Raw genomic sequence first — 71,600 nt, forward strand, 5'->3', positions numbered from 1 at the left:
CTTAGGCAAATGCCAGTGTTCTTGGAGGCCTGTTCTGTCCCTGTCCCATCTCACAGGGCCATCCCTTTCCCACTCACAAACCCCCTCAAGGCCTCACCCGATTCCTAGCTGATTGTGTAAAGGAATGCTTATTCCCATGTTGATCAGTACTGACAGAGAGTCTTCCCACTCTCCTGGTCACCTTGGTACTTCACAAGGCTTCCTGGAGATCATGGCCTCATTTTCTGTATGTACCTCAGTCGGTATCTCTAATCAGATGTGTGGACCGGGGCGCCTGAGGACCCAGGAAACGGTACAGTGAATACACTTCTTCCAGATGTCCCCAAATCACTTGCAAGAGGCTCCCTCATCCAGAATGGCTCTTGTTCTTCCCTCCATTCCTCTAGGCCACTCTGCGGCATTTGGACATGTCCTGACCCCAAGGTCAGCAACTCAGTGCTTTATCCATGATTAGAACTGGGTCCCTGGTGGGGAAGGGGGGGGTCCCTGTGGCACAGCCTCTTGGGGAGCTCTGTAGCTCCCCCTGATGTCCTGAAGGCTTAGTATGGAGGTACAGGAGGAGACAGCTGTGTGCAGAGGGCCCCTGTGGCCAGGAGATGAGGGCTGAGGCTTGAACATGAGACATGTTTTGCAGATTAATCATTGGGCCTAGAGAAAGTACTGGGCTAGCTGCCAGCTCCACCTGCCTGCACACCTACTGGGTTATCCAGGGCAGGGAGGGTCCCCTAAAGTCCCCTATGAATGTTCCCTCCCCAACCTGCTCCCTTATCCCCACTGTTGACCTCCCGTGGGCTCCACTGCCCTGGCATGTGGGAGCCCAGGTTCGCCTGCTCAGAGACCTTCCCCTGCTGTTGGAACCTCTGCCCAGAAGCCCAATGTTCAGTTCGCTGATGAGGGGTCAGCCCCTTTGCTGACTCCTGATTTGAGGGATGGCCCCCACCTCTGTGAGAATATAGCAAGGGCTGTCCTCCAGTGTCCCCAGCTTTAGGTGGCCAATGTCCTGTAAAGTGGGCCCTCTTTGGGGTGTACAGCATGTACCCAGAACCCGCCTTTAACTACCCTTCCTGTGCCTTGTGGGGATGCCAGGCCTAGAACCTGATGTAGATCCACAGTATGAAATGTCTGCTCCTGAGTCCTGGTATTGGCTATCTTTTTACCTTATAAAATTGGAGTGAGAGGTCTAAAATCGTGGTTACCTTTCAAATAGACTACTTCCTCAGCACAGGATGGAAACTTTTGATTCAGACTACTGGTCCATGTTGGCCCCAGCAACTGGCTCTTCTAGTTTTAGAACATTCCCACTCCAGACACCCTGGGGTATTGCCTAACCAGCTTTCCACTGGACCACAGTTATCACCCCCACTCTGGCTGTATGTGTGTGGTTGATATTATCCAGCTGAAGACTGAATTACCTCAATCTCTTGAGTACGTGACAAGTGCTGGACATTTCACTCAAAGCTAACAGCACTATTCCTAAGTAGGTGTTCTCTCATACCATGTATGCTTGTCTACTTGGGCTTCTATATTTTTTTCATGTAATGTGTTATCCATTTAACTGATGGCCATCTTCCTCACTGAGACCAAGAGCATCACAGATACATCTGGGGAGACTGACAAAATGAACATTTATGCTTATGATTACTGTTTGGTTCCCAAGACTCATCATATGAATTTTAAAAGCCAACAAAACCCCTAAGTCCTTTAAGGATCATGCTAAAAGTCCCAGAGGAGAACAGCCATCCGGTAAACAGATAGTTGGGTTGAAACTAGAAAGGTGAATGCAGACCTGACTATCCTCTTGTTGGGCTTTAGAACTTGAAGGAGTTTAGAAAAAAAAAAAAAAGTAGTTCTTTATGGGTTACAAGCTAAAGAGGGACAGTTTGCACAGTTTGGACAAAATAGAAGTACTCTTACCAATAAATATGTCTCAAAATGACAAAGCTCTCCCCATTTGATGGCTCCAGATCCTCGCAAGAAGTGATGGGCACAGGCACTATGTACAGAGTGTAAACAGTAAGGCCCTTGGGACATAATGAGGGGCAGGGCCAGGTGGTGGGGTATGCATGGAGGAGCCTCTGTAGTGGAGAGTGGGTCCATGGGTAAATACAACAGGCTTGTGGGATGGTCATCCAATCTGCCACCAAAGCTTGTTGGTGGCTGGGCTGGTCCACTGGGTTCCTCCAGTCGGCAGTAAGGAGAGGTTGTGTCCATTGAGAAGTCCCCCTGGTCCCACTGACTTTTTCCCTAGGGGAGGCATTGGGGACAGCCAGGCAGGCCTGCCCCTCCTCTTGAGGCTGTCTGTCCAGGGTTCAGGGCATGGATGGGGCAGTGTTTCTCAAACAGGGATTGGGGGCAACCGGCCCCCCGGAACCCACAGCCCCTTCCTCCGAAAGGAAGAGCTCCAGGCACCTGTGTCGGGGAGGGAGGCCATCACTTTTTACCTCTCCAGGGCCCTACCCCGTGGCCTCAGTTTCTCAGGGAGGCCCGGGAGCAGCCCGGATCAGCAGCGTCCAGCCAGCCTCGCTGGGCCCCGCGCCGCGCCCTGCCGCCCCGCCCCCGCCCCCGCCCCCGCCCGTCGCCCGCAGCCCCTCCCCCCGCAGGACACTCCCCGGCTCCGCTCGCGGTCCTTAGATGTCGGTCTCCCGGAGGTTGCTGTAGTCGGCCAGTTCGTAGGCCTGGCCGGCGGCGCCCCCCGCCACGTCGTGGGGCACCCCGAGGGACACCGCCTCCACCTCCGCGCGCTGCGCGCTCCCGGCGCGGATCTTGTGCGACAGGCTGGAGACCTTGGCACGCAGCTGGGTGGTGGGTCTCCGGAACGGCCCGAGCAGCCTCCACTCGCGGAAGGCGCAGGGCGGCTTTCGACGGCCGGCGACGGGGGCCTGCGCCTCGCGCGCGCCGGGGGAGCCGGGGCAGCCGGGCAGCCGGGGGAGCCGGGGGCCGAGGGCGCGGTGAGGGCCAGCGGGGCCCCGGGGGGCGCGGCGCCGCGGCCCGCAGCGAGGTCGGGGCGCGGGCCGCCGCTGGAGCCCCGCCAGTGGTGGCCGTAGACGCGCCACAGGGGCCGGCGGCGCCGACGACGCCGACACTGGCAGCGCAGCAGGCGAAGGAAGGCGCGCTTGAACTCGCGGCTGGAGCAGGGGTAGATGAGCGGGTTCACGCAGCTGTTGAAGTAGCCGAGCCAGAAGATGACCTTGAAGACGCCCTCCGAGGGCTTCAGCTGCGGGAACAGGGAGCCTGGGGGGGGGGGGGGAGAGACCCACGCCTGTTAGATGCTCCAGGAGAGGGAGGCCCGGCAGCCCCCTGGGCGCAAAGTCCTCAACTAGGGGCTGGGCTGCCAGCTCGGGGCTCCCAACGTATCTCTCCCCAAGGGGGTCCCTGATATAATTCGAGGGGTCCGTGAACTTGGATGAAGAAAAAAATCATCTTCCGTTTTACTGATGTCTCCTTGATAACTGAGCAGTTTCCCTGAATGACGAGTGTAGGCAACAAACTCAAGTAGGAGGGAGAGGAAGCCCTATGCCGTCCGGGTTCTCCTAGCTCAAAACTGGTGCAAGATGGGCAGTTTCCTAGGGTGCGACCTGACTCTCAGCAGTTCCTGCCAGATATTTTCCTATCACATTCAGTTGCTGCAGATGCTCTGAAATACTGTCTGCTCCTATCTGGAAATGACAGTCACCAGAACCTACCACTAGATTCTCTTACTTAATGCCTTAACCTAGAAGCACATTCCTTTCTAAGCCAGAGATTTCATTCACAAATGTTTTGGTGTTTTCAACGAAATCCGTTTTATTTGCAATCCTTTGTATTTTAGTTTAAGCATTTGAAAGCATAACCTTGAGAAGGGCTCCATAAGCTTTGCCAGATGCCCAAGAAGTCTGTAGCACAAAAAGGGTAAGAACCTTTGAATGAAATGTTGACCAAGGCTTGCCTCACATCAGGCACTGTGCTGGGCTCACATCAAACAAAGTCCCATTCCCTGAGTAGCTAGGTGCATAAAATACCAAGGGAATGAAGATGGTGTGATGGTGGTGCTCAGGATGTGGGATGGGGTGGGAGGCTTCCAGGGTTCTCAGAGGATGGACAGGAGCCTGGCAGGATGAGGAGGGATGGAGGGTGTTAGAAGTGGAGGGGTCAGGTGGGCAAGAGGAGTACAAGTTTGGGGCCTGGGAATGTCTTCTGGGATACGCTGAGAAAATGTCATTTGGGACAGATGGTGAAGGGAATTTACACAATTATTTGTGGGTAGTTGGGAGCCATGGATAGTTTCAAGCAGGCAAGAAACGGAGCCTAAATTAAGTCTCAGTAAACAATGCCAGTGGTGGCTGGAACGAAGGTCACTGGGGCTGTCCCAGTGGAATTGGTCAGGGAAGGCTTCTAGGATGGCTTTGCGGGAGCAGAGTGCCAGGCAGGAGAGGGTGGGTGCACTAAGACCTGAGCTGTGTCAGAAAGACCCTCCTCCTCACAAACTTCTCTCCTGGCATCTCCACCACCATGTAAGGGGTCCTGTCCTCAAAAGGTACTTGACAAAATGCAAAGGCATGACCCTAAAAGCAAAAGCCACTCTCATTCTCACATCCTCAGCAGCAGCGGATGGAGGGGGTAGGTGGCAAGAGCGTCCCATCCCAGGCAAAAGTTGCAGGTGCCCTTGAGACTGAGCGGGCCAGGGACAGGGGTCCTTGACAAATCATGGGACCTGCTCTCTTCTTCCGCCCCTAAAGAAAGAAGAGCAGGGTCTGCTATTGAGCGGGCAGAGGCACCATGCTCCCCTTTTTGACCTGGGAGCTCTTGCCCGTCACCCACCTCCTACAAGATAGAGAATTTCTGCTGCTGAGACAGACACATGGTGGTGGTGGCAGAGGAGGAGAGTCACGAGTGTCATGAGGCACAGGCCTTTGAAACTGCGGTCACACAGCTCCACTGTGAAATGCATGCATTTCAGAGTGCAGGACGTCGCAGGCTCTTAAACACTGGTGTCTCTTTACTTCCCCTCTTCCTACGTGGTGGCTTTTGAAAGAGGGCAGCTCCACCCCAGTGGGGAAGAGACCCAGTTTCCAGCTCTGGAGAGTAACCAGAAACAGAAGCCAAGACCTGGTGGCTTTGGGGGAGGCTGGGGCATCAGTCAGCATATGCTGAGCAGACAACTTCCCCTAGGAGGGGAGTTAGACAGTTGTCCTTGGAATGTGGGGGCCACTAGGGTTGACTTCACCCTCCAGGAAGGCGGCCCTCTGAATAGCATCCCTCAATGGCTGCAAAGTAAGACACGGTGCTGAAAATAACTCTGACTCAGGCCACAGTTCTTTTATATTTAGCCTAGGATGACAAATCAGTGGACTATGCTTTCAGCTGCAAGCCTGAAGCTGGCCAAACAGCATCGTTATCAGTGTTGTTTTTACTCACATTGGTGGGCGACATGGCATACTGTAGTATGCCCTGGACCGTGTTATAAACACTATTCTAACTTATGCTCAAGCAACCTGTGCAGCTGCTTGCTACAGGCTGGGAATGCCCTACACACAAAAAAAGCTTCTGCCCCAAGATTTTCCTACTGTGTCCCACTGAGGTTCTGTTTTACTTTGGGCTCTCCCAGATGCAGACCCCGAGACAAGGATCCAAGTGCAAGTCACTAATTGTGGGCAACTGGGGCATAATCCTATGATACCATGAAGTTCAGGAATCTCAGAGCTATCCCACCAGGGGAATGAGGGAGGTGGAGTATCTATACCCCCACTCCCATCAGTCACCGGTTGGGCTACTCCCAGAGGTATTAATTTCCCACACTTCTCCCCGGCCTGCTGTGTGGGTGGATGATGAGGATTCTGGTGGGTGGAGAGAGCGAGCCCCTGGGCAAAGGTGCAGGCAGGTGTTGGGATGGAAGTTGGCTGATGTGCCCTGAAGGTCCGGGGAGGGTGGTGGCTTGGAGGGGACACTGACAGCATGTGGCACAACTGTTTCATGTGTTCTCTGCCCACTGTGTATAGACATCTTGCCCGGAAAATACAGGCGCCTGTGCCTGGGCTCCAGCTTCTACAGGCAATAGCACCTCTGTCTCACAGTTCTGAGCCCCACACCCACCTCTGCCCAGAAAGCTGCAGTCTGCCCCCCACACCACCCTGTACAGCCTCACTCTCCCTGCTGTCCTCCCCCCTCCCCCCAATACTTTCTCATCAGGTCGAACTTCTGGCAAAGATCTCCAGGGTCAGAGGGGGCTGTGTGTACATCCCTGTCCGTTGCATGCATGGATAATATGGGGAACTGCCCCGAGGCCCCTGAGGATGGGCTCCTGGCTCATGGGCATTGTCCCTGCAATGCATCAGTGGACAAGCCCCTTTTTGGCCACCCCAGCTTCCTGCTCCCCCAGCCACTCTGACCTGTGGCTACTCGGGCCAACCTCGCCTGTATGCCTTCTCATCCCTCTCCAGCGGCCTGGCACACACTTTGTCAGCTCCTGAGCACAGCTACAGGAGAGCCTCAATTAGCAGGTGGGGGCTCTGAGGCAAGGCCACTTGTCTCTTTTCTGTCCTGACGGGGCTCTCCGAAGCCTTCCTTGCAGGCAGAAAGCCCAGCTGTGCTAACTCAACTTGGCAGCTGTCATTGGAAACAGAGAACCTTGTGGGACACCCTCCCTCAGCCTCCCACCTTTCTGTACTGGTGCCCAGCATCACACCCTTGCTCTTCTTTCTCTTATAGCTCCTGCTCCCCTCAGCAGTCTTACTTTGGTTTTGTGCATCAGCTAAATGGCTGCACTGACCTCCTGCTGCCCTCTGGCCCCAGCAGGCTCCCCAGTCTTGCCTGGGGGCTTTTGCTCCTGCTCCTCTGGGATTGCCCTTCCTCTTTCCTCTGCCAGCTCTACTGGCACCTCCACCTGGAAGTTCTCTTCATACCAACCCTTCCCAACCTGGCAGTTAGAGGTACTCTCCCTATAGCACATCTTCTCACTTCTAAGTGCCAAGAACACAATAGGTGACTATCAGTTTCCTGTCTAATCTTTTTAAAAAATATTTATTGACTTAATCTGTATACCCAATGTGGGGCTCAAACTCATGATCCTGAGATCAAGAATCAAATGCTCCTCCCGGCTGAGCCAGCCAGGCACCCCAGGTCTATCTTATCTTTAAATGGTGAGCTCTCTACATGTGCTTGGCACATCATAGGTGCTCCATACATCTCAATCCCTCTCTCTGTCACAGCCTGCATCCCATCCATCAACTCCTATTGGTCCTGGAACACACCCCCAATTTGTGCCACCCCCTGGTCCCAGCTACTATCATCATCTACCTGAAGTGCTGTTCTAAGGGGGTTCCTTGCTCCTGGCCTTGTACCCCTGCACCGTGTTCACACAGCAGCTGGGGGGATCCTTTTATTTATCAATTATTTTTTTAAAAAGATTTACTCATTTATCTTAGAGAGGGAGCACGAGCAAGTGGAGAGAGGGGCAGAGGGAGAGAATCCCTAAGCAGACTTCCTGCTGAGCCTGGAGCTGATGTAGGGCGATCCCACAACCACAAGACCATGACCCAAGCTGAAACCAAGAATCAGACGCCCAACAAACTGAGCCACCTAGGCGCCCCTGGAGGGATCCTTTTAAAAAGATAAGCCTGAATATTTCACTTCTTCCGGGTGGCTCAGTGGTTTAGCACCGCCTTCAGCCCAGGGTGTGATTCTGGAGATCCGGGATCGAGTCCCACGTCGGGCTCCCTGCATGGAGCCTGCTTCTCCCTCTGCCTGTGTCTCTGCCTCTCTCTCTCTCTCTCTCTCTCTCTGTGTGTGTGTGTCTCTCATGAATAAATAAATAAAATATTAAAAAAATAAAATAAAACCCATTTTCCACTGCAGCTTCTTATCCTCTTTCTTAACCGTTCTTTGACCTTCTGGCAGCCCCTTAGAAGTCTCCTATTGCCCCTGCTCAGCTGAGACTCCTAGTCACTCACACCTCTGAAGTTGCCTTCTCAGTCCTCGCATGTTCGCATCCTTCTGGACTTGGGTTATGCTTATCCAGCCAGACTCTAACTCTGGAGTGATTTGCCCATTCCCTGAATGTGAGGGTCCCCCACCTCAGGTCCATCCAGGGCTCCCCGTGACCTTGCTGCTCTGCCCGGGTCCTGCACCAGCACGGTGAGCCTTTACTCTGCCCCCTTGCCTCCTTCAGGGCAGCTGATCTTACTTCCTGCTTCGAGGAGAAAACAGAAGCCAAAGAAGTTGGGCATATGCTCAAGCCTTCCTCACCTCTCCCCCTCTTCCTCCTCCTCCGTAAGAAAGAGGTCTCTTCTCCTGCCCAAGGTCAGCATCCCTGCTTGTGTGGTAGTACTCTCCATCCATCAGTCCCCTTCAGGCATGCACCTGTCATAGCTGCACCCTCTCTGCTGGTTCTCGGGCTACAAACCTCATTCTCTCTATCCTTTCCGTCCACACTTGCCTACTTCCCTTCCGCACCTGCTCTTCACTGCTTTGCCATACAGCCCCGCTCCTCCCAGGGCCCAACCTGTGGACACTTCTCTCATTCATCCCAGACTCCTCTCATCTCACTCATGGATCCCAGGTCCCACGCTCTTGGATTTTCTATTCTGTATCAGTTTCCTTTGCTTGCTTCTTCTGTCAGTCCCCATTGCTAAACGTAGGCGTGCCCTTCCTTCCCAGAAGAGTCTGGAATCTCTTCCCTTCACGTTCTGCTGGTAATTTCATCCCAGCTCATGGATTTAAATACCGACTTCAGACTGATAATGCCCATAGTTCTATCTCCAGTTCAGACTGTTCTCCCAATTTCCAGACTCAGATCCAACTACCTCCCAGATATCTCCACTTGGGTGTGTGTCTGTGTGTCTACCAGCATTTCATACTTATCCTGACCTCATGAAGCTTATATTTCATTGGGCAAAGCTGCCAATACATAGGATAAACAAGGAAAATGTAAACACATCAGATAATAAAATGTGCTAAAGAGAAGTAAAGTAGGGAAGAAAGATAGGAAATATGTGTTTACGTGTCTGTGTGTGGCTGGGAGTGGCAGTATAGATTTTTGGATAAGCTGGCCAAGAAAGGTCTGCTGAAGACATGATATTTGAGTAAAGAGTTGAACAGAGGTATGTGAACATCTAGGGGAAAAGCATATCAGGTAGAGGGAAAAGCAAGTGCAAAGGCCCTTGAGGTGGCCTTGGTATGTTCGCAGAACAATGATGAGGCTGGTGGTTATAGAATGGAGTGACTGAGGGCAGAGAGGAAGGACGTGAGGTCAGAACGCACAGCTACCCTCCTCCCTGTGCTCTTCTACCCTGTCAAAGGCACTAGCATCTCCCACCTCAAGTACTCAGCAGCCTCTCCACTCTCCCATGCTTTCTGTCCTCAACCCAGCAGCTAGAGTGATTTTTTTTAAAAAACATAACTGGATCAACTCACTCCTTAGGTTCCAAACCCTCTAAGAACTACCCTTTCTCCTCACAGTAAGAGCCTGTGACCTACACAGCTCAGCATGTGGCTCCCCCAACCCTTCTGCCATCCCCTCTCCCAACCCCCAACTCAGTTCCAGCCATACTGCCCTCCATGTTGCTTTTTGGATATGCCAGACACGCTCCCACATTGGGCTTGCTTTTCCTCCTCATCTTCTTCCCCCCTATAGCCACATGGCTCGTGCCCTCACCTCTGCAGTGAGGTATCTCTGACTTCCCAGGTAAAACTGCTTTGCCCTCCCACCCATGATTCCCCATCCCCCCACCCCCCAACTGGTGCTGTAGCTCTCCATGGCACTCACGGCCTCTTCCCGTACTGTTGGAGTTAGCTTTCATTTTGTCCATCATCTCTCTCTGCAGCCGAGTCCCCAGGGCAGGACTTGTGCCTGTTTTGTTTGGCACAACACTCCCATGGCCCCGAAGCCTTCCTGAGTGCATCTAACACACTGTAGGTGCTGAACTCCTGCTGACTTTGCTCAGTGAGTCCCTCTTCTCTACCCTGAAGGTCCAACTGGCGATCATGCCCGGTGCCTTCAGTTTTCTCTCTGGTGGGGTCCCTGCCTTCACCTCGCTCCTGAAGCCTTTGCTTAGTCTGGCATCTCGTTTTGTTTGCATGGCTGTGACAGCCCCCAAGGGTCCTCTGGCCTCTCCACTGTGCACACGGCTGGAGGCTTTTTCTAAAATTGGTTTCTCTACTTAAACCTCTGAAACCCCGAGTGGCTTCCAGAGGCTCTGAGGACTAAGCCCAAGCTTTCTTGTGTTGCATTCAAGGCCTTTCAGGACCCAGTGCCATCTCCAGCTAGCTCCCCTTCAAATGTGGCCACGAGCCAGAGGATGAAGCTGCGAGCAGGTCTTCCCATAGAGGCTCGGCTCCTCCTCTGCCTTTCTGCTTGGCCCTGACTATTTCCTCCCACCCAGGCCTCGAGTCTTGGGTCAGGCATCCTCCCCACCAAGCTTGCGTTATGTGCCCTTTTATGCAAGCCTGCCTTTTTAGAAAATATTTTATTTATTTATTTATTCATGGGAGACACAGAGGGAGAGGCAGAGACATAGACAGAGCGAGAAGCAGGCTCCCTGTGGGGAGCCTGATGTGGGGCTTGATCCCAGGATCCCGGGATCATGACCTGAGCTGAAGGCAGACGCTCAACCACCAAGCCACTGAGGCGTCCCAAGTGTGCATTTTAATAAAATTTGTTACTGCTCTATCTGCTCTCCTACACTACTGGTTTCTTGAGGCAGCAAATGATGGTTGTTTTCATCCTCTAACACAAGCACCTGACACAGAGCAGGGGTGCTTTTGGGCTTGCTTTTCCTCCTCATCGCAGGGGAAGGGTCACATTTACGTGCCTGTGAGGAGAGGTAGTAAGAATGCAGGTGGGAGATGAGCACAGACCCAACTCCTGCCTGCTTCTCTCTTCTTGACCTTGCTCTCATGTTGGTCTCCCATCAGGCTTGCTCCCACCTGCCTTCTCCTGTTCCCTATATTGGGATGCCTCTATCAGGAGTCTAACCTAATGTCCGGGGCAGGGGTGGGGCTGGACATTCACTAGTCATTAAAGGCAAGGCCTTTCCTATGTCAGCAGGTAGGCTCATTCTATGGCATGTTGACGGGGTCAGCCTAGCCCACACATTGTTGGGGAAACTGAGGCAGCCCATGAGGTTTGTGTTTGCAGCCTTGATGATCACAAGCCAGTCCCCACTCCTCAGGATCAGAGATGTCCAGGTCTAGGAGATGTCACTGAGATGCTGGTTAGGCTGGAGCTGACCAATGTGGCCAAGTCTCACCAAGGAGTGACAGCTCTGAAGCCATGGGGCAGACTGTGTGATTAACAGCACTCTTCTGGCATCACCAGAAGGAACTTGTTCTTGGCAGAATGTCAGAATTCACAGCCAGCATTGCTCATAACTTGCAGCGGACCATGAAATATCAAGCTGCACCCTGGCCTGCCCCCTTTCCCACCTCTCCGTCACTAGGGACTTTTCCATCCACAGGCAGCCATTCTCTCTGGCCAGAGAGATAGAGTGGGGTTGAAAATACCACACTCTCCTAGATATTCAGGTGTCTTCTCACCAGTAAGGCTAGGAGAGGCGGAATTCCCCACTCTATACTCCCTTTCTCTCTTCCACTTCTCTCAACTGCTCATTCAGTGGCTCTGACTCTGGAGCTCAATAGCTTCTCTGTCAAGAGAGGCTGGGACATCTGGGACCCCTATAGGGTCAGACAAGCCTCTCTAATAAAGCATACTTGAGCCGAGAACTGAAGATGCTGTGGGGGGACTGAGCCATGCATCTGAGGAAAGAGAATTCCAGACAGTGGAAAGTGCATGTGCAAAGGCCCTGAAGCAAAAAGGAACTTGAGAAGTTGGAGGACAACCAAGACGTTGGGATCACTGGAACGGAGAAGGTGAAGGGGAGAGTGGTAGGAGATAAGGCCATTTTGAAGTGGGCACAATCATGGAAGGCCATCAGAAAGAGGTGACCTGGATAGGGGCCAGGTCTCAGATGGATTGTGAGAACATGAAGGGGTGGTTTGAGGGCACAGTGGTGCCAGCTGTGCCAAGCCAGTTCTCTTGAATTCCTTGCATTGCCAGTTTTCCACGGTGAGAGGTAATTGGCAAGTCCTCTGGCTCGAGATGGACCAGGAATAGAAGCCCTGTGCCCCCATGTTTGCCTCAGGACCCATAAACTCTGAGAGGCCAGCAGAGAACTATTTGTCTGGTCCTGGACACTCTTCTGTAGCTATGAGGATGTAGGCAGAAGAGCAGCTCCTAGGCATATTCTGTCAGTGGTGTATTTTTCTTTTATAAAACATAAAATATACTTCCTAGCTCTGTCTGCTGGATCAGGGACCAACTCAGTATCCCTGAAAAGCTGAGAGCTCAGACTGTGGTCTTTAAATAATCATTTGCCACTAAAAGGGATGAAGGCTCTTTTGAGAAATGGCTGCTTCCAGGTTTCGGGGGAAGAAAAGTACAAGCTGAGCCTGAACCATCGTATTGGGCACCTGAGTCCCTGACCATTCATAACAGCTGCAAAGAGAAGAATTCTTGGCTGAAACATTGAACCTGAATCTGATGAAGTCAGTTTACAGGAAGTACAGGGAACAGAGGGACACATTAGATGGTACTATGGGGATGCAGACTCAGACCATGGGCCACTCTCCAGGACAACTGATCTGGTTTCTTCACCAAATAAATTGCAAGGGAAAGGTGGGGAGAGGGGAATCTTACCAACTGAATAGACCTAGCCAGCAAATCAACCACATGCAACATGTGCACCTTTTTTGGATCCTGATTCAAACAAACCACAAATATATGAGGCAACTGGCAACATCTGAACACTAAGTAGACAGTGTTTGATATTAAACAATTATTTTTACATGTTATAATGGATTGTGATTATTTTTCAAAAAGCTCTTGTATTCTAGAAATGTATACTGAAGAATTTACGTGAACAGATATGGTGTCTGGATGTTCTTCAAAATCATCCTCAGTGTTGGGACAGCGGGTGAGGGTGGTGATGCACAGAGACTGGCCTTGGGTTGACATTGTTGAGCTGGGTCATGGGAATCAAAGAGTGGAAGGGTGGAGGCTGGGGGTTGGGAGAAAGGGGATAAGGAGTTGCTAATTAACAGGCATAAAGTTTCACTTAAGATGAATAAATTCTAGAGATGGACTGTGCAACACTGTGTCTACAGTTAACAATAGTGTATTGATTGTACACTTCCTGTTAAGTGTTTTTATCCTAATAAAATAAAACTTAAAAAAAAAAGTGTTGGTGCTTTACCACTCAGACCCTTGGCATGGGGGGATGTGAAGAGGTCATGGGTTCCACCACTTCCTCCCTCTACACACATTTCCTGAGCACCTACTATGTGCCAGGTGCTGCAAAGGCACAGTTAGGAGATGTCATGCCAGCCCTTTCTTCAGGCTCTTGGGCCAGAGGACAGTGATACCACTGCTGAGGACCTGCCACAAAGCATCCCCTACCACTCCCCCTGCACCACGTCCGGGAACCTGTGGAGATGAATCCTTTGGCATTTGGCCAACACTCTCACATGCACACGAGGAATCTACCCTGTATAGCTGGCTGCCAGTGTGTGCTTTCCAATCTGGACACCAACTCTTCAGCATGGCTCAAGCCTCTCTTCAGCATGTACCCGCCTTCTCTCAGAAATTTCTAATTAAGACATAAGATAATGACAGTCAAGTGATAAAGCACATGCACTTTAAGAGTACAGCTTGATTTTACATATGCACATATCAATGTGATCACTGCCCAGCTCAAGATCTAGAACATTCTCAGCCCTTCAGGTTTATTTGCTCTCTCTTCCAGTCAATACACATACCCACTATCCTAATTTTCATCAATTCGTTTTGCCTGGTTTTGAACTTTGTCACACAGAATCATGTATTATGTATGCCTTTAGTTGCAGATCTGGCTTATTTTGCTCAGTATAGTGTCCATGGAATTCATCTACCTTGCTGTAGGCAGCACACTTGTTATTTTTCCCAGCCCTACGAAAACAGCACAATTTATTTACCCCTCCTCCTGTTGATGGCATCCTGTCTCATCTCATGACTCCTCTTCCTGTGGGCTCTCCATTCCATGTCTCCCAAGCCACACAGCACCCCACAAATATCTACACTTTTCTGCACCTACATATGTAGTTTCCTCTGTCCTCATGCTTTGTAATATGTGTAAGAATACTGGCAATTACAGTGTACTGTGATCAAAGCCTGTGCAGTGTATTTGGGGAGCACGAAGGAGTACCTAACTAAATCCAGGGGTGGTCAGGTGGGACAGCGATACCACAGGGCCGAGATTGACAGTACAGGGTGGGAGGCCCAGGTATGGCTCACAGACGGTGGGAGATGGGGGCCTGGGACAGTGGCTGGACTGTCCTGGGACTTCTCATATCTGAGCCTCCAGGTACCTTGATGTGGACTTGGGAGGCCACTGTGGGCTCTGAGCCTCTGAGACTTCTCTGCATGACTGAGCGCAGTTGGAGGCCAACTCAGAGGCCAGAGAGGTCCAGGGACCTGCCCAACGACGGGGAGCTTGGGGTACAGGACAGGGGTCTGTCTATGGTTTCTAGGAATAATAGGAGGTGGTGCTGTCATGCATGTACATGCATGTGTGTTTGTGTGTGTGTAGGTCCCAGGGGACAGGTCCACCTCTGGGGATGGCCCAGGGGGCACCTGCCAGGCAAGCCAAAGCCAGACACAGTGAAACACTGCTCCCATGAGAACATCAAGGGGGAGAGGTGGTGTCTGGAGGTGGCTGGGAGAGGGAGGGAGCTCTTCTGCAGATAGGTGCTTGCTGGTTTCCTCAGTTTCTCTGTTCCCCTCTTGCTCACGGGGATTTCTACCTCAAGAGGCTAGCCCAGACCTCTCAGGGTTAGAGGACTCTTGCACGAAGTGCCCTGGGGTGGATTAATGAGGTGCACTTGCAATCCACCCCACCCCACCACACCCCCTTTCTCCTTGGAAGTCTGTGGGCAGCAGGCACCAACTGGAATGCCATATGCATTCCAGAGGTGCAGGTTCCTCCAGACATCAGGAGGAACCTTTACATAATGTCCTGTGACTTTCTAAGGCACCCAGTTCCATGTCAGCTCGCTGAGGTGAGAGTAGGGGGTACATATCTGTCATGCTCAGGGCTGCAAAGAGCCCCTCCTCCCCAAGGATTGGTGGCCATATATTCTGTTGTTCAGCCTGGAACAGCTCTAAGAGTGAAAGGGAAGCATGACCAGTGATCATGCCAGTGTAACCAGGGCTCTCCTGGGCAAACCAGGGTGCATGGGCACTCTGGTGGAGCGGGTGGCTCAGCTGGGCACCAGGAGGGAACACTCAGTCAGGTGGGCATGAGGGCAAGTGACGCTTCTTGCGTCTATACACAGCTCCCTGGGTGCCCCGGCAGGAGACAATGCTGCCCTTGCTGGCCTTGCTGACTGTCATCTAGGGGTCAGACAAGTGACAGACAGAATGAACATCAGGTTCATGGAGCTAACGCTCTGCCTGCCGGTCACATGACCTGCTGCTGCTCCTTATGGGGAAAGGGGAACAGTGGAGGTGTAGGAGATCCCTCTCCTGGCCCCTCAGGATTTTAGGTGCCTAAAATCTGAGTTTCAGTCCCCTCTAGCCAGTGACTTGGGCCTCCAGAAGTTCCACGATTCAGGACATCTAGTTTGTGTCTCTCTGCTGCCACTCAGGCCTGACCCACAGTTTTTCAGGTATATAGATGGCAGTGCATGGCCCCTGTGCCAATGACCCTCTGGGACCCTGGGACCCCATCCTAAGCCTCTCCATGTCCTCTGGGCAGTTGGGGCTGCTCACTGCTGTGGCTATGGCTCCTGTTTCTACTTAGTTTTGTGTGTGGATGAGTGGGGGAGGGGAATCCTGGTCTGTTCAGACAACTCCTGGGTTGTGGCCCTACTAGGTGTCTTCATTTCTATGGGCTACAGCCTTGGCTGGCACACACTGCTCTTTCTCAATCTCTCCACCTCTGGTGCTCATCACACCTGGCATAAAGACCAGGGCCTGGGTGGAGGGAGCTGTCACTCCTGGTGGCCCCCTTCTGGTTCCTTCAAAGTGAGTGCTCCCTGAAGCTCTATCCTTAGCCCCCTCTTCTCTTTGTCCCTCCATCCTCTTTCTGGAAGACTGCATCCCATGCTCCTCCTTCAGCAAACACCCCCGACGTGGTCCCCTTTCTTTAAGTTTCTAACATCTTCCACCCCGACTATCTATTGGCCCTTCCATACCAAGATATGCCAGCTCCTTGGATTCCACATTCCTCCCAAAAGTTGCTCCTTAGAATTTTCCCTCATCCTAAAAGTTGCTCCTCAGAATTTTTCCTCATCCTTCAAAGGAACCTCCCTTCTCCCAGGCCTGGGGCCGGTGCTGGGGTATCAGGACCTCCTGACCTTTTCTCCCTTCTGCACAATCCTCAAGCCACTCCTGCCCTGCACTGTAGGCTCTGCTCCCCACTTCTCCCTGTGCCTGCGCCCTCCAAGCCACACCATGACACAGGCAGATCAGAATATTCTGTTTCCCTGCTTGGCCTCTGTCCTGCTTGCTCATTATTGCCAGATTCCACTCAATTCGGCTCCACCAGCAGCCCTGGGCTCTGCTCTGGGGCTCAGGAGGCTGCGCACAATGCAGACTGGTGAGAAGGAGGAGACAAGGACACGGTGGGGTCCCCATGCTAAGTGTGGGGAGCAGCAGAGACGGAGGGATTGAGAAAGAGCCAAAGGGCATGGAATTTTAGGGTTGACTTCCTGGAAGAGGAGCACATGCTCTAAACCTCAAAAAAACAAAAGCCCTCTGCAGTGTTGACTGTAACAGTGAAAAATATGAAAAATTGAATGCTCAGCACAAGACTGCATCAACACACCATGGAATACTCTCAAATGGAATACCATACTGCTGCTAAAATGAACCAGCATGGATAAATCTGACCGACATAAAGTTGCACGAGAAAGGCAAACTGAAGAATGATGTGCACGGCATAATGCCATTTATCTAGGTCCTAAAGACACACAAGACAATGCCATATATTGCTGTGGATATAGATGTTTCTGGTAAGAGTATAAACATATGAATGGGGGTGACAGACTCCAGATTAACCTCTGTGGAGGGAGGGAGACATGGAGGAAGGGACAGCAAGAGAGAATGTACTTTTGGCTGTGTTCTATTTCTTTGGAAAGAGAAACAGAGAGAGGGATCTGAGGCAAATATGGCAAAATGTTAACATCTGTTCAATATGGGTGATTATGGGTACAGAGACACTTGGTATACCCCTTTCTCCTTTTCTGTGCATCATTCTATAACTCAAAATTTTAAAAGAAGTTAAAATAACATAATGGGAGGTGGCATTCTGTACACAGCTTGATCATTCCCTATGTGGTGGGGGGGGGAGGCAGTGTGAAGTGAGAGGCAGGGGGTAATGAGGGTACCTGGGGTGGGGCACGGCTGGTCAGGGACAGGGCAGGGGTTGGTTGGTGGGAGAAAGGAGCCTGGGTGGGGAGCCTGGTGGGAGGTGGTACTAAATCTTGGGCAGGTTTTAAAGGGGAGGGACACACTGGCTTTCTCCTGGCTGCTTATTTGCCCTCCCCCACAAGTATATATTGCTCAGTGTCCATGCCTCCCTCTACCCCCACCACAGCCTCTGGCTGGCTGCTTTTCAAAACAGTGATTTATTCAGTGAGCAGCTACTACAAAAGCAATAGCTCACAGGGCACTCATGACAAGGAATGGTGATATTTACAGATAATAACTTGCTGAACTCTCATGAAGGCCCTGCAGGTGGGTGCTGTTACTATCACCATCATCTGGATTTTATAGATGAGGACACAGAAGCACAGAGAGGTTCAGGGATTTGCCCGAAGTTGCACAGCCAGTCAGGGGCAGAGCTGGGATTTAAACCCAGGCTGCCTGGTGCCAGAGCCCGTGGTTCCTCATTGCTGCACTACGTTGTTCCTCACATACCAGGCACTGTCCTGGGCATTGCGGATTTGGTAATGACACAGCCCTGCCCTTGAAGTGCTTCAGGGCTAGTGCAGGCAAGTCAGACACCAACCAAGCAACATGCAGATGTAATTAGAGCTAAGGAGCCAGTAAAGGAAGAGCAACTTGTGCCCCAAGGGAGAGAGCACAGAGGAGGACACATTGAAGCCGAAGCATCTGGGAAGACCTCTCTGCAGAGGGGACATTTAAACGGAGACCTAAAGTTAGCCAGGAGGAGGGAGGACAGGGCAGGCTAGACAGAGAAAAGAGCAAGTGCAAGGACATGAGCTCGCTGTGGGCAAGGAATCGGGAGCGGGTCAGAGGAGCCAAAGCACGCAGTGAGCAAGGGGCAGCAAAGCCAGGAGGCCATCACTCCAGGCCCTCCTTGCGGGAGGGGGGACCACATGTCCGGGTTTGCTCCCACTGTCCCGGTTCGTGCCTGTGATCCCAGCATAAATATTCATCACGTCTCATTTTGGTTTGGACAATAATAAATTTGAAGGTCACCCTCTCACAGGCCATGGTGGAGAGTCTGGAGTCTGTTCCCAGGGCAGTTGGAAAGCACTGAGGGGGTTTTAGTAGAGAGTGACACTATAATTTATAATATATAAAGTTCACTCTGGCCACTATGTGGAGAGGGCCTGCAGGGGAGCAGGAGGCAGGCCATCGTCCCCTTCCTGACTCAGCCGCAGGGTCAGGGAAAGGCAGGGGAGGCCTAGCTGGGGATGGCTGAGGTTGCAGCCATGGGCAAAATGACTCAGGGCAAATGCATCCCCAGAGATGGTGCTCCCCTTCACCTCCCTTTGCTGACCCAGCCCCAATGCCTCCAGGAGGAGCCTTCAGGGGTGGGACTAAGCCCCTGAGAACTGCTGCCCACCTCCCAGGACTGCAGGGAAGCTGATGAAACAAATAGGAAAGTTCTCAAAAGAGCTAAAGGACCCACTAAATGTCAGAAAAATCGATGAACGATACTAACTTTTCATTTGATAATTTGTCTCTATCCCCTTCCTTCCCATCCCACACAGCACCCTACCTCCAAAAGGAGATGTTCAGAAGTGAGAGCCCAGGGCATTCCCGGATAGCAGGTGGGGAGGGTCTCCTGGCCATTTGGAACTGAAGAAGTTCCTGGAGAAAGCAGGTGGCTTCTCGTACCTGCTGATGTCGTGCTTGCTGCACCTCAGTGGAGACCCCACCCATTATGCACCCACCTCTGGAGGTTGGCATTCGTGTGTGTGTGTGTGTGTGTGTGTGTGTGTGTGTGTGTGGACATGTAGAGGAACATGTACACTGCTGGCCACATACTATGGGGCAGATGCCCGCACAGATGCCACAGATCTCTTATATTTAGGGGGTTCTGAAATATTAAAACAAGCCCAAGGCTTGTCATGGCAATTCGGAGGGGGAAAGAAAGAAGTCAGAAGCCTGCGAAACGAATCCTGCAAGTACGAAGGGCCCCTGTTCGTCGACCACAAAGTGCACTTGCCTAAGAGACCAGGGAGCTCAACCGAGTCAACCCTTCATGCGCAGGTGGAGAGTCACCGTCCGCCTGGGAAGGCCAACCCCGTCTAAAAAAGCCGGGGGGCGGGGGGAAGGCAGAGCCACAGGCTCAAGGAGGAAAGGAAAGGGCCCGTGGGAGACGGGTCACTCACCAAGCGGCAGGACGAAGAAGAAGGGGAACCAGCAGAGCACAAAGACGCCCACGACGATGGCCAGCGTCTTGGCCGCCTTCTTCTCGCGGGAGAACTTGAGCAGGCGCACGGACAGCGAGCTGCGGAAGGTGTGGCCCTTGGCGCTGCGCATCCCGTGCGCCCCGTCGGCCGCGCCGGCGCCCGCGCTGGCGCCTCGGCAGTGGATGCGCAGCACCACCTCGGAGGCCTTGCCGCGCTCGCGCTTGACGCCCGCCTCGAGGCTGCGCGTGGTGCTCCGCGCTACCACATACACGCGACAGTACATGACCACGATGACGGCCATGGGCAGGTAGAAGGAGCACACGGAGGAGAAGACGGCGTAGCCTGCCTCCTCCGTGATGCCGCAGAAGCGCTCGTCCGGGGGCACGGGCTCCTTCCAGCCCAGCAGTGGCCCCACGGACACCACCAGGGCTACGGCCCAGAGCAGGGCCAGGATGGCGGCCGCCTTGCGCTCGGTCATGATCGCTGGGTACTTGAGCGAGTGGCGCACGCCCACGTACCGGTCCACCGAGATGGTGCAGAGGCTGAGGATGGAGGCGGTGCAGCACAGCACGTCCACGGCGGCCCACACGTCGCAGAAGGCCCGGCCGAAGGCCCAGAAGCCCAGAACCTCCATGGTGGCTGAAAAGGGCAGCACCGTGGCGCTCAGCAGCAGGTCGGCCACGGCCAGGTTCACAATAAAATAGTTGGTGACCGTCTGCAGGTGGCGGTTGCAGGCCACCGAGAGGATGACCAGCAGGTTGCCCGCCACCGCGGTGAGGATGAAGGCGGCCAGGAAGACGCCCACGCCCACGCCCTGCGCGCTCACCACCAGCCCCCCGACGGCCGCCGTGCCGTTCACCTCGCCGCCCGCGCCCGCGCCCCCCGGCTCCCCGGCGGAGCTCCGGTTGTCCTCGCCGCCGCCCGCGCCCACCACGCCGCCGCCGCCGCCGCCCGCGGCTCCCGGCACGCCGCCCACCGCCGGGCCCTCCGCGGCGGCCGCGCCGCCCGCGCCGCCCCCGCCGCCGCCCGCGCTGGAGCCCCCGGCGCTGCTGTCCGGGCGGGGACCCTCGAAACTGACGCTCAGGAGGTCGCGGAAAGTCATCTCAGCGCGCGGCCGTCGGGGGCCGGGCCCGGGCGCAGGGCGAGCGACTGGCCGGGAGCGGGGCCCCGGGCATAGCCGCGCGGTCCCGCCCGAGTCCCTGGGTCGCGGAGCGGGGCCGGCGGGGCGGCGGCCGGGGCTCCCGGGGCTGGCGGCGCGGTCGGTGGAGGAGCCGGGGCCGGCGAGCGGGCAGAGCGGCGGCTCGGGGGCCGGGCAGTGCAGGCAGAGCCACTGCGGCGCGCTCCACCGGGCGCGGGGGGCGGGACGGAGGAGGGGCAGCGCCGGGAAGGAGGAGGGGGCGGCCGGCGCCGAGGGAGGGGGCGCCCCGCGCGGGGCGGAGGGGCAGCGCGCGCCGGGCGAGCGGCGACTCCGGGGCCCGGGGGGTCGCGGGGGGGGGCGTCCCCGCCGACCCGGCCGCAGCCACCCCTGCCTCGCCGCGGGCGCCCACGACCGCCCTCCCTCCTCGCGGTCCGCGCTGCGCCCCTGGCCGCGCCCCTCCCGGGCCTCTTCCCTCTTCTCCCCTCGGCCGCGTCCCCCTTCCTCCCGCCCTTTCCCCCCAGCCTCTCGGTCACTCGCTGGTGCCCTTGGGCGCGCGGAGCGGAGACGGCGCGGTTCCCGGGTCCCCGGGCTCCGGGGCTCCCCGGCTCCCGGCTCCGGCCGCCAGAGAGCAGCAAGCGCCTGGGATCTGCGGACTGCGGACTGGACCGCGCAGTACCGCGGCTGTTGCCTCCTGGGACTGCCTGGAGGGATCTGCCGCACCTCCTTACTCCTCTCAAGCCGCGGGCCAGGCGAGGGTCTCCAACGCCTCTGTGCAGTGCGGGGAGTGCAGAGAGTCCCGGGAGGAACCAGATGCCAGTGCTGCTCTGTGACGGGAAAAGGAGCAAGAGACTATCTGGTTATGGATCTGGGATCCTGCCCACCAGTCATCGGTTTGCATGTACCAACTTCTGCATTGTTACTTTACTCCATATCAGATGTGGAATGAAACTTCCTTGGTACACTAAGTGGCCTTCCGGGAAGGGAGGGTTAAGTGCTGGAGGGTGGGAAAGGGCACTTGGACCGATGGTTAAAGAGTGGGGGGGTTGGCAGACTGGCTGGCTCCAAATCTGGGCTGTGGACCATTGGAGCTCTTTGATTTCTCTGTGTCTCAGTCCTTCATCTGTAAAATGAGGGTAAGAGTAGTGTCTATTTAATGATACGAACATTGAATTAGTTAATATGTGTTAAGACCCCAGAGCAGGGCCTGGGGTTGTTGGCTGCGTGGGACTTGGCCAGGCAGGACTTGGACAGGGAGGGCAGAGGATCTATGGAACTGGTTTGAACCAGGGACACAGGTGGAGGGTTGCATTTGGGAAGCCTCTTGCTAACTAGCAGGACTGGGTAGGGAGAGACAAAAAGAGATCATTCATTTGACCCACATAAAATTACTAACCAGGGTGGCGGGCATCATACTGGCTGGACACATTGGGTGGCAGGGGGAAGGGAATAGCACCATGTAGGTGCAAGGTGACCAAGGCTTGAGCTGTGCCAGGGAGCTGAGGGCCTATTTGGAGAGATGTCTGGAAAGAAGTGGAGAACTGGGGGCCTTGGAGCCCACTGGCTGTGGATGGCCGGGCCGGATGTTTGAGAGACCTAGATGAGAAGGTGCTATGGAGACAAAGCAGAAAATGGTAGAAATTTGTTAGAAATCCAGCCCAGGAAGCTAAAGCTCTTAGTGTCCTAGCTTAGAAACAGCTCTTCCAAGGTCCTCTGTTCCCCCATTACATCTTCCATCTTTTACTTGGGTCTTTGAGAGTTTACCATAGAAGAGTAGGAGTGAAAGCAAGGTGAGCTCTGATGACCCTCCTGACCTTTTGGTTCTTTTTGATACAGTGGCAAGGCTGGATTTTAGATGGATACCTAGCCCTTCCTGTATGAGGCCCCTTTAGAGCGAGCACAAAGAAAAAGGAGAAGTTCATCCCACAACCAAGAAGTTAACCCCTGGGCAGATAAACCTGAACTGGAGCCCCTACTAGAGGTCACAAGGGGTTTGAGGAGAACTGGACCTCCTCCTCTCTCGTGAAGATGGTAGAGGTGGTTGTCACTTGCAGAGTCAGAATGCCGAATGGGAGAGGATACTGATGGAGAAGACGTTCCTGATGGATATCCTGTTTTGGGGGACCAGCATTCCCCTGGCTCCCTTCCACTCCACCAACCTTTATTTGTTCATTCAGCACAAATGAGGCACCAGCTATATGCTGCAACTATTCCGGGCACTGGATATGATGTTGAATTACGCAGAATGCCTTCTGGGGCTCACGTTCAAATGGCATAAAGTGTCACTAAGCGTTAGGAGGAGAGCTGTCCTATTGCTATGGACCGAAGCTTTCTCTGGCTTTGATATCTGAGTCCTGGAGACTCTCTTCAATGAAATCTTCAAAGAAAATCCAAATCCAGAGAAACCCTTTCTCAGTACCTCCCCACCCCTGAAGAGTAGTGGAGACTGAAAGAGTACAAAATCATGGACATCATTGGAAGATGTGGCTAAAGCAGCCACTTGGATCAGTCCCTATGAAGAACATGGACATCCAGTCTATTCTGCAGCTGCAAATGGGTCTCTAGTCCTAGCCTGATCTTTCAGCTTCCTATGGCTTGACCCTACTCCTGGCTACCACCAGACCTATAATCCCTACTGACCCACAACCTGAGACTTCCTGATCCCCCTAATTGTGTCATTTACTCCAGTTACATACTGTGGTCAGCAGGGGCACTGGGTGAAGGCGTGAGGGCTTGGGGCTACCTTCCCTCATCTTCAGGACAGCAGAATTTGGTGCTTAGGACTGGCACCTCCCGGTGGTCCTGGGTCAGGGAGTATATAGGGAAAGGATGTCGTTTGTAGGAAGGAGATGCTTGGTAATCTAATAACCTCCCAGCCAGCCTGATCCTTCTGTCAACTGAAGCTGCAGGAGACTTAAGATCAGTTATGATTGGATTATTTATGCTAATTTTTGCTTAAAATTAATGGAGTTGGAGGTTAGTGATTATATATCCCATCACAATGGAGAAGGTATAGGTTGGGGATGGATGCCAATAGAATGATATCCTACTCAAGGCCTGGCAAGGAGCTGGCTGTTCTGCAGACCCTTGCAGTGGCTGTTTGCTTTGCAGCTGTGTTTGCTTCTGCTCCTAAGAGATAGCTTTTTGTTTCTTTTTATGTTCTTTAGGAGAGGAAATTATTAGGAAGCAGGATATTGGACAAAGTTGGAAGACACACTGGGGTGGAAAACTCTCTGAGTGAGGCAGAGATTAGTTGGGATAGGTTAAAAGCTGTAATAAAGAACCCTCACAGGTCAGTGGCTTAGTGCAATGAAACTAATTCTCACTTACTCAGCATCCAGTGTGAATGTACCAGGTTGGCAGCTCTCATGGACAGATCTCCATGAAGCAACTCAGGGGTCCAGGCTCCTTCTGATGCATGGCTCCACTTTTTCCCAGAGTGTGGGAATTCTCCAGGATCCTGGAGACCTCTTCTAAATTGTCTACATCCAGCTGCCCTAAGAACAGAGCGGGAGCATGGAGGGTTATGTGGACATCTTAGGAGGAGCCACACATAGCACCTCTGTCCGAGCCCATGCTCTCACTTAGATGCAAGGAGGAAATGTGATTCAGCCAAGTGTCCAGGAAAAGGGAACAGATATGATGACCACCCAGCCTGTCTGTGCTGCAGGGCAGCAAGAGTCCCGGGAAGACTTGATCTGGGCATTAGGCAATGCTTCATGGATAGATTGTGAAAAGAGCGGGTAGGCTGGCTGCTCTGAACCCCAGCTAACACTCCGCCCAGGCCCAGTGGTTGCTGTTCATGTGGCTATTCCTTTCTGACCAGGCCCATCAGGCACATTTTCAGCACCGCCTGCTAAAAAAACGTGGGAGTTGGGAATACCATTTGGGAATGAGCTGGTGATGGTGACAATTCCAATTCATTCAGCTCTGGAAATGCATCAGGAGATTGACATGGACAGTGGATGCTCAGCTTGCATTCCTTTAACCTTCATGGAGAATTAGCGAACCCTTTCTAGTAGGATCCACCCAGTGCAGATGGGAATCTCTCACCTTCCTTGCCTAAAAGTCTACTCCTGTAATCTGAGTCTCCTAACTCCAAGAACCAGTATTTCTCGTTACATCACATTTTCTTTGTACCTCCTAGTACAAGTGACTTAGAATCTTACTACCTCCTCTGGCCCCTGAAATCAGATTACCCATTGTGGGTAACAGAAAAGTGGGGAAGACAGTCCATGGGGATATTCTGTACGAATGAAAAGAAAGATGAGAAAGTTCCAGGGATAAACTTTGCTAATCTGACAAATTCTCTGACCCTCAAGTCGAGCGGCAAATGCTAATGAGGGAGATTTCCTAACACAGAATTAAAATAGGCCAGTCAACTCAGAGGAAGTGGCCTATAATCAACTTGAGAGGCCAGGCAGGGTTGCATGACTCCAATCCCAATTAGGGAGGCTAAGACAACTCCTGCTGGGATGTCAACCTTCCAGCTCACAAATAAGATGGCTCAAAGCCATTTTCCATTTCCTTTTCTCCTGGGCCAAGATTCTCTGGAGAAGACAGTGAAGAAAGGAGGATTTCCCTTGATAATGAGTCTCTGGAGGAATGGAAGGTAGAGAAAGAAAGGAAAAAAAAAAAATCCCAAGTATCCCAGGAAAAAAATATTAGGAAGTGAGACTGGCCTTCCTCGCTTTGCTTTCTCTGTGCCTTATCCCTCCTTGGGCTCCTACCAAATTCCTCTTCCTCTCTCTTCTGCAGGTTAGTCACTATTCTTGGATCCTTCATTTCCCTATAAATGTAAAGTGGTGATAATAACTGTCCTACTTGGGGATTAAGTGTCTGCAAAAATCTCACTTACCTCCTCCTTTGGGTCCCCATTGCCTTTGATTTATTCCTCAGCAGTCCTTTGTAATTTCATTGTTTACTGGTGATAACTGGAGACAGTGGCCTTCTGGGGATTTTCAGTGACTGTGACATATTTGTCTTGTTGTGTCCAGCAGTGAGTACAGGCCTGGGCTCGCTCGAAGTCACTCAGTTTGTTCAGTCGAGAGATGAACATGTGAGTCAACAACTGAAGACATGAAGGACCGCACACCTCTAAGTGTCATTGAGGGTTAGAATGTGTAGCTCTGTCCTTGAGCACCAGTTCCTTTTGCAAGAGGCAACTAGGGAGGACTTCGCACATTCCAGGGAGCCTGGTCTGTCTAGGGCAGGAATGGGCACTTTTCTCCCAGGAGGAGTGCTTCTGGGAGGCACCAGCAGGGGCTGGATTAAGTGGTGCATGCCCCTGTTCCCAAAAAGGAATTGAAAGTGCCCAGGGTTGGAATGTGTTTGACATGTTCCTGTAGTTTTTGGCTTGGGTTTTTGTCTAAAGCCTTAGGCCTTTGAAGAAAGGTGGTCATTGGACACTTCAGGACCCAGTGAGTTCTCTGATAGGGGCAGAAGTCTGCTCTGCGTCTGTACATACTTAGCAGAGGAACACTGGTGACTTTCGCTCAGCGAACACTCATTTGAAATCATCTGGTTCCACCAACTCAATTGGCCACTGTGAAATTATGTGGGTGAAGGTTACAAACAGGTTTTTTTTTTGCATTCCTTTTGAAAATCAGAGGCTAAATGTTGGCGTTTTATAATGGCCATCTTTAGAGGTGACTGGCATTTAAGGATCTTAGGAGTTGTTTGAATCCCTCCAGAGATCTGCTCTTTGGTGGTTTAGTTAGGATCATAACCTTGTGTAGCGGGGAGAACAGTGGTTCCCAAAGGAGATGCCCACATCCTAATCCCTGGAACTTTTGAATGTTACAAGTCTTTATAAAAAGAGTGTGGGCAGATGTAACTAAATTAAGGATCTTGAGATAGGGAGAACATCTTGGATTATCTGGGTGGACCCTAAACCCAATGATAAATATCCTTCTAAGAGTGAGCCAAGGGGAGGTGAGACATAGATACACAGAGAAAGTGATGTGAAGACAGGCAGAGAACAGAGTGATGTGATCATAAGCCAAGGGAGGCCAAAGATTGCCAGATGCCACCAGAAGCTGGAAGAGGCAAGGAATGGATTCTTCTCTGGAACCTTTGGTGGGAATGTGGCCCTGCCAACATTTTGAATTTTAGACTTCTGCTCTCAGAACTGTGAGAGAATAAATTTGTTGTCTTTTTTTTTTTTTTTAAGGATTTTTATTTATTCATTTGAGAGAAATAGAGCATGAGCAGGGGGAGGGGCAGAGGGAGATACAGATTCCTCGCTGAGCCAGGAGCCTGATAAGGGGCTTGATCCCAGGACCCAGATCATGACCTGAGCCGAAGGCAGAAGTACAACCGACTGAGCCACCCAGGAGCCCCTAAATTTCTGTTGTCTTAAGCCACCAGTTTGTGTTCATGTGTTACAGCAGCCACAGGAAGCAAATACACCTCAACCAGAGATTGGCATTCTGGTCTGCCAAAGCATTCCCTTTCGAGCAACACAAATGGTGTCGAAGGCTTTTTTAGGTGTATTTATCAACTACAAAGGAGAAGGTAAAGGCATACCTGGGGCAGACCCAACTTGATTAGGAGTAGAGAGGTCCTCTGGAACCTCCGGAGGTAGTCCCCTGTGGGATACATGTAATGTTACAATTCTGTTTGCCAGATAAATCTGTCCCTGTTAAATTGTCAGGGGTGTTTCATTGGGCAGGAAGGAAAGTTTTTCAGTCAAAGCCCGAGGGTTATAATTGTGGGCTGGGGGATAGGGAAATTTTGTAAACTATTTGAAATATCTGCCACCTGGGTGGCATGTTTACTCTGAGGAAGAAGGTGAACAAAGACAGTTTATCATACACATTATAGCAGCTGTGTGTACCAAGAATCATTGAGGGTGACCATCTGTAGGTATAGTTATTTACATTAGTTGTTTATGGATAAAGCAGGATATTGAGTGGTTTCATTCTCTGGAGCACCCTATTGACCTAAGTTGAGGGACTTTTTTTTTGGAAAAGAGACTGATCTTTTACCAGGGTGCCTTGTGTTTACAGTATCTACATGCATCCTTGTTAATAAAGGTTGTCAGTTGGGAAGTCTATCTTCTAACTGTTTGATCTTCAGAGATGTAACAGATTGTCCAGAGAAGCAGAACCAATAGGAGATAAATGTATCTGAAAAAAAAATATATATATATATTCAAAACTTTTAATGTTTATTTTAAGGAACTGACTCACTCAGTTGTGTGGGTTGGCAAGTTCAAAATCTCTAGTGCAGGCTATAAATCAGGTGAGAGTTGAAGTTGCAATCCAACTCTGAAATCTGGAGCACTGGCCAGCAGGCTGGAAACCCAGGTAGGGTTTCAATGTTACAGTCTTGAAGCAGAATTTCTTCTTCTTTGGGAAACCTCAGTTTGTGCTCTTCAGGCCTTCTGCTGATTGGATGAAGCCCACCCACATTATGGAGGGTAATCTCCTTTATTTAAAGTGAACTGCTTGTTGATGTCTATTACATCTACAAAATACCTACGCTCACATGTCTAGATTAGTGTGTGAAACACAAACGGCAACACAAATAATGGCACCAGAGCCTAGCTTTTCTTCTTTTGCATGATTGAGTTGTGACCCAATGGATTTTTATCAGAAAAGTTTCAGATATGGTTTTTAGGGGATCTTGTTCTACTTTTGGGGCCTGGTTTTGACCCTCAGGTTCACTGTGGTTAGGGAGATCCAGGCCAGTTTAATTAGAACCTGTCATCCAAGACTAACCAATGTGTGTAAAATTGGTAATATCTCAGGTAACCCTGGCTTACACACACCTAAACATATTCTCAATTCTTTTCTGAAGAGTTGCTGGTCTTCTCTGGGTTTAGGAAATCTTTAATTATACTTATTAATTCAGTTCTGGTTAATTAATGACTGGTTATTATTCAGTTCTGGTTAGTTAATTAATTAATTAATTCTACATTTGTCAGCATCCTTGGCCCATGGATGGGCCACCTTTAGAGGTAACTGGCATTTAAGGACCTTAGGAGTTGTTGGAGAAAGGATAGGGAGGAGGAGGTTGGAGTCACTGGCGGGTGTGGAGGGGGGAGCAGTGGATGGGTAAGAGGGGGAGAGGCAGGGCTGCATCCAGGGCAGTAACTGGAGGACAAGGAGGGGGAAGATGAAGGGCAATGAGTCTAGTTTGATGTTACTTAAGTTTTCAAATTGCTCATTAGCTTTGGCCAAAGGATCTTTCAGTGAAGCGATTTTTAAATCAGAATTTCCTTTGGGGACCTTTGCATGCTGATCCAAATATCTTTCTTATTCCTTTTGTTTTCAAAGTATCTCTCAAATGAACAATTGTGTTCAAGTCACTTGTTTCCTGGAGTGGCTACTGAAGGTCCAAATGATTCTTGGTGAAGTTAGGTCATTTAGAAAGACAGGTACGAGAATTTGGATTCTAATGAGAATAATCTGTTGAAGGCAGGAGTTTTTCCTGGAGGAGGAGGGGACTTGGATGACTCATGAAAGCTGGCAGTGGTCTGTAGAAAGGTGATGCGTTGACACCTGTGTCTTAGGACCTCAGCCTGACAGTTGGCTGTCTTCCAATGCAGGCCTGACAATTGGCAACTCCCTATGGAAAACCAGAGAAAAGACACTCTCCGGGCAAGGTATTGAGATGAAAGAAGAACTTCCCTCAGCTTTATTGGTGATCCACAGCAGTTCGTCTGAATGGATTCCAATGCAGTGAGCACCACAAACCACTCTAGGAGGCTAGCTTGACCTGTAGGTCTGCAGGGGGCGGGGGGGGGGGGGGGCTCTGCCTGTAGGGGGCCCTGTGATTCTCCATCTTGTGGCCAATAATTTTGACAGAAGGGCACTAAATGGAAACACAAAAGACAGCAACAGAGATAAAGGGGAATGGCCTAGTTCCACCAAGGATTCAAACAAAGGAGACCCACTAAACCGATAGTAAGTGGCCAAGGACTCATGCAAAGGGAGGGAGTACAGACTAAGCACTGATTTACTACACTGGTGTAGATCTGACAAGTTGCGAGCAGCAAGGCACAAAGGGTTCATATGAGGTCTGCGTAGAACGCACCTGGCCGAAGGCTGGGGTCAGCAGCCATGGGTCACAGTGCAAACTGTATCTTGTTGGGACCTTTAGGAAAACTGTGGACATAAACAAAGACCTTCTAGATGAGAACAAACAGAAGCAGTTCATCCAGAGCCTATTATAGCAAGGGAGTCAGCCACCATTACTTGCATTGGTCAGGGACTTAAAGGCAGGCAGGGACTGGGAAAGTGTTCTAGCAAAAAGACAAAGGAAGGTTTCAGGTGTGCTGTGATTGGAGGTGGTTGGCACAGGGACACTGGAGGGAATGCAACTAGAAGAAGAGCATCTTATGTGATTGGTGGGGGTGCATCTTTGCCTTCTTTTGGTGGTGCCTGGGTTGGAAGCAGGTGTATAAAATCAAGAAGCTGGAAGTCATTGAACAATTCCTGACCATTCCAGGCCAATTGCTGTGAGCATCTGACTTCCCCAGGGGGGTTGCTGCAGACCGTGGGTAAAAGTTCTATTGTCATGTATGGTCTGGCCAATGTCCATTTGTATATTCAGATTCTCAGGAGATATTGGTGTCTCGCCTCAGCAAGTTCACAGTATGGGTAAGGAAATAAGATGTACGTTGAAGGGCAGGACTATGTGTTTGGAATTGGGGGCGGGGGAGGGGGGGTCCATCTGAGGCCAGGCTGAGGGATCAGGCTGTGGGCATGCTGGAGGTCAGGCTGTGGGTGGAGTGAGGGTTAGGCTGTACTCAGGGAAGGGGTTGGTGGGCAGGTGGCTGGTCAGGGCAGGCCGATGGGGTTGGACAGTGGTTTTCTTCTGAGAGTATGTTACCGGTGTAGGGCTGACCCAGGGATACTGGCCTTACCTCTGACCCTGATTTAAGCTCTTCCAACTTTCTGAACATCTCCTTTGACATTAAGAGACCATCCCCAGCTGTACCTGGTACCTTTGGGGGGAATACTTTTAGGTACATTCTAAGGTTGGGGAGGAAGTAAAATGGTTTTGATAATAGAGGGCAGGGTTAAATTACAGCCTGCCATCTCTCCCTGCTGTGAGGGAAATGTATCATCACACCTGCACACAAAGATGCTTTCACAGTCACATCCCTTGACAAGCCAGAACTGCCCCTGTGCCATTGTGTTAAGAATCAAGATTCTGTGATGCCACAGACTTCCTAGGTTGGTAGGTGTGAGGAGATGGTGGGAATTATAGGGACTTTGTTCCTTTCATTGTGCAATTTAACACATTTCCTTCCGCCTTGAAAGTTTGACTCTAGGAGTAGCTGTAATTCATAATCTCCAGTTATTGCTAATCAAGGGTGACTGAATGGAGGCCACAAGATTCAGCCAATAAAACCTCACTTACTGTCTTGCCACAGTGCCTGAAGAGTCACATCTTTGCTCCACTCTTGGGTTGATCATGCCTTCCATTTCCCCATTCACTCACAAATATTTATTACAAGTGTACACTATACATCAAGCACTTTGTTGGGCATGGGGGTAAAAGGTTGAGTAAGATATAGCCTTGACTTCCTTGGATACCACAGTTTATTGTGGTAGACAGGTGGTAAAACACAACAGTGCAATGAGTCTAGTGTAATGAAGAACACACACAGGGCACTGTGACAGGACCATGTGGGACACTGGGCAACACAGGTGGAGTGGTGAGGTCAAACGTCTCTGAATGTCATTTCAACTGAGACTGGATTTTTAGAAATACCAAGTTTGTGAAGAACAGACAAATGCACTTCAGGTAGAAGAAAAGCATGTAGAAAATTCTCAGGTTAGGGCAATTTTGGCATTCCTGCCACCAAATGAAGATTGGTGATCTTAGAGCACAGTGAATGAGGATTGAGGGCATGAGTTGCAGTTGGAGAGGAAGCTAGGGGCCAGAGAGAGATGCAGAAAGGTGTCTACATTTAATTCTAATGGAATATTTGAATCAATGGGATATTTTCATATTAAAGCATAACACATGGAGAAATGCATAAATCATAGGTAAATATCTTGCTGAATTTTCATGAAATAAACATACCTATGTAACCATCACTCAGATGAGGAAACAATATGTTACCCCTGCTCCTTTCCAGGCAGGTGGCATCTGAACCTTCTCAACTGCCTGGTCTTGTGTGACCTCTTGGTCAGGAGTGCCTGCAGGATTGTTACTGTTCCTTAGGGTCCTCCCTTGGCCTGATGGTTCATGGTTGCCTCTTTTACTAGACTTGAGGCTGCCTGTGGGCAGGGATATATCTATTCCATTCACCGTGGGTTCCCACTCTGGGATTGCCATTTGTCATGACTGACCCACTGACCATCTGAGGTAGAGGCTACTCTTTTAACTGTGGAACCCCGCCCCCCCCTTGTCATAGGTGGCCTCTCCCTATTTCCCTACACTGACTCTCCCCCATTCTGGACAATGGCTCATCTACTTTTTTTTTTTAAGGATTTATTTATTTTAGAGAGTGAGAAGGTGACTAGGGGAGAGGAGTAGAGGGAGAGTGAGAGAGAGAGAGAGAGAGAATCCTCAAGGAGACTCCCTGTTGAACACAGAGCCCACTGCGGGGCTCGATCCCAGGACCCCGAGATCATGACCTGAGCCAAAGTCACGAGTCAGATGGTTAACTGATCAGCCACCCGGGTGTCCCTCATCTACTTTTTATCTCTATAGATTTTTGCCTGTTCTGAACATTTCATTAAAATGGAATCATGGGATTTGCTTCTTTCACTTAACATAATATTTTAAAGATTCATTTGTGCTTTGATATGTTTCAGTACTTCACTCCTTTTGTGTCTGAACATTATTTTACTCCATTTAAAGACACTGATTTAAAGTCTTTTCTTATAAGTTCATCATTTGGGTTTCCCCCAGGGTAGTTGCTATTGATTGCCTTTTTTTCTGTCTATGGGTCCGTTTTTCATATTTCTTGACATGTCTCATAGTTTTTTTTTTTTTTTTGTTGTTGTTGAAAGCTAGACATCTAAAATAATACAACGTGGCAGGTCTGAAAATTGCATTCTACCCCACCCCCCCGCCCCCGCAGTGTTAGTGTTTGTCCCTATTCGTTGTAGGTGCTGTTGTTTGTTTAGTAACCTTTCTGAACTAATTCAAGAGTCTGTATTCGTCATGTGTGGCTGCTGAAGTCTCTGTGGATAGGTTAGTGGACAGACTGGACAGAGCATTTTAAAGGCCTGGAAACAGTGAATTCTGTGGTCTTTGCCAAGGAGCTCTGGATACATATTGGGGCTCACTTTCAACGCTCATCTAGACCCTTGACACCCCTTCTTTAGCCTTCACTAGATTCTTAAAGTCAGTCAGAGGCAAGAGCTTGGGGCTTCCTCAGAACTTTCCCGAGCCTGTGCACAGCCTAATACATGCATGTGATCTTCCAGACCTCCAGGAATATGTAAGAGATTTTCGAAGTACCTATGGATATCTCATTCCCAGCTTTTCCGTTTACGTTTTTTGGTTAGCCTAAAACGTTTGTTCCAACTGTTATCCACCACCCTACATAGTGTTGAAGTTAAACATTTGCTTTTAATTGTTTTCAGTGTCCCCCCAGGGGAAGAAAAGCTTTTCACTAGGAAAGCACCCAGTCAAGTCAAATGCAGCTAGCCTTGAAAGTAGGATCTTCCAAAATTAACCAGAGGTCAAATAATAATAATTCTTTGGGACTGTGGCTTTGAAAGGGCTCCAGCCCTGTTCTGTTCCTTCTGGTGGCTGCCAGGCTGCTACTTTTCACTGCAAGTGTGGGCTGTTGTTTTTTGAGACTACTTTGGAGGCGTGGAGTGGGGGATGGGATGAAGGCAAGTTATAAGGCCACATAGATCACTGTTCCTAATGAGATTCAGCCAGTTTTCTTAGAATAAATGCTCTTTTAATAATACACTCAGGTTAATTTGCAGAGTTCTGAAAAAGTTGATTCCTATGATTTTTGCTTTTATAGAGGAGAGAATTTTCAGAGATCCTTCCTCTGCCATTTTTGCTGGTGTTACCTCCTCGTGATATTGTGTAACATGTTCATCTAGGCATTTTTAGATTTTCTTTTTCTGTGTTTCTGTTTTCTGTGCTTTTATTTTTTTTCTTTTTCTTTAGCAAGTGTACTTTATAGGTTGTGTTAGATACTTCACAGGTTGTGTTGTATACTTCCTATTGCATCACATTGGGGATTATGTAATATCCAGTTGTCACATTCTTGGGATGTTAAGAATAAACTCTGGGTTCAGGAGCTGTCAGCCTGGTCTGTCTGTTACAAAGTTTTCCCCGAAACTTCACTTGAAGATTTGTGTTGTCATTTGTTGTTTAGATTTGTTATTTTTTCCGGGGCATGAAATTGTGATTTTTAAAATTTGTCATTCCTTCTGCATTTATGAGCTATGATCTCTCTATGAAGAAGAACTGTCATCAGTTATTTGGTTATTCTGAAATATGATTTACTAGAAGAAGGATAGAAACTTGATTCTTTTGCTTTTGTATTTTTATTGTGATATTTACAGATAACATAAACCTTTTTGAACCTAACATAAAATTTACCATCGCAACCATTTTAAATGTATAGCTCAGGAGTGTTAGTATGTTGACATTGTTGTGAAACAGAGATCCAGAACTTTTTTCATCTTGCAAATCTGAAACTCTGTACTTACTAGATAACAACTACTTATTCCCTCTCCTTCCCAGGCCCTGGTAACCACCATTCTACTTTTTATGAATTGACTTCTTTAGATACCTAATATAAGAGGAATCATCCTGTATTTGTTTTTTTATGACTGTCTCATTTCACTTAACAGAATGTCCTCATTTCACTTAACAAAATGTCCTCAAGGTTCACCCATGTTCTAGCATGTGACAGGATTTCCTTCTGTTTTTAAAACATTTTTAAAGATTTTATTTATTTAATTGAGAGGGAGAGAGAGGACCAGAACATGGTGCTGGGGAGAGGGGCGGAGTTTGAAGGAGAAGCACACTCTCCACTGAGCAGGGAGCTGGACACAGGGCTTGATTCCAGGACCCTAGGATCATGACCTCAGCTGACGGCAGCAGCTTAACAGACTGAGCCACCCAGGTGCCCCTCTTTTTTAAAGTTGAAGAATATTTCATTGTATGGATATACCACATTTTGTTTATCCACTTATCTGTTGACAGATAACTGGGTTGTTTCTGTCTCTTAGCTGTTATGAATAATGCTGCTACAAACATGGGTGTGCAAATATCTCTTCAAGATCCTGCCTTCAATCTTTTTGGAAATATGCCCAGAAGTGAGGTTGCTGGATCATATGGTAGTTCTATTTTTAATTCTTTGAGAAATTCCCATACCATTTTCCATAGAGGCTGCACCATTTTGCAATTCAACCAATAGTGTGCAATGGCTCCCATCATTCTACATCCTCACCAACGCTTGTTATTTTCTTTCTTTTAAATAGTAGCCATCCTTTTTTTAATTTTTAAGATTTTATTTATTTATTCATGAGAGACACACAGAGAGAGGCAAAGACATAGACAGAGGGAGAAGCAAGCTCCCTGTGGGGAGCTGGATGTAGAACTCAATCCCAGGACCCTGGGATCACAACCTGAACCAAAGGGAGATACTCAACCACTGAGCCACCCAGGTGCTCCAATAGTAGCCATCCTAATGGGTGTAATGTGATTATGTCACTGTGGTTTTGATTTGCATTTCTCTTATGATTAGTGATGCTGATCATTTTTTCATATGCTTATTGGCCATACAGGGTTTTTACTTAACTTTGAGTTTATATTTGTAGCTCTTATATCATATGCTAAAAATCAGTTTGATTCTTTATAACCTTATCAAAATTATTTGTTTTATTTCAATATGTATATGTATGTGTGTGTGTGTGTGTGTATATGTAGATGTGTGTACATTTCAAACTAACAATACTGACATGGTAGGCAGAATAATAAACCCCCTACTACCCAAAGATGTCTGTGTCCCAATCTCTAGAAACGGAATTTGTTATGTTTCATGGTAAGGGGAAATTAAGGTTGCAGGTGGAATTAAGTTTACTAATCAGGTGACCTTAACAAGGAGAGTATTTTGGATTATCCAGGTGGACAGAAAGTAGTCACAAGAGTCAGTCCTTAAATGGTGTGGAGGGAGGCAGAAGAGTCCAAACCAGAGAGAGAGAGCTCATGAGAAAGATAGAATGGCCAGGTCTAGCATTGAAGATGGAAGTGGGCCATGAGTCAAGGAATGTGGGAAGCATCTAGAAGGTGGAAAATACAAGAGAATAGGTTTCCCCTAGAACCTCCAGAAAGGAAAGAAGCCCCGCCAACACCTTGATTTTAAGCCAATGAGACTCATTTCAGACTTCTATCCTCCAGATCTGTAAGATAATAAATTTGCACTGTTTTAGGCCATGGTAATTTATTATAGCAGCACTAGAAAGCTCATACAGATTCTGGGGCCTGGATGCATGGTGCTGCTGAAATGAATAACCTAAAAATATGGATGCGGCTTTGCAACTGGGCAATGGCTGGAAGCTGGGAGAATTTTTGGAGCATGATAAGGAAAAAAAAAACTAGATTTCCTTGAATAGATTGTTAATAGAAATATGGATGTGAATGAGACTGTTAGTGCTGACTCAGAAGGAAGTGAGAAGCAATGTAATTGCCTTAGAGGGTACATCGTGAGCAGTTCGTCGATAGAAACATGGATATTAAAAGAGCTGTCGGCAAGGCTTGGATGGAAATGAGAAACACGTTCTTGGTAGCCGATGGAAAGGGAATCAGCTGAAAGTACGCTGAATTGGGTTGTGCAGTTATGTGGAAAGCAAAACTTGTATGACGAATTTAGATATTTAGGTGAGATTTCCAAGCAAGGGGTTCAACAGGAGGCCTGGTTTCTTCTTGCTTTTTATGGTGAAATGTAAGAGGAAAGAGCCAGGTTGAGAAAGGATTGTTAAGCAAAAAGGAACCAGAGCTTGATAATTTGGGAAGTTTTCAGTTTCTCCAGATTGCAAAAGAAGCTAAAATTAGGAGATTCACTGTCAGGAAACACACTCTGGAAAGAAATTGTGAAGTGTGTGGATGGACAGCCTTTTGTTAGTGCCTGGGAGGGATCACTGTTGAGACTATTCAGTCATGAGGAGGGCTCCTTGCAGGTGTGTGACGCATGGGCCCCTCAGTTGCTTCAGCAGAAGCCAGGAATAGAGATGGGATTATCCAGGAAATTTCAGTAGGGGAGCCTCTTTTCTATTGGAGCAAATCCCTGAGGTAGATCCAGGAGATCCACAAGGTTCTTGCAAATTTATGCCAGCAGAAACACCACCAGCTTAGACTGAAAGGTACAGAGAAAGGACAAAATGAAAGAAAGTTGCTAGACCCCCCCCAAAATTCTACAGGCAAAACACAAGCTGATAAAACCACTGGACTGCAAACATGTGCTATTTTTTGTAAAAGAAATAAAAGATGACTCCAAGGGGTCATCTAACCCCCCGGAGAGGGTTAGTCCCAGACCATGGAACCAAATGGATTACTTCTGGCTGGATTTTGAAATTGCCTGAGACAGGTGACTTTTTTTCCCTTCCATTTTCTTCTCCTTTGAACCAAATGTCTATAATTGTTATTTTATGCCTGTCCCTGCATTATACTTTAGGAGCAGATAACTTGCTTCTTGAATTTCATAGGTTCACAGATGGAGGAGAGGAATTGTGTCCAGATGTACAAGTACAAGATGAGAAATTTGTGTTGTTTTAAACTACTAAATTTGTGGTGATTTGTTATAGCAGCAATAGGAAACAAATACTCCAACTTTACTGCCAACAATGAGACTGCTGTGCACAGTTTAAGATTTCTTTGTTGTTCATTTTGCCTTTAAAACATCGCTCACTAGGGACACATGGTCAAAATACTATGCTTCTAAGTCACTTGAAATATTTATCTTCTGTATGATTATTCCACCAACCTTATATACGGTAAAGTCATTTGTTTAAACTTCTTTTTTATTTTTAGAAGTGCTTTTCTTTCTTTTTGAATTAACTTAATTTTTTTAAAAAGTTTTATTTATTTATTTGAGAGAGAGAATCTCAAGCAGACCCCCTGCTGAACTCAGAGCCCAACACAGGGCTTGATCCCACCACCCCAAGATCATGACCTGAGATGAAATCAAGAGTTGGATGCTTGACTGACTGAGCCACCTAGGTGCTCCCTGCTTTTTAAAAATTATATGAAACATTGATATGATTCCAAAATTCCATTCCATCTCCCAAGTTCTTTCTTTTCCCTTATTGTTAACTGTTTAAAAAATTAGTTTTTGGAGTAACTTCTGTTATGGATAGAATGTTTGGTTGCTCCAAAATTCATATGTATGTATTATATGGATATAATGTGATGGTATTTGGAGATGGGCCTTTAGGAGATAATTAGGTCATGAAGTAGAGCTCTGATGATGAGATTAGTGCCCTTATAACGAGAAATGGTAGAGGTCTTGCTTCCTGTCTCTCTCCTCCATGTGAGGACATAACAAGAAGGCAGCTGTCTATAAGCTAGGAAGTGGGCTCTCTCTAGATGCAGGCTCTACCAGCACCTTGATTTTGGACTTTCCAGCCTCCAGAACTGTAAGGAATAAATGCTTGTCCCAGTGAATTATGTTTTTGTTAGAAGAACCTGAACTAACATACCTTCTTTTTGTATAAAAATGCACACACACACTACTACTACTACCACTACTACTACTACTACCACCACTGTGATATTTTCTTTCCTTTCTTATATACACACAGCAAATGATACACATTATCTTGTACTTGGCTTCTTTTTTTTTAATGTAAAATACTTCAGAGATCCCTTTTTAATTGTATATGCAGATCTTCCTTGTTGATTTTACTGTGACGTAGTACCCTATTATATAGCTGAACTGTGATTAGTTTAACCACATTCCTGTTGTTGGATATTTAGATTGTTTCTGGTCTTCCACTGTTACAAATAATGCTCTATGACTAGCTTTATTCCTATATCTTGTTATATTTTTGCTAGCACAGCTTGGGATAGATTCCTAGAAGTGAGATAGCTGCATCAAAAAGTAAATGCATATGTGAGTTTTTCTGGGTATTGTCAGTGAAAGAGTTTTAAAAAGAATAGAGAGTTATCAGAAATTATTTATGTGATGCCCAAGTCCAGAGTGTGATATTAGAAATAGTTGGCTGAAGAAGAATAAAGGAGAGGAAGTATCGCAGTTAAGAAAAAGATTTTGAGCGGGGATATACATGTGGAAGTTAAAAATCACAAGAACTGGAAATGAATGTTGTCATTAGGTGCTATGATTATTAACAGATGAGAGGAGTGATTAGGAGGTGGATGGATGGGACCAATGAGGAGCAGGAAAGGGTGACAAAACCATATGGCCCAGAGTCTCAAAGGATCTGGAGTTTCAACTAGCTATTGGGGACATCAGTATCAAGAGACAAAGTCAGTTCGGGCTACAATACAAGTTACCATTGACTGAGTGTCTTAAACAATAAACATTTATTTATCACATTTCTGGAGGCTGGGAAGTCTAAAATCAAGGTGCCAATAGATCTGTCTGCTGAGAGACCCCTTCCTGATTTGCAGATGGCCATCTTCTTGTTGTATCCTCCTATTAGAAAGCAGAGGTGGGGAGGGGAAGAAGTTGTCTCTTGTTTTTTCTTATAAGGGCACTAATACCATTCATGTGGGGTCTACCTTCGACATAATTACCACCTCCTAATGCCATCCCATGGGGAATTGGGATTCTAAGATAAGAATTTGGGGGCAGGCCGCACAAACATTCAGTCCATAGCAATTACCCCAGCCTGAGATGCTGGGGATGTGAGAGATGAAGCAGGGAACCACTAGAGAGGGCCTCACAGAAAGAGTGTTCTTGGGGGCTGCTAGATTTGATAAGCAGGAGTGGAGTGGAATGCCCTGAGAGGAGTTTCACAGTGCAGGAGTGCTTCTCATGGAGTGGAGGGACACACTGGATGTGTCTGGAAGGGCAGGGAGAGGTGGTTGTTTGCATTACCAAAAAGGAGGTACAAGAAATTGTTGAACTGGGGATTTGGGAGCTGATGGAAGGCTGATGGTAAGGGATATGATGAAGAATGTGTGCTATAGAGACATAGTTGGCTGCTTACCCAACATCCATCCCTCACTGTACCTCCCCTCTATTCCTCCTTCCTTTGTAGTGGTTTAGCTATCTATCTTCAAGCCTTGTGCTTGTCTCTTCCCTAGTCTTTTTTTTTTAAGATTTTATTTATTTATTCATGAAAGAGACACAGAGAGAGAAACGCAGAGACGTAGGCAGAGGGAGAAGGAGGCTCCAGGCAGGGAGCCTGATGTGGAACTCAATCCTAAGACCACGGATCATGCCCTGAGCCAGGGGCAGGTGCTCAACTGCTGAGCCACCCAGGCGTCCCCCCTTCACTAGTCTTAAGGAGTGGGTCCTAATTGGTTAAAGCCATCCTGGAAATCCTCTTTTCATATCCAATGTTTGGTTTAGGCATTGGCAAGTGATGAAATTCTGTTCAATGGGAGCAAGAGACTGTCTTTTGGAATTTCCTGGAAATGAGTTTCTCATTCTTCATAAAAGACACAAGGAAAAGATAAGCACTCTTATGCTTCCAGATGTTATTGTTTCTGGTAAAATGTTTGGAAATCCTGGAACTCTCTTGGGACCATGAAGACTCAGATTAGCAAGATGATATGCTGGGGTTGGTACAACAAAAGGATGAAAGGAATCTGGATCCTTGATGACTGTGTGAGCTGCTCAATCAAACACCCTGGAAGCTTCCATGTTGGAAACTATTAGTTTCCTCATATGCTACTGTTAGTTGGGCTCTATCTTTTTATCTTCTTTTTTTGCACCCATTGATGCCAAAATGTCATAACGGATAACATGATGCTTGAAGAGGTTGGGAAATGTATTTATTTGTCAAGACATATTACTCTTCCCAACAGTATAGGGATTTGTCATTAAGAACATATTAAGAGGTAGATATGTAGATAGGGATGTGTGTGTGTGTGCATGTGTATAGATTATTTCTCAAAGGATTCTGTGAAACAGATAGTAGTGCTTACCTTGTGGAGAGAAATGCCTCAGGGGCAAGGTTGGAAGGGAGATCTACTTTTCATGGTTTGCTTTTTCCCTTTTAAATTTTGCATCCTATGTGTGCATTATCTGTTCAAGCAAGACAAAAACTCAATTAGCATAAAATATACATTGAAAGTAGCAAAGAACCTAAATGACATCGCAGAAAATAAAATTAGTGATGGATCAGGTAAACTTAAGATAATTTAGAGTGCCATGCAACAGGTCAAGAGATGGAATTTATGAGAGAGAAGATGACAATTCTGAAGAGAAAGAAGATGACAATTCTGAAGAGAAATCAGAGAGCCCATCACGAAAATGGAACAGAAGCAAGAATTAAAGGCATAAAAGGATGTTTTTCTGAGATCATAAATGATGAAGATAAAAAAAGCTGAATTGTACAACCCTAAATAATAAGGTACAAATATACAAGAGAAAATATTTTCCATGTGGTAGTAGAAAAAAAAGTGTGAGAATTTTGCTAGGTCATCTATCTTCTCATTTCTTTCATTATTATTAAGAATTGTGATTAGACAATATCACCAAGTCCAGTAAAATATAACTAGACTGAATATAGGTGTGTCTTTTTTTAACCAACAGAGATACTTTCAGAAGTGTTAAATATTTTTACTGAAATATATATGTATATATTTCATGTAAATATTTTCATATTTGAAATATATTGAATATATTGCATATATTTTCATATATTGCATTCAAATATTTTCAATATTTTCAAAATAACATGTAGTTTTCTGAGAAGAAAAGAAAAGGAGGCTGGAGAATCTCAGGGACCAGGGTATGGGATATAAAATGAAATATTCTAATTATTGAATAATTTTCTTACAGATATGTAGTTACAGAAAATAATTTCCATAAAAATTTAAATAAACTGAGAAAATTACGGTGAAAGAAAAGAGCTGAACTGTATTTCAATAAAAGAACTATGATAAAGAATCTGGTATTCCAGGTGAAGTTTTCATACTTTGGGTAAATTGAGAAAAGTAATTCAGTCTGGACTCAGATTTCTCCCTGATAAAGTGGGGTAAATGCTATAGAATCATTTCTTTTTTTTCTTTTTTAAAGATATATTTATTTATTTTAGGAGCAAGAGAGAGTAGGAGGGGCAGAAGGAAAAGGAGAGAGAGAATCTCAAGCAGACTCCAGAGATGAGCGCAGAGACTACTTAGGGCCTGATCTCACAACCCTGAGATCACGACCTCAGCTGAAACCAAGAGATGGATGCTTAACTGGCTGTGCCACCCAGGTCCCTCTAGAGAATAATTTCTTAAGCAGATGTCATGTCCATTATTGTTGTGGGAGACTGTGATAGGTATGCTTTGAAAACCACATGCTTAGGAATGCTATGGACTATGTACTTTTCGAAATTTAAAAAAGTCCATTAATTTAGTAAAAAAGATAAGGTTTGTCTTTGTTTATCTTTGTTTACCCATATTTCTCAATTACAAATGTTATGCCTTGGGGTGCTTGGGTGGCTCAGTCAATTAAGTGTCTGCCTTTGGCTCAGGTTGTGATAACGGGGTCCTGGGATTGAGTCCCACTTGTGTTGGACTCCCTGCTCAGCTCCCTTCTTCCTCTCTCTCTGCCCCTCCTCCCTGCTTCTGCTCTCTCTCTCACTCATGCTCTCTCTCAAATAAATAAATAAATAAATAAATAAATAAATAAATAAGGTCTTTAAAACAAAAACAAACGTTATGCCTCTGTTAATGTCCATAGATAATTCCCACTATAGTACTTAGGAAATTATTTATCAGCAGGGTTCTAGGATTGTTACCCAAGAATTCTTGGCTCCGCTAAGTTGTTCAAATGTAAAGGTAACAGGAACATATCATTTTCAGCCTTGATACGCAAAGTCACAGAAAACATATCATTCCACACACCCCTCCTGTCAGGACACTGCCAACACGTACTCTAAGGCTACATTATTTTTCAGAGTTTATTTAGAGATGTAGACCTGGTGGTTGACTCTGGTGGTTGGGGTACGATGGAGGGTGTATTAGGCCAGGAGTCAGCATATTGGATATTAAACACAGCCCAAGATGTGTCAGTTACTCATGTAATCTTCAGCTGGTTATCTTAACTCTCAGGATCTTAATCCATTATCTAAAAAATAATTCCATTTTCATAGGCAACTGGAGGATTAAATAGAATAAAAAATATGAAATTAAACTTGAAAGTGTGATAAAAATATATGTGAATTTGAATTAGAGTTCCCCAAGAAGTAGGCTCTGAGCTAAGGATTCATGTATAAGGAATTTATCTGGGAGGTGATGCTGGGATGCCCTTGTTGAGGAGTGGTGAGGGGAGACCAAGGAGGAAAGGCAGCCCATACACATGAGTTCTCAGGCTAGTTATGGGGAGGCAAGTAGGGCTTATTCTCTCTGGGAGCTCTGGGCCACCGGGAAGAACAAGAGCCAGAGAGATATCCTATCTGTGGGGTGAGGGAGGTAGGGGATCTACCTGCCCATTCCCACCCACTGTTGATATGGCTGCGGGATGTAAGGTAATTTGCTGTCACTGGTAGCCTGCCCCCTACTCATGCTCTGGCTGTCCTCGAGAACTCCCCACCCCCACCCCCAGCCCCACCCCAGGAAGACAGTTGCAGGTACTGGCAGCTGATGTTATGGAAATGAGTGGTTCCAAGGGGATACTGGTGGAGTTCTGACAGTGTCTACCACAGTAATCATCTTTCAAGTTTCATTTCAAGCAATATGCTGATAATGATCAAAATACATATTTGGATAGACACTTTAATGTTTCCCAAAATCTTTCCCAAATATTATCTCAAGACCTACTTTGTGGGGGACGGCTCCAGCCTATACTTGCCTCTGAGCTCCTACCACCCTACAGTATGGCCCTTCTATCTAGTACGTCTGGTGCTCCCTGACACCTTCTTCTCGTCCCCTCCCCCTCCCCACCCCCTACCTCAACTGGCCACTAGCAAGGGAGTGGGAATGCACAGATGCTTGGGAAGGGAGAGCTTGTCAACTGACAGAATTTTTTTTTAAAGATTTTTATTTATTTATTTAAAGATTTATTTATTTATTCATGAGAGAGAGAGAGAGAGAGAGAGAGAGAGAGAGAGAGAGGCAGAGACATAGGCAAGAGGGAGAAGCAGGCTCCTGTCAGGGAGCCCAATGTGGGACTCGATCCCGGATCCTGGGATCACGCCCTGAGCCGAAGGCAGACGCCCAACCACTGAGCCATCCAGGCATCCCCATTTATTTATTTTTGAGAGAGAGAGCAAGAGAGAGAGAGTGCACAGAGGGAATGGGAGAAGCAGACTCCCCCACTGAGCAGGGAGCCCTGTATGGGGCTCAATCCCAGGATCCTGGGATCATGACCTGAGCTGAAAGCAGATTGTTAACCCACTGAGCCACCCAGGTGTCCCTAACTGATAAAATTGAATCCAAGATGGGACTTGATTTTTTAACTCACATATATTCCTATTCCATCCAGAAACTTCATTTTAGAGGCAGATACCTTCTGATGAGAATGGGGTGCTGGAGAGGCCTGCATAAATAAAACTCAAGGATGACAGCCAAGCCTCTTCTTAAAAATTGGATTCCATCTTTTGTCCCAGCAAATTACTTAGTGGAACTGCTCACATGGAGCAAAACAAACTGGCTTGAATTGCTTGCCACTCTGAAGCAACCCTCTTGGGATATTTCTGATTTAAAAACATCTTATCTCAGAATCTTCTCTCTCCCCAGATGCCAACCCCTCCTACTCTTGGTCTCTATCTCCTGGGTGTTAGCTCCTGTGGTCAGTCTGGGGTCCCTCAGCCTTTGCTGGTTTGGCTCACCATCCAGGTACCTCCTTCTGTTTCCCTAACCCATGCAGGGACCTCCAAAGTTGCTTTTCAGCTGGAGAAGGTGACCTTGCAAATCAGACAGCCCACCGGCCTAAGACTTGCTGTGAGAGAGGGAGTCAAGAGTGACACAAATCCTTCCCTGCAAGAATTTCGGTGTCCCCCTCGTTCCCCTAAGTCTAGTGTCTTGAAGCCATCCTTACTCCTGGGAAACTATTGACGGGCTTGATTTTTTTCCATCATCAGTTTTTGGTTCACAGGAGATGAAAGCCTTAGAGAAACTCAGAAATAGTGCCTAGAACAACCCACTTGCAGGTTCCCAAAAACACCAGTGAGATGTTGGTGGCTTTATTTTTTGATAGCTCTGCAACAGAGCCGCCTGCATTTTTTCCCACTCAGTTGAGTGACTTTTTGATGGATTTGACTGGTTGTTTTGGCATCGAAGAGGCACACACTTGAGCTGGGGCCCCACAGAGGCAGTGAAATCAGACATGAATAATAATCATAATAAACCTTCACAACACTTGAAAGTTGCCAAGAGCTTTCCCGTGCATTTACCTCGTTCCATCCTGACGTGCCCTGGGACACAGACAGGGCCGATATCACGGCTCTCATTTCCCTCATGAAGGACAGAGAGGCCCAGATGTGGGTGCCAGCTTAGCCTCTGGCCTGACCAGACCTGGATTCCTTGTCTGGGGTTCTTTCTCTTTTGGGGGAAATGAGAGAGGGAGAGCACGTGTGAAAGCTGCCTGGTGGGGTCTACATAGCAAGAGGCTAGGCAAGGCCTCTTCGGAACATTAGCTTGGGTAGTAGAGCCAGTTAGGATTCAGGGAATCAGGTTGCAAAGAGGAAAACAAATATCAGGTTCCTGGATGCCAGCCTGAGGCAGGCCCTGATGGGGTCTGAGCAAGTCCCAGGACTTCCAGGGGATCCAAAGACACCAGGCACACTAACAAGTCCCCAGGGCACTTTGCCTGGTCATCTCTGAGGGCTGGTGCCAGGCACAGCTGTGAGGTGAACATACTTGGCCTTCAGGGTCCTTGCTGGGCTTTCAGCTCCACCATGCAAACCTTTCTAGCAGCTCCCACTGGCCTCTAGGCACATTTTTGCTCCTCCTTCCCCCTGGCTCTATTCCCTTGGCTTCATCTTGCTGGCCTCTCCTTTCATCCAGTCCACTATTTCCATCCTCCTCAACCCCAGGGGAACTCCCTGCCTCACCTCCTCCTTTCTAGGATTTAGCTCCCTTTGCTCATAGAGGTAACACACTGCTTACCAGAGGACACCTTATGGTCCTCTCCCTTCTCAGGTGACATACACTTGTTTTTACTGGTACTTTCTTGGGACAGTGCTCCCTCTTCTTGTCTTGGTCCAAGTGGACAATCTGAGATGTTTGCTTCTCATTGGTCTTCTCTTGGAGGTGCCAGCACCTTTGCTGAGGGCATCTCCTTCTTTCTTCCTAACTCATGTGGTGGCCTTCCAGGATCTTCTCAGCTAGAGAAGGTGACTTTTCCAACAAAAGACAACCCACCGGCCTGAGACCTGCTATAAGTGAGGGGGTCAAGGGTGACACTGGCCCGCTCAGGAAGGCTTTCTTGGCTGCTCCAGTCCACCCCAATCCTGGGCAGCTGAGACCTGGAGAGCTGGGTTGATTGGCCCAGGACCCTGCCCCCAGTTCTTTGGAACTCTCCTTTCTCCCCCACCCTCTCCTACCCTCCCTCCTCCCTACTTCTCTCCCTGTCATCACACACACAGTGGATTTCCTGTGTTCTTGTGATCAGTCCCTACTCTTCTCACAGAAATCTTCCAGGGAACTGATATGCCCTTCTCCCAGGTTGTTCGGATCTCAAGTTGGTCGAGTGGAGCTCTAATGGAACTCCAGGCCTCTGTTGAGGTGGGTTTGCGTGATGTGGTGAGTTTACCTGGGAGCTCCTGAAACTTGCCAGAAGAAGTGGGGCCATGAGTTAGTGTCTTATATTGAATGAACTACTTTTCTGTCATTTTGACAGATCTGTGTCTAACTTGTCTCTCAGCTGACAGGAGCTTCTCCCCTCTTTTGCAGGGACTTCATGCAACTATCTATCTAAATGAGATGCTGTCAAGTGTGGACATGGGACAAGAGAGCGAGTGTAGGCAAAGGATAGGTTGTTGTTCTTGTTCGTGCACACCACACAGGCCTTCGGGTGACTTATCTGCTTGGGGACTTGGGGGTCGGCAACTCCCTCATGGCCTCCTCTGCTCATGGGCCACACACTCTCAGGCTGCAGCCCCTTCCCCTCCCATACACTCAGGCAGCTGGTGTGAGGTCAGTGCTGGGCACCCAGCCGGGAAGTGAGGGCAGGCTGTGCTGGCCACTGTGGGCTGATGCAGGACACAGGCTCCAGGGTGTCCCTGGGGATGTGTCCTGGCCCCTGGGGATCATAGGGGGTTCTTGGCCCTCCCCACCCCATCCCAATTTCCTTTGGAAGGGCCTGACAAAGATGAGGTCTCTCTCCCCCTCCCCTACCCCCACCCCATGCCAAATGTGAATCATATTTCATCTATGGCAGTTTCTTTCAGGGAAAAACACATAGTTTGACCAATTAAAGCCTCTGTTGGACTAAGCCCCTGACAGAATTGGGGAGGCAACTGAAAAGGACGTCCTGTTCCTATGGTTTTTCATCTCTCTCTTGTTGTTGTTGGTTTTTTTTTTATTTTTTTTTTATTTTTCCTTTTGGTCATGGTTCAGATTTAGAGGGAAGCAGTGATGGGAATAAACTGTGTCCATTCTGGCCTCTTGGCGGCTGGAGGGATCAAGCTCCCAGCTGTGCAGGCAGGGCCAGCAGCAAGGCCAGGCCTGAGAGGCCCCAGTGGGCCCCAGGAATCTGGACAGGGAGGAAGGGTGCTGCCCCTGCTGGGGAGGGCTAGGGCTGGAAAGGGAGCCCCTCAGTGGGTGTGAGAGGGAGGAACCTATTCGGGGCAGCTGGGAAGGCAGGGTGTAGAGGGTAGTGTGGCCTGGCGACCTCTCACCAGCTGAATCTCATGCATGGAGCATCTATGAGTATAAACTAAGGTGCAAGGGACATAGCACCCTGCGCGGGGCCCAGGAGACTGGCTCCATGGGTCTGGGAGGAGGAGTTGGGGAGAAGGAGGACACACGTGGCAGGTGTTGGTGCAGTGAAAGTAGCTGATGGGTTAGTTCCCAAGATCCTCTGGGGCCTTTCAGAGTCACAGAGCAGGCAAGGTGGGAGGGGGTGTCCTTCACAAGCAGGTGGGGCCAAGCATGTCCTCCCCGTCGAGAGGACCTCACTGGTGTGCATGGACTGGGAAGACCTGGGAAAAACTGAGTGACGGGAGAGGGGAAGGAAGGAATGGAAACTAAGTTTGCTGGGCAGCTAGGCACCTGGCACAGTATTAGGTAATTCACACATGCCTTGTTTCATTCCAACAAAACCCATTCATTCATTCACTTTATTTATTTCATCATTCAGCAAACAGTTATTGAGAGCTTATCATATATTAGACACTTTCTAGGCGGCAGAGATGGAAGTCAAATGAGAGAGGACCTCTCTCTCAAAAGCTCACAGACCTGATGGGAGGGGCCTTCTGTGAGGCTGGATAGTTATGGTTTCCTGGAGGAGGTAACCTTTGAGCTGAGTTTGAAGGACTTAACTAAAAGGAAAATTGAAGAGTGATGATTGGATATGGTGGTAGTGTTCCATGTGGAGGACAGGCCTGTCTCAGAGCTTTGGCCTCAGCCACGTGGAACCATTTACACTTCCTTGAAAATGTCAATGCTTCAAATCTCCATGCCTGCATACACATTCTGTCCTCCACCTTGGAGGCCCAGGGGCTGTTATGGGGTCCGAACACAACAGTGAGCTTTGCAATACTTGCTTATTATTATTATTTATTGATGGGTGACATGACAATGCCATATTTTACATATTCAATTCTGACATTAGTGTTCAAGGGGCCACTTTGGAAGTAAGGAGTTCTGTTGAAGGGCATGGCCGTGATTGGGGGAAGAAGTGGAAAAGCCTGGATTAGGATGATAGCTTCAGAGATGGAGAGATGGTTTTGGTTTTGGGGCTGGTGGGGAAGATGGGGCAGGATTGGAAGGGGAGAATGAGGTGCTGGCCACATGTTTTGGCTCATGCAATCAGTGTGTGACCCCTGCTGTCAGAGCCTGCTATCAACATGAGAAATTCAGCAGAGGAAGACAGATGTGGTCTCTTTTAATGGGAATGCCAGTCCAGGAGGGAAGACAGTGAACAAGAAGCAGATAGAGTGGTACATGCAAAGATAGGCAAAAAAGGGGGTTTGGGCACCTGGCTATGCTCTTGGAAGGTTTTGACTAGGGCAGCATCCCAAGGAAGTCAGATGGGGGGGGGGAGGTTTGAGATAGAGGGTGGAAAGCAAGACTTGGAGTGATTCTTCCTTTCACAGATGGCAGGGCCACTGAATGGGTACTGCTGGTCACTTTACTGAGAACGCAGGTGGAGGAGCAGCATTGTGGGTATGGACTCGCTGAATCTGGGTGTGTACAGGGCCTCCATGTGGTGATGTCTAGAGGGTGGTCCAATAAGTAAGTGTGGCATTCATCTGAGAACTCACGATTGAATAATTTAGGTTTGCGTTCATTCACATATATGTGGCAATTGAGGCCATGGGAAGGGGATCATTCAATGAAAGGAAGAGTAAAGAATGAGTCATGGAAATAATTGGCTTTCCTTCTTCCCTCTCTCTGTTTGATAAAGCAATATAATTCTAATTAACTTTTCGGGAAGATAAAATATGCACACGGTGAACATTCAAACAGTGCAAGAGGGTATATATAGTGAATGGGGAGTTCCCCTCTCACTCCTAATCCCTAACAGCCCGGATCCTATCTCTAGAGATAAACCAGGTTGTTAATGTATTCTGGAAGTGTTCTAAGCCTATAACTCTATTTTATACAAATGTTAGCACATTATATTTACTTTCCATCTTTCTTTTAAAACTTAACTAAATACGGGGCAGCCCCAGTGGCTCAGCGGTGTAGCGCCGCCTTGGGCCCAAGGTGTGATCCTGGAGACCCAGGATTGAGTCCCGCGTCGGGCTTCCTGCATGGAGCCTGTTTCTCTTTCTGTTCGTGTCTCTGACTCTGTGTGTGTGTGTCTCGTGAATAAATAAATAAAAACTTAGAAAATAACTTAACTAAATATCTTCACAATTATTCCTTATTAGCACTAAAAATCTATCTCAGTTTTTAAATATAGCTGCATAATATTCCATCATGTGCCTGTCCCATGACCTAATTAATCAGTTCCTTATAAGTGGGAATTCAGTATGTTTTCAGGCTTTTGCTCTATATACAATATAGCAAAAATACCCTTGAACATACAAACATCATTTAAGGATTAATTTTGGCTGCATGTAAGAGTGAACTCAAACAACAGATTTAAACAATATAAGGGCATATTGTTTCTCATGTCATGAGAAATCTGGAGTAGGCAAATGCTGGCATTGGGTTAGTGGCACAATGACATTACAGCAAAGTCTCCATGTTCGTTTCCTGTGGCTACAATGTGGCAGCTTCAGATCCAGCTACCACATGCTCTTTCCAGGCAGGAGGTGGGAGGGCAGACAAAAAAGGGGAGAATGGTGCATTGTGAGCTAAGTCTGTTATTCTTTTAAGGGGATATTTTAGAAGCCTTCCAGACATTTTTTTCTTACATCTCATTGGTCAGATCCGTGTCAAGCAACAATCTCTATCTCAAGGGAAGCTGGGAAATATCTGTTAGTTTGGCTCATTGCTCTGCCAACAAAATCAGGGTCTGTTGTAAAGAAGGGGAAAATGGGCCTTGGGTAGATGTATGGTAGATTTTATCTGTAGTACGAATTCTTTTAAATCGAATTGCTGCATTAAATCCTGCTATGCATTTAAAATTTTGATTATGCCAAATTGCCTTCCAAAGGTGGTTTTGTGTTTTGTTTTGTTTTGTTTTACCAATTGTACCTCTACAATGTGCAAGAGTGCCTGTTTCCCTGCATCATTGCTCACAGACTATTGCCAAACTCTTTATGTTTTGCTAATCTGATGGGCGAAAAATGACCTCTCGTTGTTCTAATTTGCATTCCTTTTGCTGTGAGGTAGAGCATCATTATATGTGCTTAAAAACATTGGCATTGAGAGGAGAAGAAAATCCCATAAGGGAGAATGAGAAGCATGGAGTGGGGAAGAAGAAAAGCAGGAGAAGCTGGGCTCCCAGAGGGGAGAGAGGAGCCTCAAGGATGAGAGGAGGATGGAAGGGACACTATCAGATGTTGCAAAAAAGGAAGAATAAGGACAAAAGAATGCCCATTGGGCTTAGCAACATAGAGGCCACTTAGGACCCTAGAAGGGACCCAGCAGGTTTAGCTGGAGTAGAAACCAGTAGAACCTTCTTTCCTGCAAAGTCTTTCTTTCTTTTTCTTTTTTTAAATTTATATGAGTAAATGAATTCAGAGGCGTTAAATAGCTAGCTTAAGGTTTACAGAGCTTGGAAGGGGAGCGCTGGGACTTGAGTCCCTGTGTGTTGGACCTCCAGGATCTCTGATAGTGAAACCCATAGAGGTTGTGGTGGAGGGAGAATATTTGTTTAGAATGGCTGCCTTACAGACCTGGAAAGGGCCTTTGAGTTTATGGGTCCTCTTGCCCCATTTAACTAGTGAGGAAACCGAATACCATTAAAGTGAAGAAACATGGAAGAAAATGTGAGCTGCTTGCAAGAACCCAGATCCTGCTTGGATTCAGGGCATTTTGTGGGATCACTCCTTTCTCCAGCAGGGGCGCTAGTGAGTACCTTGGGTTAAGCGGATATCCCCTGTCAGTCAGCACCTTTGACAAAGCAACTTCCCTGGGTCCTGCATGGAGAGTCCCCAGTCTCCTGAATGCGGAGAGATGAATCCAATTTATGTTCTCAAAAATGATCAAGATATTGCTAAATTTGGGGTTCTGTCAGTAGCCTTTTCGGAGTGGTCTTGTTGCTTAAAGTAGACCCTGTGCCCTTTAGAGAATTATTGTTCCCTTCTGTCATGGCAGATGCTCTAAATTGCCACCACCTAAGGTCACTAACATATGTATTATCACCATCTATCTTTGGCTCTCAATAAAACCAACCCGATAGCCATGTCTCTAGCTTGTCTGATGATTTTTTTACCCATTCATTTAAAACATTTTTATATTAGACTTAAAATAATTGTTATTATAATAAAATATTATCACCAAAATAATCCCTGTTGAGGAGTTAGGTTAGAGTCGTAATATGCCCAGTCTCTAAAAACAAATCATGGTTGGCTAAGGCAATCATGGTAACATATTCACTTTCCCAGACTTGCAACTGGATGGTGGAGGAACTCATGCGACACAGTTCTGGTCAAAGAGTGTAAGAGACACTCACGAGAAGAGCCTTTAGTAGCATTAAATCTTCTACCCCTTTCTTGCCTTAAATGTGGAGGGTAACTTACAGAAGAGGTAGCCATCTTGCAAAAGCAAGTGACAATAACAGATCAAATAGCCAGAGAATGGAGGAGCTGAAAGATAGGTCTTTTATGACTTTGTTACTGACCCTGGACTCCCAACCTTCAGATTTTTTATGATGTGACATAATGAACTGTCTTTATTATTTAAGCCACTGTTACTCATGTTTCTGAGTATTTGTAGCTAAAAACATTCCTGTTACATTCTTGAGGTTTTTTTTTTTTATACAAAGGCTCACTCATTATTCAGTGGATTGCATTCTTCACTTAATATATCTTAGTGATTTATTTATATCTACATACAGGTCTGCCTCATTTTTTCTTTTTACAAGCATATTATACTCCATTACAATACATATACTACAATTTATTGCCCATTGGTTGAAATTTAGATTTCTTCCAGTTTTTGCTTCTTCAGAGCAGAGCTGTAATGAACATCTTGAACATATGTATTGGACACGTCAGGATATCTAGAGGTTAAGTTGCTAACAGTGGAATTGCTGGATCAAATGCTATGTCAGCTGTAGAACTTGATGGTGTTACTAAATCATCCTGCAGAAGGGCTCCATGAGTAAACACATTCACTAATAGTGCACAGGTATGACTGTTTTCCCAAACTCTCACCAACACCTGCCGTTAAGTCTCTGTATTCCTTTTTTTTTTTTTTTAAAGAGACGCAGGGTTTTTTTTTTTTAATATATATATTTTTATTTACTTATGATAGTCACAGAGAGAGAGAGAGAGAGGCAGAGACACAGGCAGAGGGAGAAGCAGGCTCCATACACTGGGAGCCCGATGTAGGATTCGATCCTGGGTCTCCAGGATCGCGCCCTGGGCCAAAGACAGGCGCCAAACCGCTGCGCCACCCAGGGATCCCAAGTCTCTGTATTCCTGACAGTACGATCAGTTTTGAAAAGGTATCTTACTATTTCTTTTTTTTAAATTTATTTGTTTATTCATGATAGAGAGAGAGAGAGAGAGAGAGAGGCAGAGACACAGGCAGAAGGAGAAGCAGGCTCCATGCTGGGAGCCCGACGTGGGACTCGATCCTGGGACTCCAGGATCGCTCCCTGGGCCAAAGGCAGGTGCCAAACCGCTGAGCCACCCAGGGATCCCCCGTATCTTACTATTTCAATTTGCATTTAATTATTTATGATTCAGGTGGGGCATTTTCTCTTATGTGTGTTGGACATCTGCATTTCTACTTTTGTCACCTCCTTTTACCCATTTCTCCACTTTTCCTGTGGAGTTATGAGCCCTTTCTAATTGATACAAATATTTTTTTGTGACTTCAGAAAATTAGCCTTTGACAAATGTGTTGCAAGCTTTACCCCCAGTCTGCTGTTTATCTTTTGACTTTCTTAATGGTATTTTTTATCCCTCAAACAATTTTAAATTTTTATGTAGTTGTATGTATAATCACTTCCTTAATGGCTTCTGGGTTTTTATTTTATTTAAATAGAAAGGACTTTGCATTCCAGGATTATAAGCACATTTATTTATTTATTTTTCCCTCCTAGTACCTTTATGGTTTCTTTTCTATGCTGAAATATTTGCTTCAATTGGATCTTATTTTGGCCTAAGGAACAAGATAAGGATTTTTAATTTTTTCTTAAAGCCCCTGTGCTGCCAGTTCTGAGGAGCCAGACTTGCATGTGGTGACCTGCATAAGTCATGGTTACCTCCCTGTTCCCTTTAGATCTAGACAGTCTTTGGAGTTTTTTTTTTTTTTTAATTTTAATTTCTGTATAGTTGACATACAGTGTTATATTAGTTTCAGATGCAGCACTTCCATACATTACCCAGTGCTCATTACAAGTGCACTCCCTAATCCCCATCACCTCTTTCTCCTCATCCCCCTCTCCCTTTCCATCAGTTTGTTCTCTATAGTTAAGAGTCTGTTTCTTTATTTGTCTCTCTTTTTTCCCTTTGCTTATTTGTTTTGTTTCTTAAATTCCACATATGAGTAAACTCCTATTGTCTTTCTCTTACCGGACAGTCTTCAGAGGTTTGAAGACACCAGGAAAGACAATATTGTAACACAGGGGAATGGCACTCTGTGGGAATTTCCAGCACGAGGGCAGGCAAGGTGGGGGAAGCAACTGGGGAGTGGAATGTCTGTCCCGAATCCACGACCTTCAGAGTAAAGAAGTTTTGAAGGATCTGCTTTGAAAAGCCTCCTAGTGGGGCCTGGATGTGAGGGACTCTGAGAATATCCTTTTCACAAAAAGCTGGCTGAAACTGTCCGTGAGGAAGCAGTAGATCTTGCAGGGGCTCTTCGAAGCTCTCTCTGAGACACAAACACAGCCTTCGTTCCCCAGGTGGCCAGAAACAACTTTTTTTTTTTTATTGGAGTTTGATTTGCCAACAACTCTTAACTGCGTTTTGCTCTTCACTTCTTTCATTCTCCTCTTCCTCTGGTCAGTTACTCACTGGCCTTAGACATTCCCCAGATCCTATGCTGTGCCAGTCCCAACTAGGGACACATTCCACTAAAAACCTCCAGACTCCTGAGCAGGAGTGGAGTGGAGGCAGAAGACCAGAGTTCTTGGCACAAAAGAAATTGGGGTTATCTGTACATGTATATGGCCAATGCCCTCCACAATTTGCAGGAACATAGATTTTGCAGGCGAACTTGCTCTGAAACCATTGTTAAGACTCTTTGAGAGGCTAAAATAAAAGGGTGTGATAATACTAGAGTTGGCAAAGGTGTAGAGCCTTTGTGGTATCTACTGAAGCTATTCATCCCTATATCTTATGATATAACAATTGAGCTCCTGTGCACCAGACATGTGCTAGAGATGTTGATGGTGGCAAAGTTTGTAATAGTCCCAAACTGGAAATAATTCAAATGTCTATTGATAAGAGAATGAATACATAAGTTGTGGCAGAGTTACACAATGGAATCCAATTCAGCAATAAAATCCACCACCCCACCTCCAGCATTCAGTATTATACATATTATGGGCTGACTTGTATTCTCTCCCCAAATTCATAAGTTGAAGTCTTCTACTCCAGTACCTCATGTGACTATATTTGGAGATGGGGTTTTAAAAATGCAATTGAGTTGAGGTTGTTAGGACAGCTGCTAATCCATTATGATTGGTGTCCTTATCAGAAGATGGAATTAGGACACAGATATGCACAGATATGTGAAGACATGGGGAGAAGATGGGCTCTACTAGCCAAGGAGAGAGGCCTCAGATGAAACTAATCCTGGCAACAGCTTGCTCTTGGACTTCCAGGTTCAGAACTGTGAGAAAATACATTTCTGTTGTTAAGCCCCCCAGTCTGTGGTACTTTATTACCACTGCCCTAGCAAACTGATAAATATGTGACTGCACGAATGATCCTCATAGATGTCATGTTGAGTGAATGAAACGAGATGTCAAGCGTACATACTGCATAATTCCATTTATATGGAATTTAAGAATAAGCCAAACCAATTGGTTAACTTTAGGGTGTGAGTATTGGCTGGGAAGTGGCAGGAGGGAGCCTTCTGGGGTACTGGAAATGTTTTAGATCTTGATGGGGGTGGTGGTTATGTGGTTATATACCTATGTAAAAATTCATGAAGCTGTGTGCTTAAGATTCTTGAGATGTGCCCACATTATTATTTGTAGACTGTATCTAATAAAAGAATAAAACAAAAAAGATTCTTGAGAAGAGACGTGAGTATTTTGGGGTCGGCATCACCTCAGTGTGGCTTGGTCCATCTGCCTTTACCAACAAAGCGATGGGAATGCAGGCCAAGTGAGTACTGTCCAAGTCAGTTCCTTCTGAATCTGAGACAAAAATAACCACGTCTCAAGTATGTTCTTTCCTTTTTTTTTTCCAAATGGGAAAGGCACAGGCTTTTTTTCACATTCCCAGCCAGAGGGAATCTTTCTCAAACTTTCCATAGAGATTCTCCTTTGGGCAGACACCAAACATGGACATTTTCCACCAGGGAAAAACATGCTGGGGAGTTAGAGGCTTCTGAAAAAAGAGGGTTGGGAAGGACATGATGGCAGAGCCCCCTCCCCAACCCAGCCTCTCCCCAGTCCTCCAGGAGCTACGCTGTAGCGCAGCGCGGTAGCGGCTATGTGTTGTCACCTTGGGGGCACTGATCAAAGGGTCTGTGACAATGTTTCTGGAGGACAGGGGTGGGTGAATGGACTGGGTCAGATAGCGGCCAGGATTGAGCTCTCTGAGCACTGGGCCTTTCCTGTCTTGTGGGAAGGATTTAATGCTCCATCCCCCACACAAATGGAAGGAAGTCACAGATATTAAAAGAGTGTAATGTAACATATAAAATGTGGACAGTGGATGGAGTGTTCCAATTCTGTCTGGCTGTGTCCATCTGTCAGATGTGGAGAAGAATGAGCCTGGTTTCCTGGCTGCACTGCCTCTCTCCTTCCCAGACTCCTCACTCCTACTATCCCCTCCCTGTTCAGCCAATTTATTTCGTTCCTCACCATCTTAAGTGCCCGGGGGGTGGGGACAACTCTTATGATAGCTTTGCTAGGAAGGTATTTTTCAGGTGAGGATGCCAAGTTTAGGGAATGGAAGTGACTTGCCTGAGATCACAAACCTAAGAGATATTAGAGCCAGGATTTGAATCCTGGGCAGTGGGATCCAGCCTTTGGGCTCTGGCCACAGAGCTCAGCTGCCTCAGTTCTCCTTTTCTTGAGAAGGACATTGCTGGACTGTTATACTCGAGCCTGTCTCTCAAGATAACATTTTAATGAAATGTTTTAAAAAATGAAAATACAGAAATTCATGATGAATAAAATATTAAAATGTTAAAGACAGGATCAGCATCACTGATTTTCCCTTTTGCGTCAGGCTCGAATATAGCCCTGTTATGTCAACTTATTCCTGGGATCCTCATCCCCAAGACCTGCTCCCAATACATGATGGTGCTTCCAAAGCCCAGTCTTGGTTAAGCCTGTTTGCTCTCCTTTGCTCTTTGCTCTCTCTTTTCCTTGGAACTCTCAAATGGATGATCTTGTATGCCCTCAATTTCCATCTCAATGTGGGGGACTCTAAATCCTTCATGCCCAGCTCCAGGCATATGACTTCCCCTAGGTGTGCTTCTTGTATTTCCATTGCCTTATCAGAATCTCCTGCTGAATGCTGTTGACTTTCTAAAGACACCTCTTTCTCAACTGAATTCATCCCTCCCCCCATTCTGTTCTCAGATCACCTAAAGGTGATCTGCTGTCCTGCCGTCAGCAATAAGCAGCCTTCTTGATCACCTGGCTCTTCCCTCATCATCATTTTCTACACCCAGTCTGCTATCAAGCCTTGTTGATGTTTATTCTCAAATACTTCCAATAGCAGCCCTTTCTTCTCCAGTAACCCACGCAGACCATACCACTTGCTGGGGTGGGAAGATCCAGAAGAGAGGACAAATGAACACAATGGTTTGTCTGGGCCCCGCAGCTATAGTGGGGGCTGTAGAGAGGGAGGAGTGGACCCACTTAGAGCTGTGTAGACAGGGCAGGTGGAAGATGGAAGCAGAACTATGCACCATGTTGTTGAATTGTCTTTTCAATCTTTTATTGTATACATAAATATTGTGAACCTACTGTATTCTAGGCTCTTGTTGGATGTTAGATAAACAAAGATTGAAACTCAGCTCAGTGTTTGGAAAGCTCACAGGCTGATAGGAGAGGCAGACCTATAAATCAACCCCATAGCAGTATACCATTTTGGGGGCACCGAGGAAGAATAACCAATTGTGTTTGAAAAGAAGGCTGGGAAAGTTATTCAGCGAAGGTGACCCTGGACTGAACTTCAAAGTTAAGTGGAATGAGATGACTGATGTCACCGGTGATGATGTTGGTCATTATAAAGGAGAAGAAGATGTTGAAACTCACCGAGGTGGTAATGATATCTAAGGAGACTCCATCAGGATGGTTGGATATGATGGGGCTGTGGAAGACACCCTACCTTGGTGCCTCTGCTGGTAATAGTTTGGGTGCTGATATGGGCCATCCCAAAACAGTCCAGAGAGCTTCATTGCCTGATTTCATGTGTCGTCTGATAGTCATGGCTTGTGATTCAAGGTATAGTTTAGCTGTGCCTTTTTCTTAATGAATGAAGAAGCATTCAGAACCCTGACATTCACTTGGCTTGCAAGCAGAACATAAAGATAATAATTTTTTTCTGGCTATTCACTTCCAGGGACTTGCCTGCTCTGGGATCATAAGGAGATATTCTTGCAACTGGCTTTGACTTGATTTTAATCTGAATAAAAAGTCACTAAGAACTGAGGAAAAGGAATTTTTGCACTAATTACTAGTTGATCAGCTGGCAATGATGTTGGACATCTGGTCTCCATCCCGCCTCTCCTTATTGCAGAGCTCTCTGATTCAGCATCTATAGCTCCATGTGCCTGGGTGCCAAGGGAGCATCTGTGCTGTGTCCAGAGAACTTGTGGAAGATTTAAAATGGAGCTGTACTTCCTACACTATTCCAGTTCTAGAACCCTTGGACTTGGTGACTGATTATTCCAGAGGGGCTTCCTCATCCCGAAATATCTCTCCAATGGGAGAGAGAGAGCCTGTTGTATGTTTGGAGTCTTGCCATTACCACATCATTTCTTTGGCCTAGGTCTTGTATCTCCAGGCAAAGATGAAGAAGGATCATATCAAGATGTTATCACTCTCAAACATCCCAGTAACAGAGTTTATAGGTCACTGTTTCCTGGACCACTGTACTTTAATGATGGGGAGGAAGGAAGAACTGATTAATGTCTGGGCCATTTCTCAATGAACAGGACTGGGTAAGGATGTGTGGCAGAAGGGTCGACAGCTTTGGGACTCAGGCCTGAAGGTGGGGTCTGCGGATGATGGAGGTGGGGGAAATGCCCTAAAGTTGGCCTGGGACTTTGGGTTGAGCAAGGTTTAGAAGTGAATGAAAGCAGTGGTTCTCTGTTTACTTGAAGGCATCAGTTGGGAGACCCTGCAGGGGTAGAGATCGGAGACCCTGTGGATGTACTAGGAGCCCCTGCCTTTCACCTGTGCCCTACCATCACTCTCCAGAGCTAGCTAGGCCTTTGGAAGGTGGGGCCAAATCCCATGACACAATTCATGACAGATATGGGCTTCCCGGGGTAACCAGCATGGCAGGTGAGCAAGGCCCATTGTCTGTAGGGACTCCAAGCAGTCTTGGGTTTGCTCAGGCTCCTCTGGCTCCCTACTTCCTACTCTCAGTTTTTCTTTTCCTAGTATGCTGTTAGTGTAGAGATACCAGGTTGCTTTGCATCCTAGGAAATTGATGCTCCAAAAGAACTCAGTAAAAACCCAGACATTTCTTTGGTTTTAATAATTTTTAGAAAAGCTTTAGCAAGGCCCACGTTTTTTGTTACCATAAAAGTCTAACTTGGAGGGATCCCTGGGTGGCTCAGCGGTTCAGCGCCTGCCTTTGGCCCAGGGCATGATCCTGGAGTCCTGGGATTGAGTCCCACGTCGGGCTCCCTGCATGGAGCCTGCTTTTCCCTCTGCCTGTGTCTCCACCTCTCTCTCTCTCTCTTTCTGTATCATGAATAAATAAAATTTTTTAAAAAAAGTCTATCTTGGTTTGTCTTCAATAATCAGCCATATTCTCTAGCTGTCTCTGCATGAAACATCTTTTCCTGGTCCCCTTTTCAAGGCAAGAAGCCAGGCCTTGAGACTTCAGAGAACTGAAAATTCTGGGGCTGGATGTTCCTGGGTGCATACCACCTGGCTGAGCCAGCTGTCCTATTGCAAAGAATGGCATTTATGTTGGAATCTCATAACCATAGGCAATCAGGTTCTAAATTCAGGAAATTCTAAGAACTCACTGGGTAACTTTGAGTTATTTTTTGAAAACATGAAATAGAAATTGGGAACAGCATCTCAAACTCTAAGACTGAGTCCTAAGTCATCAGACATGCCTATCATTGGTTTGCTTACAGATTCATTTCTTATCCTTCTCCCTTCTCTGCTCTATATTGTAGAGAACTACATTTTCTAGGCTCCCTGGTGCTGGAGCCCACCTTGCAAAAGTAAAGTTGGAAATTTACACCCTGGGGGCAGCTCTTAACTAATGACTGACAGATGTAGGAGTATCAATACCCCAGCTCCCCTGTTCCTGATGTAACCTTCTGTAGTACTGATCCAAAGTTAGCCTCCTGGCACTTTGGTTGATTTCATATCCTTGCCTGGCCCTCTCCCTACTCCCATTTCTTCACCACCTGCCAGGACCCACCATTCCCCCCACCATTCACAGGAATTATTTTTTTTTAATTTTTATTTATTTATGATAGTCACAGAGAGAGAGAGAGGCAGAGAGACAGGCAGAGGGAGAAGCAGGCTCCATGCGCTGGGAGCCCGACGTGGGATTCGATCCCGAGTCTCCAGGATCGCGCCCTGGGCCAAAGGCAGGCGCCAAACCGCTGCGCCACCCAGGGATCCCCATTCACAGGAATTATTATCACAGGGGAAGACAAAGCAATGTCTCAGACTCATTCTTTTTCTAGCTTCCCCTCACTCTGAATCAATTGGACACTTGGCGCATATTGTCATTTGTCATCATGTCTCAGAGCCTTGCCTTCCTGACCTTAGAATAAGTCCTTAGAGGGTATCTTAAACTCCTAATCCCTCCTGAAATGTCCTAATGTCCTAATGCAGGCACTAATGCAGGCACTAGGACATCTCTAGGATCACCCCTTGTCAGAGGTGGAAGGCTGTGGGGATCATTGAGACCAGATGAGGAAACAAAGCCCCAGAAAAGCTAAGGGGCTTGTTGAATAAATGATCCTTTCTCCTTTTCTCCTGACCAAGATGTGCAGGGAGACATTGTGTCCTCATGATAGTCATTTCTGTATTGAGTTGTTGTTATTATTATTATTATTATTATTATTATTATTATTAATGCTTTGTGGTATCCTGAGGGGCCTCAGGCCTTTGGCACGTGTGATTAGAAACCCTCTTGAAGAGAGGGAGGCCCCATGTCTCATGTTCCAAGCTATACTCTCAATGTATAGAGCTGGGCAGGGAGAGGAGTATAGGCAGTGAAGTAAGTGGAGAATCACAGCAGGGTTTGAGGTATGTCTGTAGAGTCCAGTGGGGGCCTGAGCATTTAGCCCAATGTTGCTGGGGAGGGGAGCAGAAAATGTTTCCATGATGAAATGAAACCTGAGCTGAATGTTGAAGGCAAATAGGAATTTCCAAGGTAGGAAAAGGTAATTCCCCCAAATACAACATACAACCAACATTAGATTTAAAGATGATACTTTTTTATTTGGAGAGAGTTTTGCATAGGGTCATGAGAACAGAGTTTGGGGTCAAGTGGGATCTAAATCCTGGCACTATCACTTCCCTTGTGACCTTGAGCAAGTTCCTTAAGCTCTTTGAACCTCAATATCTTCAGCTGTGAATTGGGATAATAAACCTCACCTCATTGGATGGCCATCCAGTTCAAATGAGAGGAACAAATTCTTGACTTGTACAAAGCTCTTGAGAAGCTATAGCTATGATGTTCTCACAGCAAACTTTTAATTATTATCATCATCAAATGAATGTTGATGCTTCTCCTACTGTGTTCAAGTGTTGAATGAATTTCATCTTGTCCTATGCACCCTCATTTGAGAGGACAGAAGATATTATACCCTGGACTACAGACTCAGAGAGAAGAGAGAACCTGCCTACTCTTACCTTATGTTGGGATCCCCAAGAAGGAGATGCCAAACGAACATGTGAGTACAAGTATCTTACTTGGGAGGTGATCTGAGGAAAGGGGAAAGAAACACTGAGAAGGGAAGTCAACCCATGCAGGAGGCATTTCAGTCTAGTTACCACCATGGGCAGTGAGCTCAGTTCCACAGGAACCCCCTGGGAGGCAGTGTAGAGCGCATGCCTTAAGGTTACCCCAACCATGGGGAATGCTGCATAGTTATCCAGCAACTCCAGTGGTGGCTGAGAGCTGATCCTGGGGCATTTGTAGGCTGCATAGCAGACTGTAGTGGCCGGAGAGCAGGTGGGTGCTGGCAGCTGGGTGTGGGATGTGGCAGTGGCAAGGGGGGTGCCTTCAACAGGACACTATCAGTATCTCTTTCCCTGGTCTTGTGGCTAGGGAACTGAGTGACTGCATGAGCGGAGATGGGTGCCGGGGAGACAGGAAGGGAGTCTGAGGCCAGACAGAATTGGGACAGGTGCTGCATCTGCCTCTGGCATTTATGCTTTGCCTCAATGAGCAGTCTGATTTGGTGCCCTGGACAATTTAAGTGTTTTGTTTAAGATGCTCTTCCCTTAACTTGGTGATTTATGGATAACTTTGCATTTTTACCACTTTTGCTTCATCAAAAAGGGCCAAGAAAATATGTGACTACCCCCCAGTGTTCTCTGCCTTCAACCCTGCTTCACCTGCTATTAAATTCCCCACCAGTCCTCTCAGATCCAGAGAAAGATTATTAAACATTCCTACTCATAGGCAATTTTCATATGTGAACACCACACACGTTTTCTCTGTCTAGTGCCATGTGTTGTAACCTGACCCTGAGAACAATTTGGACCCAAGGGGGTTATTTGGGAGATAGACCCAGGAGTCACTCTGTGGAGTAGGGATGTCAGACAGGGAAGGGAGGAAACACCAGTGGAAGGCACATTAATGGGTTAGTGTGGGCCCTCTAGAAACTGTCCTGCTTGAATGTCCCCTGAGGGGTGAGGAGTGAGGAAGCTGGAGTACTGTCCCCAATATCCCCCACCCCCACCCCCACTTCACTGGGTGAGGGTTGCTACTGAGGAGTTAATTCCCAGGCACTTCCAGTGTGCTCTCTGCTCAGGGGAGCCCCTCCCCTGTCAGATAGTGCACTCAGGTAGGCCTGCTGGCTGGGGCTGAGGGAAACCAGCTATGAGAGCTCACTGGAGGATGGAAGGAGACCCTCTACCGGGAATACACAGGCACCGGAAGCCGCTTGACATCCCCCTGGTGGGGGGTGGGGTACAGCCACAAATGTGAATAACTCCTTCATCAGGCCACTCCCCTGCTCAACCAGCTTCCATGGATCCCTATTACTTATTTCATCTGAACTAACTTCCCGAATTCTTGCCATTCCAGCGCCACCTGATAATTCTTTACCCTCTAATCCATAAATAATTATAACCATACAGAATGCATAATTAATCAAACTAACATTCCGGCTTTCCACACCATGTGTGCAGTGGGAGCTAATGAACATTTGGCTGATGGATTAGACCGTTTGGGACCTGCCTTGCCAGCCCTACACACAGCTAGCTGTATACTCATTCCCAGCCTCGCTCACCCCCTCACCCCTTCTGGGCCTGCAAACCCACTTTTCACCTTTTGCCTGCCCAGTTCCTGTGTATTAATCAAGGCTTGGTTGTGGTTGCACCTCCACTGGGTCTTCTTCCTACCCTTGCTCCTTCATAGTGTATGTGCGCTAGGGTCACTTGTCAGGCCAGGGGCTATTTGCCATCTGGTTGAGTGTTGGCTCTTGCTGCAGGTGTGAGCTTTGTCTGCCCAAGGCTGGGGTCTGAGTCTTTTCTCTGTCCACATGGCACAGCCATGCACAGGGTCAATTTCTTGATCAGTCCTATGTGAACACTGCTGTGATGGGAGTTGGCGATAGGATTATGAGGATGATAGCGGATGCTGTTGGTGCCCTGCACACATCCCCGCAGCATTCACTCTGTACCCTAAAGCTGCTTGTGGTGAACAAGCACCAGGACTTCCTTTTCTGGCTGGGGAGTGTGTATGGCCTGTATGTAGGGCAAGAAGAGGTGTGTATCACCTCTTCTTGCATACATTAGACTAACACACATACCCCCCAATGAACTACAGAGCAGGAAGGACCCTTTGGCAGTTGGCCACTTCCTCATCTTCAGGTGAGATCACTTTGAAGGGTATGCTGGGTGTTCTCCCAGGGTTGGACCTGCCTTGGCAGCTTTATACACAGCCAGACTTGTTCCCAGCCTTGCTCAGAGGAACAGCTCCAGAAGCCCACAGGGGTAACTTGCTGGAAAATGTACTCCCGTTTTGGGGCTGCTTTCTCTTCTTTTTTCAGTTCTCAACTCTCTCATGAGTATTTCCTGCAGTCACTTCTCCCCAGATTAAACTTGCACTCAAATCCTTTTCTCAAAGTGTGCATTCAGGGTCACCCAAACCATGTGGGTGGCCTCAACATGAGATCAAGTAGGTATAGGTCTGTGAAGCATTCTGAGATTGTTGGAGTTCACGTGCCTATGATGAGGGCTGGGAGACAATGAGTGTTAGGGGCCAGGTGGACCTGAGGTGTTGTACTTAGGGGTAGGTCTGAGGTCAAGGGAAGGATCAGGTGGGCATGGGAAGCAGAGTTTCTCAGTGTAAGCTCTTTGCTAAAGAAGAGAGAGATCGATGAACTTGCAGTGACCCTGAAGCTTGTTAGGCCCTGAGCATTGCCAAAAGACGTGCTTTGACTGGAAAGTTTACTACAAAGTAGTTTGGATATTGGGAGAAAATACCACTTTTGCCAGCCAAAACCCACATCTTCTTTCTGAGTCTGAGAGGCTGCTTGGGTACCTTTTGCCAAGGTATCTGCATACCTTTGTCCTGACACAGTACTTGATCTGTTCCCCACCAAGAGAAACTTGAATTGGTGGTTATGACCTACCCTTTGGGGTCATGGATGGACCTCTAACCCCATCTCAGATTTACCTCCAGTCCTGGCTTCAGAAAAAAACCTCATACTTGCCCTAGGCTGATTCCCCCACTACCCCTAAGCCATTAGACTAACCTATACGTCCAATTTCAGATATTGCTCCAGAAACAGATGCTGTCACTTCAAGGAGACTAGCAAAGAGAAAGTGGGTCCTTGAGTACAGCCAACTCATAGCTGGAGTTCTGAGGGCACATAATCCCAAATCTCCTATGGGGTAGAAGCTCTCCTAGGGCCTGAATTCTAGGTGATTCTATAATGTGACCTTGGCAAAGAGTACCAAAGGCCTTCGTGACTATGTGAATTTCATTTCTCATGTATCCATCTGTTCATCCTGAATCTGGAACACTTTTACCCATTGAAGGAATTAAACAGGAGTTGGAAAAAGCTCAGCAAGACCAGCCAAAGACTCAAAGAACATTTGGCTCAAGGAAATTCCAGAAGAGAAAGAGCTGGTGAAAAGGGAGCCTGGAATCCTGGCAGCTACCTCCTACCCAGAGCAGGGAGGGTAGTAAAGCTGCCAAAGGAAAGATCCAGGCCAGGCTGGGAAGCTGCCTTCATACATGGCTAAGGATGAGAGAGGCAATGGGACTCCATTCTCTAATGAAGTACAACACAGAAGCAATCAGCTTTGTTGGGGCTGGTTAAAGGGGACCCTGAAGACGTGCTGAGGAATTTGTTTGGTAGAAAATCTTCTGATTGGGAGAGAAAGGCCTTGTTTTTACTAATTCTGGTTCTTTCATTAACAGGATGGATAATTTTTTGTCTTTCATGAAATTAAAAAAAAAATTGAACTCTCATTCACTCTGGAAAATGAACAAAAGTGTACTGCAAAGCCCCTACCCTGTGCTCTTTTCCCAGCCACTACCTCCTCAAGGATAGCCACTATCCTGACTTTTAACAGCATAGATTAATTTTGCCAGTTCTTGAAAGTCAAATAAATGGAATTATTCAGTGCATATTCTTTCGTGTCTTTCATTTTCCCTTCAACATTACATATGTGAAATTTATCCATATCGTGTGTAACAACAGGCCATTCTTTTTCATTGCTGTATAGTATTTCATTTTATTACTATACCATGGTTTATTTGTTCATTCTGCTTTGGATGTATGTATGAATTGTTACCAGTTTTTAGCTGTTATGAATAAAGCTGCTACTACATTCTTGTGCATGTCTTGACAGATAAATGCTTGCGTTTCCATTGCACATACCCCAAGGAGTGGGATTGCTGGGCCACAGAGTAGGCATCTATTTAGCATTTTTAGATACTACAAAGTAGTTTTCCAAAATATTTTCAGCAACCTCACTCTCACTAGCAATGAATGAAATTTCTAATTGCTCTGAATTCTTGCCAATACTTGATACTTTTTGTATTTTTCATCTTCCCATCCTGGTGGTTATGTAATGATATCACATTATGGTTTTATTATTTATTTATTTATTTATTTATTTATTTATTTATTTTTTAAGATTGTATTTATTTATTCATGAGACACACACACACACACACACACACAGACAGACACACACACACAGAGGCAGAGACACAGGCAGAGGGAGAAGCAGGCTCCATGCAGGAAGGCCTGACGTGGGACTTGATCTCGGGTCTCCAAGGTTAGGCCCTGGGCTGAAGGTGGTGCTAAACTGCTGAGCCACCTGGGCTGCCCCACATTATGGTTTTAATTTCCATTTTCCTTATGACTGATCAGGTTGGGCACCTCATACTCATGTTTGTTGACTATTTGGATATCTCTGTAGTGAAGCATTTGTTCAAAAAAAGCTTGTTCAAAACTTTTGCCCATTTTTCTGTTGGGTGGTTTGTCATTCTCTTATTCATTGCCCACAGTGGCTGTGTGATTTTGAGCAAATCTCTACCCCTGTATAGGCCTTTGATTACTCACATTATGTATTATTATTCCCTAAGGTTCTGGGGGTAGGGTTCACAATCCTGGACTTTCAAGTAAGCTTATTTCAAGTCCATGACACCTCTCTGTTATGGGCAAATTACTCAGGCTGGTCCAATGAGACATTTGTTGAATATTTTGGGAAGATTAAGTTCTTTCTTCTGGGATTTCTGGATGTGAGGATGATGTTAGATGATGTTAGGTCTTGTTGCCGTTGACCCATGAACACATGAAGAGTTGCTCAAGTGAAACCAACACCAAGGAGAGCAGAGAATGGAAAGAGAGAGAGAGAGAATGTGTGTGTGTGTGTGTGTGTGAGAGAGAGAGAGAGAAAGAGAGAGAGAGAGAATTGATGAAACCATCCTTTTTAGTTTTTCTGGGAGCCAGCATTTTCCTTATCACTTAAAAGGAAGAAAATTAGTTTTGTGATTGCTATTGATGCCTTGCCCATGTTATCTCTTTGGCACTCACTATTCCCTTTCCTACCTATAGCTTTCTGTTCACTAGCACTTGAGACTGAGGATATTTCCTAGTCTTTGGAATCTCCTTGTGTAGGGAAGGCCGGAATACTGGGGCTTAGGAGTCCTGGAAGTAACCCTGAACTAATGACAGATAGAAGTTGGTGGATAAACACTAGCTTCCTCTCCCTTATGTGGGACACCTTGATGTGTTCTATACAGTCCCTAAGAATTCTCCAGCATAAGTGAGTTCCCAGCTTTTCAACGTGGTGACCTGTTCACTGATGCCCCTTCATGGGCTGCCTTCCCTGCCTTGTCTCACTTTCTCACTCCTCTCTTGGTGCTGCCTGAGATCATCTCCTTTTTATTTTTTAAAAGATTTTATTTATTTATTCATGAGAGACACAGAGAGAAGGCAGAGACATAACCAGAGGGAGAAGCAGACTCCTTGCAGGGAGCCTGATGTGGGACCTGATCCCAGAACTCCGGGATCACACCCTGAGCAGAAGGCAGATCACCCTGAGCAGAAGGCAGAGCCACCCAGGTGTTCTAGATCATCTACTAAATAAACCTCTTGCATAGCAATTCTTGTATCACAGCCTGCTTTTGGGAGATCCCAAACAAAGATAATGAAGGAACTGGACTCTAAGCCAAAATTTCCATAAACATTATGGAATCCAAGTTAATCTAATATAATCAGATTCAGTTTGAGGGTTCTGTATGGAGCTTGAGTAAGTCCCTGAGTGTCTAAATGAGTATAAAGTCATCACTGCCTTCAAGAGAGCTACCAGTTTGGTGAGAAGATAAGACTCCCTAATAAAACACTTGCATAAATATTTTTCAGAACTCTGATGTTAGCAGGCAGGGGACCTGTGCTGGGGGTATCTGGCTAAATTTGGCCAGAATCCCCAATTTTATGGTTGCTGAGAATCCAGAGACTTCCTACCAATATCTTCAAATTCCCAACAGAAGACTGGGCACAAAGCCCATAGCCACAGAGATCTGATCACATACAGCATTTTGATAGTTTGGTAATTTTAGGAAAGGTTTGGAAAACTATGAAAGTAATCCTATCTCTCATCCCACAGCCATTTCTCATGCTGCTGAGGCCATATCTCCTTGAGCAATACCTCCTTCCAGAGGACCCTTCTCATTGGGATTGCCCCTAAGCCATTGGTTCAATCTTCTTTCTTGGTGGAAAACCTGCTGGGCTGGCCAACCTTCTCCAGGGCTCTTTGGAAATTGGAATAAATAAATATTTGCTCTTCTTAAAAACTGAAGTCTAGCTTGATCTTGAAGTTATCTTTGATCCCCTTCTTTCTCTCATCCTTCAAATTCAATATCGTGGCAAAACTAATTGGCTCAACTTTCATGATACATCCAAAATCCGAGCACCTCTTACCTCTCCACTGCCACCACCCTAGCTTGAGCCACTATCTTCTCTTTCCCTGATGAGTGCAATAGCTTCCCCACAGGTCTCATGATTGCCAATATAGTTTTCCTTACTAGAAGCAGATTTATCTTTCTAAACTTGTAGGCCACATCAGTATATAAACTCCTCTTTGCTCAAAACCCACCAAAGGCTCCTCATCTCATTCTGAGTTAAATATGGAGCCTTTCCATGATACACAAGGCAGGGGTTGGCTTTCTTCACCACTTTGACTTGAGTATCTACTGTTCTCTGCCCACTTTGATCCAGCCACACTTCCCTCTTGCTGTTTTCTGAACCTGCCAAGAAAGGTCACACCTTTGCACGTGCTGTTCCCTCTGTCTGGAATGTTTTTCCTTAGATGTCAGCTTGATTCAATCCTCACTCATGTGTAATTCTTACTCAGAACGAACGGCCTTGACCATTCATATAAAATATCACCCCCTATTGGCACTCTCTAGTGCCTTACTCTATTTTATTCATCCCTTTGATGTATTAATTGCATATAAAAGTGAAATAATTGGCTTATTGTTTATCTCTTTGCCAGTATATAACCTTCTTGAGATATAGCAATTTGTTGTTGTTGTTGAATACTATAATCTTCGTGCCAAACACAGAATATTTGTTGAATGAATGAATGAATTTCAACCTTGAGAAAGTCTGGAGCTCCTAGGACTGCTCCTGAGCTTTGATCTACAGAGATAACACAATAATATTATAATGGGTAAGACTCATTGCTTGGTCTGAGAGCACAAGTGAGACTATGTCTCTTTAGCATTTAAATTAAGCCTTAGTCTTTACCTACCCAGATTAATGGCAGTCCAGTATCTTTCTTTGGGCTGAATTACCCCTGAGCCCCAGAGATTTACGTAGTCCAGTGGAGCCCCTCCTGCTTCTAGAATCCCTATAGAATAGAAGAATCTGATTAATCTCTGGCAGATCCTTTTTTTCTGATGCCCTCAGCAATTCGCTCTTCGTGCAGCAAGACTTTGTTTGTTAGAGAAAAACATGGATGAAGGGGGAAGACCATGACTCTTACATCAGTAGAAGATGATAGTCACGTTTTGCTTTCCTTTCCTTTCCGGTGTTAAATGTGGAGCTCCAGCACCTTAGTTCCAGGAGAAGAAGAGTGGGCGATGTCTGCTGCTCGGATCGGTGCTGCAGGGAACACAGACACTACAGTGGAGAGATGGAAGTTAACTGTGATATGTGGGCTGGGAGAAGCGTAGGCTGGACCTCTTGTTTCATGCCTTCTTGATCAGACAGCAGGTTGGTCAAAGCAGTCAAGGCATATGGCTGTTGAACTTATTTATAAATGTCTGTAGGAGCAGAAACTTCCTTGCAAGGACACTTTCTTCTCAGCCTGTGGGATGCTGTCAGTGCCAGGAACCTCTGGGCTCATCTTCTATGAAGATATCACACTCATAACAGAGATGTCATTTCCTCCTTCTTCCATGACAGTGTTCCCTGTCATAATGGGAACACTTGCCCTGCTGGCCTTCAGTGACCTTCAGATCCTCATGACCTCTCCTGGGATCCAGCCACTCGACAGCAAGTGGAAGGTTTAAAGATGTACATTTTTTTTTTCCAGTGCTCGATTGTAGAACCAGCTTCCTATTCCAGAGTTTGGCTAGGCTGGTTGCCAGTGTAGTGACCTCTGAAGGGACTTTAAACAGCATTTAAAACACTGGATATGATTTCACCTTTCTTTAGAGACCAATCCCTGCATTAGATGTGACCCTAATATGTGTGTGTGTGGCAGATTTATAAAATATTCCCCAGCAACTCACTTATCAGGAAAAAAGTGGTTTGTCTGTAATCACTCTGCTGTTGTTGTATATGAACCCCCGTCTATGCAGTAATGGTTGAAGGAAGCTGATCCCCCCCTACCCCTGTTTTAGAACTTACTATGATACAATATTTTAGCCAGTCTCTTTTACTAATGCTTGAGATCTTTGGGATAAAATTGCTTCCACCTTCAGCTACCTCACCTCTTCTTCCTTAGATGTATTAGGGTATATGGGCAAGGGGCTCATGAGCCTTTGTAATCCCAGAGAAGATGAGGATTCTGGGTCCATATGAGGTCTTTCTATGGCCTTCTGACTCCTCTGTCCCTATGTTGGTTATCACTTCCCCTGCTGAAACTTGGGCTGAGGTTTGTTATAATACAGCTTGATCTTGCCTCTGCCTTTCATCCAGCTCTGTCCTTGGCTAAGGGACTGGACTTAGCATGGGGGTACCCTCATCCCTGCCAAAGCTCACCTGTGTAGGCTGGGTCCTCCTCCTCCTCTCTTCCCATCCCTCACCCCCCAAGGAAGTCCCAAGGAGTTTGTGGGCCTCCACCCTAAGCTGGCGGGACTCACAAGCAAGTTCTCACCATTTTAACTTGGACTTCAGATCCCTACAAATAGCCCCAATGTCTATTACCTCCCAGATTCTTGTATAGGAGTCAGTTAAGTGCTCAAGTGTAGCTGTTAATCTATCTGGAGAAAGTATCTCCTATTTTTCCAATAGCAAGCTTTCTTAACCCACTCCCTTCCAGGAGTGCCCTCTTTCCCTGTTATTTTGAATCCCAGCCCAGATAAGGAGCCAAGGGTGCAACAGCTGAGAGCAGGAGCTTGGGAATCAGACAGCAGACCTAAGTCTGAATCCCAGTCCTATCACTGGGATTTCTATAGCCCTCTGATTCCTCTGTCCCTGTGCTTGTTGTCACTTATCCTGCTGAGACTTGGGCTGAGGTTTATTACAATGTGTGGCTTTGAGCAAGTCATTTTGCCTCTTTAGGGTTCAGTTTCCTACCTGTAAAATGGAATAATCATGTCTGCTTCTCAGTATCATCAAGGTTAAATGACACTGAGTGCTCAGCACGTGTTGCTGAATGAATGAACTAACATGTAAAATGAATGAGCTAGCTGAAGGGTGGGACTTTACCAGTTTATTTGTGAGCATTGTAATGTTAAGGTAAACACTCTGGCTAGACTTCCTGATCTTTCCTTTCTAACTACTTTTAAGT

The 71,600-nt window shown here is 47.0% G+C and overlaps 1 protein-coding gene across 1 annotated transcript; it reads right to left on the reverse strand.

The window, feature by feature from the left end:
- Positions 1–2,604: 2,604 nt before the first annotated feature.
- On the reverse strand, positions 2,605–20,743 carry ADRA1D (adrenoceptor alpha 1D). The gene is made up of 3 exons (XM_055342851.1): positions 19,594–20,743; positions 2,915–3,231; positions 2,605–2,879 (listed from the first exon to the last, which is right to left on the reverse strand). Exons 1-3 carry the CDS (start codon positions 20,714–20,716, stop codon positions 2,628–2,630), a joined length of 1,692 nt encoding a protein of 563 aa, XP_055198826.1. The 5' UTR covers positions 20,717–20,743; the 3' UTR covers positions 2,605–2,627.
- Between the last annotated feature and the right edge of the window lie 50,857 nt (positions 20,744–71,600).

The sequence above is a fragment of the Nyctereutes procyonoides genome, unplaced genomic scaffold (genome assembly GCF_905146905.1).
Source record: "Nyctereutes procyonoides isolate TBG_1078 unplaced genomic scaffold, NYPRO_anot_genome, whole genome shotgun sequence".
Lineage (NCBI taxonomy): Eukaryota > Metazoa > Chordata > Mammalia > Carnivora > Canidae > Nyctereutes > Nyctereutes procyonoides.

Excerpts from the sequence above, each read along its gene's own strand:
- ADRA1D (XM_055342851.1), bottom strand. The coding sequence starts at position 20,716 with ATGACTTTCCGCGACCTCCTGAGCGTCAGTTTCGAGGGTCCCCGCCCG. Across the intron at positions 3,232-19,593 it reads CTTCTTCGTCCTGCCGCTTG|GCTCCCTGTTCCCGCAGCTG; the intron begins GTGAGTGACCCG and ends CCCCCCCCCCAG. Across the intron at positions 2,880-2,914 it reads CCGGCTCCCCCGGCTGCCCG|GCCCCCGTCGCCGGCCGTCG; the intron begins GCTGCCCCGGCT and ends CGCGAGGCGCAG.